This window comes from Poecilia mexicana, unplaced genomic scaffold (genome assembly GCF_051168715.1).
Source record: "Poecilia mexicana isolate PSO_F unplaced genomic scaffold, ASM5116871v1 scaffold_12, whole genome shotgun sequence".
Classification (NCBI taxonomy): Eukaryota; Metazoa; Chordata; class Actinopteri; order Cyprinodontiformes; family Poeciliidae; genus Poecilia; species Poecilia mexicana.
The window spans coordinates 23,315,720-23,387,808 of record NW_028263381.1 but is presented as its reverse complement, the minus strand read 5'-3'; the positions used below and the strand labels follow the sequence as shown (position 1 = coordinate 23,387,808).

Below are 72,089 nucleotides of genomic sequence, written 5' to 3'. Positions count from 1 at the left end.
TCTCTTACCTTTGCAAATTTTAGCTCATTTCATAAAGAACAGCAGCTTAAAGGTTATTCAAATTGCAGAGAGAGAAATATGTTTGAGTCAACTGGCAGATGATACGACTCTGTTTTTAAAAGATTGTTATCAAATTAATGTTGCTATTAATCTGCTCAGTGGCTTTTCTTCAGCATCTGGCTTCAAACTTAATCTCTCTAAATGTGAACTGCTTCCTATAAAAACCTGCCATGAAGCAGAAATCTCAGGAATCCCTGTTAAACATCAAATTAAATATCTTGGTATCTACATTATAAAAGAAGAAAATCAAAGGTCAAATGAAAATTTTAACTCCTTGTTTCTTTAATCCTAAAGAAAGTTAATATGTGGCTACAGATATTTATCCATCTCTGGTCGGGTCTCGCTGTATGAAGCTGAAGGTCCAGTTTGGTTTCTGCTAGTTCAGCACTTCAGGTTTCCAATGAGATCAGTTCAAAAGTAGATAAAATATGATTTGATTTTATTTGGAAGAAAAAGGTTCATCTTATGAGGAGAAATGTAATGATAAACAAGTTCTGCTCTGGTGGATTTAATGTTTTAGATTTTCAAACTCTGAATTCTTCCTTTAAAATTAAGTGGATCAGAAAGTATCTTCTAAATCCAAACTCTCTGTGGACTTTATATTCACATTTGTATTTGAGGCTTTAGGTGTTTTATCTTGTCTTTTAAGATGTAACTTCAGTATTGAAAAAATCCCAGATAAACTTTCCAGTTTCCATAAACAGCCACTGCTTTGCTGCAATTTAATACATAAACAACTTTTTCCACACAAATACTATATGTGGAATAACAAAAACATCTGATTTAAACATAAATAAATGTTTCTTAAAAGATGGTTTGACAAAGGCATTGTTTGTTTACATAAACTTGTCAACACAGAAGGTAAAATTTTCTCTTATGATGAATTTCTGACCACATATAATTTTCCTGTAATAATTTTCAATCGTATTTGATCCTCTGTTCAGCACCAAACTGATTACTAAACAGAACAATTATTCATTGGTAACTCTGACCCATTTTAAGTAGAAAAACTAACAACAAAAATATTATTATTTAAATAAGAGCTCATACAAGCAAATCAGCTCCTACTGTTTTGGGACAATTTATTTAATGATATTGGTTGGACAGATGTTTGGTTATTGCTGAAGAAAAACTTAACTAATAAGATTTGAAAAGTGTCTCTAAAGATTCTACATATATTTTATCCTGTTAATAGTAAAATATTTAAATATCACCTGATGTAGATCCTCTGTGTTCATTTTGTCACAATTCTCAGGAAACCATCACTCATCTTTTCTGCACTGCTCTTATATTCAAATATTATGGAAGGAGTAAATTTTATTTTTACTCCTAAAAAGAAAATTGGAAATAGACGAACAGTTCAACTTAATGCTTTTTGTGCTTATGTTTCTTCATATTTGTATTCACTGAACTACTGCACAAATAGTAAAGCTTTAAACCCAAATTCAATGTATAAAGAATTTCTCATGTTGCCCTGGTTGCTGTATTTAACCTTTTCCTATTTGTAACCTTTCCTGTTTATGGTTTTTTATTTTTTACCTTCATTAAGCCTCATCGTTCTTTTAGTTACTGTTTGTGTAGCTTATTGTAAATAAAAGATATTCAGGCTAATGTTCCCATGGCAACAGAACCCAACAGAACTTGGTATCGTCACATGGCCACAATGACAGATAAACAGATCAGCAGGTAGAAATAGTCCATGGGCCAGAGGCCAAAATTTGACATTTTTGTCCATTTCAGGGTGGCAAAGTCTATCAATACTTTTTGAAAAGATACATGTCTCTAGTTAATATTTTGGTATGATAGCCCTTCCAAAATGGTAGCTGAGTCATCGTTATCATCTCATGAAGTAAACAACCCCTTTGGAAAAATTCTGTTTTTTGAGACTGCTGTATCTCTGGTTTAGGGTCATGGTATGGGCATTTGTCAAAGGTCTATAATGCAATATTTGGTATCATCTTAAAGGGGACACTCTTGGCTTTCATTTAAGCCATGTTTTGAGTTTCTCTGACCAACACAGAGGTCATTAGAGGTCGTTAAACCAAAATTATTACACATTTTTCCACATCTTTTGACCAAACTAGATACACTTCTTTCATCCCAGCGGTATCCAGGGACATCAGGGACACAAGAGTTAATGACTGAAATACTCAACAGACTCTAAGGAATCAGAAAATGTATGATATGCCTACACTGTCTGTCTATGGGAGGCGAATATGAGCTGTAATTTGAAGTTACAGATTTGGGCTATAACCTTAACTGGTGTATATGTTGGGGGTTTAGTGGGGGTTGTTTAGCGTGTCACTCATGTCTAGTTTGTTAGTTATAGAAAAGTTAATAATAGTAGAAATGTGCACTTACATAGACTTTAGGATGCTGTATTGGCCTATTTATCAGATTTTGTGAGTTTTTCCATCCGCCCAGGATGGCCACATAGAGACATAGCAGAATGAGAGAGGAGACCACCCTCATTAAATGACTAATTCTGAGGTAAAATAAAAAAAATGATTATTTTTAGATGCTTAGCCAACTATTGACAGCATAATTCAGATTATTATATTACATTTCTGCCAACAGATGATAACCTTAGGCATATCGGTACCATCTACATTATGCTTGCTGAGGATGTTGATTTCAATCAGGCCCACAAATGAGTTTGTTAAAAAATAAAATCAGTAAGATGTAACCATTTAGATTCAGCATGTAACTTTTATTTAAAAATCTATGTATTTATTAAAACTATTACTATGTTGTCCTGAGACCCTCCTCCTGGCTCTGCTTGGTTGTTTCAATTTAGCACTGCGAGAAGGCAGACAGGCTTGATTTTTCTTCACAGATTATTTGTCTCAGCATACTGTGACAATATGGTGACAGTTTCAACAAATATATAACATACGTATTTTTTTCCCTAAAATGTACATACTGCAGCATTGAACTGCCTTTAGATGCTGTTCCTACCCTCTGATAGCTACACAATTTAGCTGAATAGTCTTACTCTGTACTTTCAATTTCTACTTATCTGGAGCAAAGTTTAGTGCTGGTTTACAGTTACAGACCTGGAAATATTGACTTTTTGTATTTATTTTTTCAGATGACACATAGCTATTAACAGTAAATTAGAATGTTCACCATCTGAGTATCATTAATCCATTTGGAAATAATCCAGTGTGTGTGTGTGAATAAGGATACTAAGACACCTGCAGGAACCAAAGGTTTCATTTTAAAAGCCAGAGCCGCTACCAGATACTATCTCACCTCAGAAAACAGACTTCAGTATCTAAGGTAACTTAAAGTGCTTTTCTACTGGCAAGCCACGCACTAACCAGTTAGTGCGTAGTTCGGTTTTACCCCTGGTAGTGAGTTTTTCCATTACCCTCTCTATTCCTCACTATTGTGGGAGGGCCTTTAGCGCAGCAATTGGTCAATTCTCCGCAGAGGTTTGAAGTGACACTCAGCCATGGAGAACCTCAAGATTATGGTTCAGATGGACTCAAAGATATTTCATTTTGTTTTATAGAAATTCATTGCTGGCCCAAAGATAATGATAAAGGCTTCGATCAGCTGATTATTTTGTGATATATGAAATCGCTTTGGTCCCTACCCTGATTGGTCAGGCTAGTACTACACTTGAAGTAGATATGGAAATCTGAGAACAGCCAGCCAGAGCCGCGCTGGATCTGCTAAAGGAAAATGAATCTGGCCGAGGTGGACTGAGGCCAAACCAGTTAGAGGCAGGCTGGTAGAACAGCACCTTTAGGAACATGACAGACAACGAGCCTACAGAAAGTGAGAGACATTATGGCCTACAGAAGCCTGGGATAGAGATGGACAGATATTCCTTTGTAGAACTTATAGAGAAAAGCTGGGTAAACGCTCTAAGTCAGCCTCAGTCAGACACAGTCAGTCTTTTCACCAGATTCATTGTATCACTAAACATAGTCAGTGATTTGCTGTAAGCTCATCATGCTGGAGAGGAAGCTTATATAAAGTTCAGAACAGGTCATTTAGAAAAATACTTACCAACAACCACATTCGTTGACACAATAAAAATATTCCTAAGCTTCAAAAATACTGGGCTCACTCTTTTACACCACTGTTTTTGCTATCTAACAAAAGGAAAGAAAACAGATTGAAATATTTTTGAGTGTATCATAATAGTTTAACAAAGAAGAGACCTTCATATTTAAAAAGTCTTTGGTCATCCACTAGATCAATGGCCTTTTCTCATGTTCATAATAACTCTAGCAAGTTTCCTCTTGCAAGAGAGTTGGAAGAATCAGTTGATGTTGAATAATAGTCTTGATGGATCATTGGTGGAATGAAAGTTGTTCAAAAACTAAAAGGTGATGGCAAGACTTATTATAATAAGCATACTGATATTACTTTATACCTACGTAAGGATGCTGGATGTGGATTACAGCTCAGCTTTTAACTCCAACTCCTGACAAGTTGGTGGAGAGGCTAGAGTCCCTGATACTAGGAGAAGGACTGTTCTGGTGGATCAGGGATTTTTAAACCAACAGACCCCAGCATGTCCAGATCAACTCCCTTACCTTCTCCGCGGTCACACTCAGCACAGGTATGCCCCAAGGCTGTGTCCTCAGCCCCATCCTTTACTTCCAATTTACCCACGACTGCAATGCCACCCAGAATAATATCGTCTTGTTCAAAAATGCGGATGACATACAGAAGATGTTCAAAGGCTAATAACATGGTAAACCAATGGTGAAGCGAGAATTCCCTTACCTTGAATACCAAGAAGACAAAGGAAATAATCCTCAACTTCAGGACAAAGAGGACAATCCATCCAGGGCTGAGCATAGATGGTGAGCAAGTAGAAAGGGTCAGTAGTTTCAAATTTCTGGGAGTCTACATCTCAAAGGATTTCAACTGGACCTTTAAAACCAAATACCTCTTTAAAAAAAGCCCAGCAGAGCCTCATTTTTTCTGAAAACCCTCGGGCAGTGTCGTCTGTCCAAGAAGCTGATGACCAGATTCTGTCACTGACTTACTGCTGTACAGTGAAGGTACTCCAACTGTACAGCAGCAGACAAAGGCACCGCTCTACTCCAGTTTTCCTGGGACATTAAGTTGCTTCTCCACCATTTGCATATTTAGAAGCATGAGCATTAGGTTGATTGACAGAGCTATAAGAACAACCAGTCAAAAACACCCAGTCAGGAGGAGGGTCTTAGCACTGTCAATCAACCTCATGTTTATGCTTCTAAATATGCTAATGGTGGAGAAGCAATTTAATGTTCCATGAAAACCAGGGTAGAGCAGCACCTATATGAGGATGACTGACAGCGCTAAGACCCTCTTCCCGCTCTGATTGGTTGTGTCTGACAGAGCAGAATATTTGTTCAGATGACAGCAGGTCCAGAGGGAGAAGGCAGAGGAGCTAATTCTTTACACAGATTATCCATCTTATATTCTCAGGACATAGTGATAATTTCAGTTAAGTAAAAAATATATATTTTTTTAATAAACGTTACATACTGCAGCTTTATGTAGAGAGCAGGAGACAGTCTTGCTGAAGATCCTAAGGGAGTTTTTATATATTAAAAACTGAACTGACTGGACATACAAATTAATTGACTTAAAGTTATACATTTACATATTTTTCCTTTTAAATATTTATTTTTATTTGACTATAAACTTTTATACTTTGAGCAATTTTTCACTTTTTTATTGGCAATTCTATTACTCAAGGCAATACATTTTAATGTCAGCATATGATGACAATAAAGTTCTTTGTCTTTCTGTCTGACTATGGTCTGCCTATCTATTTAGCCATCTAGCTGGTACAGGTTTATGTCCTCACATCTAATAGTCTAATAGCCTACTATCTTGCTATGTATGTGAGGACCCCCAGCATCAGGAACAGTTGGGTAGCATGCAAGCTACCTGATGTGCAAACAGGCTGAAGAGCTCAGAAATGTGCAAGCTCTAATGTTGCACCAAGACTGCTTTGAAATATAAGACTGCATGCTGGTAAGGTAGTTCAGCCAATGAATTTAGGTGTGTATAACAAGGGACACATCTAAAAGTTGCAGGACTCTGGCCCTTGAGGAATGCAGTTTGAGACCACTGCCTTAGTCTGTTGAGTATTGCAGTTGTTAACTTCCTCTCAGGTACAGCTGGGTTAAAAGAAATGTGGTAGTAAATGAATAGCAGACAAACAAAGGCTGTTCAATGCTGCTGGTCACCTGAAGCTTTCTTAGCTTTCGGTGTACTTCCAAATCTGCTCCTTAGTACATCTTTTTGGGGTTGGTACTGCCTCTAGTGGTGTGGGGGTGGTAACACAACTAATATAATTACATTACTAAATCAGAATACCGCAAAGTCTTTATTTATTATTAATTTTTCATTCTCTTAAGAATGTAGAGCTAATTAAATGATCTAAACGAGACCTTAAAGTGGTTCCAGTTTCTCTCGATGGCCAACCTGTTGAAACTGTGGCACATTTTAAATTCTTTGGGTCGTTCCTGGACAGTCGGCTCAACTTTGGTGAAAACACTGACTATATTTTGAAGAACTGTTGTCAGAGACTCTACCTTTCAAGAAGACTTGGTGATCTTGGAGTGAATTTGGAAAAAATCATTTTATTTGTCACAAAAGAAGGGTTCGGTGAATGCGCATATGAATCTGATGGGTTTGGTACCTCAAAAAATGTTAAGAACCACTGGCCTAAGGTTATCATCTGTTGGCAGAAATGTAATACAATAATCTGAATAATGCTGTCAATAGTAGCCTAAGCATCTAAAAATAATCATTTTTTTTATTTTACCTCAGAATTTGTCATTTAATGAGGGTGGTATCCTCTCTCATTCTACTATGTCTCTATGTGGCCATCCTGGGCTACTATTGTGTAGCCCAGGATGGAAAAACTCACAAAATCTGATAAATAGGCCAATACAGCATCCTAAAGTCTATGTAAGTGTACATTTCTATTATTATTGATTAACTTTTTTATAACTAACAAACTAGACATGAGTGACACGCTAAACAAACCCCCACTAAACCCCCAACATATACACCAGTTAAGGTTATAGCCCAAATCTGTAACTTCAAATTACAGCTCATATTCGCCTCCCATAGACAGACAGTGTAGGCATATCATACATTTTCTGATTCCTTAGAGTCTGTTGAGTATTTCAGTCATTAACTCTTGTGTCCCTGATGTCCCTGGATACCGCTGGGATGAAAGAAGTGTATCTAGTTTGGTCAAAAGATGTGGAAAAATGTGTAATAATTTTGGTTTAACGACCTCTAATGACCTCTGTGTTGGTCAGAGAAACTCAAAACATGGCTTAAATGAAAGCCAAGAGTGTCCCCTTTAAGATGATACCAAATATTGCATTATAGACCTTTGACAAATGCCCATACCATGACCCTAAACCAGAGATACAGCAGTCTCAAAAAACAGAATTTTTCCAAAGGGGTTGTTTACTTCATGAGATGATAACGATGACTCAGCTACCATTTTGGAAGGGCTATCATACCAAAATATTAACTAGAGACATGTATCTTTTCAAAAAGTATTGATAGACTTTGCCACCCTGAAATGGACAAAAAAATGGTCTGGCCCATGGACTAAAACAGCTCACCTCTCTGATGGTGGAGATCCAGGAGATTTAAAGCCAATGATCTCATCCTTTGACCTGTTGCTCTTAACCATTGCTCGTGCGAGGACTGAGGCAACTGATACAAGTGATATGGGTGTGGGGTCGGTTGACACACAGCTGGGTTCTGGTTCTGGTTCTGGTCTGAGTCTCTGATGGATCCTGACAGAAACATGATGATCTGGATGAAGCAGCAAAGAGGAGCAGCAGCAGCTTCATCACCACGTCTGTTTTGGCCTGATATAGTGAACGCTGTGTGAAAAGGGCTGTGGACAGTTAGAGATGGTGACCTCACCTCTGACCTTTGCTCTGGCTCTCATCTTCCCCACACAGAGTGGTTTTAGAGGGAGGGACTCCCTCCTCTCTGTCCTCACACTGATCCATGCTGCTGAATTCACATCAGCTCACACACACTTTCTAGCTTCACCTGCAGAGGAAACACACATCATTCATCTGCACATCAACTCTGATCATCCTTTACATCATTAGTGCTGGAAAAAGATCAGCTGCTCCTCCTCTGATTGGCTCTTCTTCTCTGCTTCATATCAGTGTCAGGTGAATGCAGTCAGACAGCAGAGAGGCAGAAGAAGCTGCATCAGCTGCTGCACTTCTACTATCAGTCCACTAGATGGAGACATGGAGCAACATTTACATTCACTGATTCAACCTGCACTTCTACTATCAGTCCACTAGATGGAGACATGGAGCAACATTTACATTCACTGATTCAACCTGAACAACAGGAAGGATTTTAGTTCATTATTAATCTCTACAAGATTAATAATCTTGTAATCAATCATTATTGACTATTTAATAATCTGACAGAATCAAAGACATTTTAAGAATAAAGTCATTTCATTTTGAAATGAAGCAGCAGGAAACTGTTGTGTTTGAAGTTAATAGTCAAGAGCAAAATTTGATTCCTGGAAATAAAATCATGAATCAGTTTGTTTAGAGAAGAAACTAAAGAAACATCATCTGTTCATGTTTTTTCTCCCAATTGATCAATAATTTAATAATCCTGTATATTAGCTTCCTAACAGCAGGGAGATGAAACTTTGAGCTGAATTTAGAAGTGAACATTTTCTCCAAACAGAATCAAGTCGAATAGTTTCTGTTCACAAAGTTCAAGTAGGAAACAAATCAAACTTACAGTTTGTTCAAATGATCCAAAGGGTTGAAGAACATCTGATCAACAGACTGAGACCCAACAGAACCACAGCAGAACCAGACTGGTGCCTCACCTGAACAAGTGATTTTAAACTGAAAGTGTGATGAGGAGAAATGAGCCCAAACTGGTCTGACTGGTCAGATTGACTGGGAGTCAGAGGAAAGTTTACCTGTTGACGTCATTTGGATTTGAAACAAACTCCTGGTTTCATATCTTCAGATTTTAGTTCAACACAAACATTTTCACTAAACTGATCTCAGATCAGCTTCTGGCTCTGAAATGTTGATTTTTGCTTTTTTGCAGCATCAGGAAGATTCCAGCTCCTCAGTTCATGTTACATCAAAACTGCATCAGCAGACCAGGAAATAAAGAGGGTGTACTTACTTTTGATCATGACAGCAGAGAATTGATGGTTAAAGAAAATTAACAAGAATATTTTATGTTATTTAACACATCATAGAGGAAAAAGTGCATGTTCATTTTTCAGAGAGATTTTCAGAATATTATTCATAAATGTCAGATTTTTCAGCCAAACACTTGACCCTCAACATCAACGCTGGAGAAACGATTGTTTTAAAAATACTGAAGGAAAGATGTTTACCTGCTTTTACACTGGAAACAACTGATGCAACTATTATCATTAATACCATTATTATAATAACAGTGATAGTAATAACAGTGTTATTGTAATAACAGTGATAGTAATAACAGTGTTATTGTAATAACAGTGATAGTAATAACAGTGTTATTGTAATAACAGTGTTATTGTAATAACAGTGATAGTAATAACAGTGTTATTGTCATTCCAAGCTGCTGGTTCATATAATCAACGTTTCTCTGTCAGACTCCCTCAGGTCTCCACAGCAGAGAGATGAATCACGGCTCTTCCTCCTCCTCCTCATCCTCCACCACCTCCACTGAGTTCTGATGGGTCGGTTCAGATCGTCTCTGAAGATCAGACACCAGAACAGAGGCGGATCAGAACCAAAGCCAACAGAAGCTGAAGCTCAGGAGAACTCTGAGTCCAGATGTGGACCCTGGTCTCCTCTAGAACCTCCTCTGTTCTGCTGTGGAGGAGGAACTGTGTGGCTTCAGTTCTGCAGCAGGACCTTCTCAGCTGCAGCAGCAGAAGAAAGGCCTTCCTGTGTTCAGGTTGATAGAAACCTGGATCTTTTTCTAGCTTGTGGCTCTGCTTCCAGCGTAGATGTTCTCCAGGTTCTGGTCTGGATCTAGTGGACTGTAGAGCTCATCAGGTTTCCTCTCATCACTCTGAGATCTTCAGCTTCTTTAGATTCAACCTGAAGCTTCTTCTGACAGCTGCAGCTAATATTTAGCATGATGTTTATTATTCTAGCCTCAGTGTTTCTGTTCTTCATGTGACTCCACTGAATCCAACTCTGATGTCGTCACTTCACAAGTGATGAAGATCCATTTTTCTTTCACTTCCTGCTCATTTCTTTCCAAATGTTTTCCAGGAGGAGCTTCAATGTTCTCCAGCTCTTTAGATGATGAAGGAACTCAGACTGACTCCACCCGGCTGGAGCTCCAGGTGAGCAGAAACAAACAAACCCTAAAGTCGTCCCTGCAGACCAGCTTTAGATTTGGATCAACTGAACATCAGGCTTCAGTAACATCTCAGTTAAAGTTTGTTTTCCAGATCTGAGGTCATTGTTCAGTTTTCCCTGAAGCTGAAAGTTTTTACATTGTCCAACCAGCTCCAAGAGTTGCTCCAACATGGTGAATTGTTTTGTTCCCTTTAAAATGATCTGCAGCTTTTGCTCCTTGGTCCTAATGATGCCACCTGTTCACCAACGTTCACTAACTAATACACTTCTAGTTGCTGATCAGCTCCATTACCAAAGCTTATAAATGATCAATGCAAATCTTCTGCATGTGTTAAAAAGGATCATATAGTCAGATTAAGTAAAATATCAATAAACTCAAAGGAATCAAAAATATTTATATTTTCTCTAACAAGTAATTTCTCCTTTTCAGCCTAAACCGTCTGAACAGAATGATTGAAATAAACTATGAAAATATTTAATTTACAGAATCCTGATGATAAACTTCAGTTGTGAACTGAATGATTAGATTGACCCCTCAGGTTCTGGTTCTGGTTCTGCTCTGCATCCCCAGAACCAGAACCAAACGAGGAGAAGCAGCATTCAGCTTCTATGCACCACAAATCTGGAACAAACTTCCAGAAAACTGTAAACCAGCTGAAACACTGAGAGCCTTTAAATCTGGACTAAAAACCACCTGTTTAAAGTTGAAACATAATTAATTAGTTTTGACTTAATGTGATGTTTCTGATTGTTGATTCTCAGCTGCATGACTTTGTGTTTTGTGTTCAAAGATGTAAAGCTCTTTGAAATGCCTTGCTGCTGAAATGTACAAATAACATTTGGTTTGATTCTGCACTGAGAGTCCAGAGTTTATTCTGAGGGAACAGACAAAGTGTCATCTTTTAATTTTACAACAATGTTTCTTCTGATTGGAAGTGATGTTAGTGAATCTGATGGATTCAGCTAAAGATCAGGCTGAGCTCAAAGATTTGAAGCTTAAAGATTCAAAATATCAACAACATGGAAAATCTGGACAGCTACTATAAGAAGGTTTTGATGGTTTTCATATAAAAGAAAGAAGTGATTACTGAGAAGGGTATAAAATGTTCAACATGGCCGTTTAATAAAACCTAAATAAAAGCCACTAATCTGGTTTTTATTTAGTTGATAATCTGTAAAACTCTCCAGTGTTTCCAGATTTCAGGAACCGTTGGGAGTTTTTTCTATCTTTGGTTTAAGTTCCTCTTCAAAACCTGATAAACTTTGAATTTTAACTGTAAACTGTGAATTTTATCAGCCTGTCATCAGATGTGAACCAGTGAACTGATGTATTAAAAATGTGATTTTATTGAATGTGAGCAAAATTAATCCCATCAATGTGTTCAGTTTACAAACAAAACATTAAATTTAAAGTAAATATTTATTATCCAGACTAAATATCTACCTTTGAATTAAACATTTAGTTTGTAACTTTGACATTTATAAATAAATGAATAACATGGTGAAATTATGACTCTGAAAAATGAACATATATAAAAATATTGCTGTTATTTTTGTATTTTTACAAATGAGGCTCCATAAATCTACAGCTTGTTAATGATTAACTCCACACTTAATATTTAGTTTTATTTGGGATGATTTTATTATTTTTTGTTGCGTATATTAATTATTTAGTCACATTTAGTTAAATGTCTCCTGCTCTTCAGGCCAAACAGAGTTTGACTCTAAATGTGAGAAAGAAAAACTGAATGTTTGTTCTGATGAAAGTGGAGGAAAATGTTCTGTTCACACTAAATGTTTCTGAGCTCAATTCATTGTCATGTTTAATAAAATTCATCATCACATCAGACATTTTATTCATTCAATTTCAAACAAGAATTACATGAATCTAAAGTAAAATAAACTTATTTTAACTTGATATTTTGACTGAAACAATAGAGAAATGTTTGCTCTTCCACCAGGTGACGACAGTTTTTTCTTACGTATTGTGAAAAAATTATTTGGTTTAAATTGCAGCATTAAGTTAAAACTGAAAATTCAAGATTAATGAACTTAAAAAACAATGTTTAGACAACTTGTCTCTAGTTGTTGAATCAACTTCATGAACTTGAGTTAAAACCAAAACTAATTTCTTGTTGACTTTAATTTCATTTTCAAGGCAGCAGGTGGATTTTTATTTCCAAGTTAAACCACCTTCAAATGTTTTACAGTGCAGCTGGTTGGTTGGTTTGATGTTGATGAAACTTAATGAGACATTTTCCATGTAATCCAGTTTGTTACTGGTTTGACCTGCTGATAGAAACTGGGATCTGTTATATTCATTCATCTCTATGCTCTCTAAACCTGGACAAGTTGACTTTACTTAAAAACTGTGGAAACCGATTGAACTGAAAAATGTGAGTAAGTTTAACTACTATTCTTATGTTTTGTTTCCTTAACAGATTCTTGTTCAGTTTACTTAACACCTTGTTGTGTGAACTTAATTGTGTCGAGTTAATTTAACTTAGTTTAGTGAATTTGTTTCCACTTAGAAATAGAAAGTAAATTATCCTCTTCTTAACTCGACTACATCAAGTTGGTCCATCTGACATGAACAGTTCAGTTTACTGAGCAGAATCTAGGAAACCAGTTGCCTTAATAAGTTAAGTAACCTCAATAGCAGCTCATGGAGGAGTTTGATCTGTTCACATTTCATCTGATGCCATACAGTCATGACATGGTAACATTTTTCACAAATATGTAAAAAACATTTTAAATAAAAATTACACACTAAATGTTCTGGTTCTGGAGGAATTTTTTTGGATTCTAAGTTTGTTCTGATTCCTTTTCTGGGTTGCAATAATAGGAGTCTTGCTGCATAATAATCTTAAAAGTAATAAATAAAATTGGTCTAAATTGTGAGAACTCTACAATTTGTAAAAAACAGAAAGACTAATAAATGAGAGTCTCTGGATTCCAGGTTTGTTCTGATTCCTTTTCTGGGTTAACAGTGAGAACTGCACAGTTTCTACAAAGTAATAATGTAAAAACTCTCTGATGAAGGTGGAAATATCAGGAGAGAGTCCTCTAGAGTTCAGCCATCAGATTCCAGGGTGACTTGGGAAGGGAGAGGAGACGGGAACGAGCCGTTTGTTTACATCTGGTCTCCAGGAGAGTCCAGATATCCAGAAGGCCACACAGATTCAGAAGAACAAATTCTCTTTAGATCTGGCAGACTTAACATTTCTGTCTGTCCTCGAGTCTTTAACCGTTATATCTCTTCTAGTTCATCCAGATTAATGTGGCCGTTCCACTGAACCAAAGCCAGCAGCTTCTCCAAGATCTATTCCATCCTGCTAGTGAGTTTTGGATCCTCAGCTGGGCTGCCAGTCTCAGCAAGACTCACATCCAACTTGAGTCCCACAAAATACAGTAGTCTGTGTGTTTTAACTAGGCCAAATCTGTCACAAATGTGTTGCTAAGCCAGAAATGCACAAGCTGCAAACAGCAGAAATCCTGTTATCATGAATAAATCCAGGTGAAACCATCCCATCATGTGTGTTCCTGCAGGACAAGAGGGTTCCCATTTGCTCCGTCTCCTGGAGAAAATTTGATCACTTGGATTGAGAGACCAGTTAACCAGATGTATAATTGATAGATTTGGAGGATGTGCAAAAAAAGGCTCCAAAAAAGCAAGAAAGATCAAGCAGGGTGGAATGGGTAGGGAGAGGAGCAGAGGAAAAAGCGTCGGCCTTCACCGAGTGCTAGAGAGAAAAGTAGTGAGCAGAACTTCTGCTGCCTCTCCAGAAATGTTGGAGAAGAAGAACTGGTCGCTCATGTCCTGTTGGTAGGAAAAGATCAGCATCAGATGCTCCTCCCTGTAATCTGGCTCTGAAGAATCTGTGTGAGTCTTTGTTACAGCAGAGAAACCAAAATGCTTCAGAGGGTCTCTGCTCTCTGCACTCTGAGAAACTCAAACTCTTCTGTCTGGACCATCAGCAGCCAGTGTGTCTCGTCTGCAGAGATTCAGAAAAACACACCAAGCACAGATTCAGACCCATCGATGAAGCTGCTCAGCAACACAGGAAGAAACTTCAGGAAACTCTGGAGCCTTTAAAGGAGAAGCTGGAGCTCAGGAAGAAAGTTCAGGAGGAGTTTGATCAGACAGCAGAACACCTGGAGGTCCAGGCCCGACACACAGAGAGGCAGATTAGGGAGCAGTTTAAGCAGCTTCATCAGTTTCTAGCAGAGGAAGAGGAGGCCAGGCTGGCTGCACTGAGGGAGGAAGAGGAGCAGAAGAGAGGGATGATGAAGGAGAAGATGGAGGCTCTGAGCAGAGAGATAGCAGCTCTTTCAGACACAGTCAGAGCCACAGAGGAGGAGCTGAGAGCTGCAGACGTCTCATTCCTGCACAACTACAAGGCTGCAGTGGAAAGAGTCCAGCGCTGCCCCCTGCTGGAGGATCCACAGCTGCCCTCAGGAGCTCTGATAGACCAGGCCAAACATCTGGGCAACCTGGCCTTCAACATCTGGAGCAACATGGAGACCATGGTGACCTACACTCCTCTGGTTCTGGACCCAAACACGGCTGGTAAAGAACTCCATCTGTCTGAAGATCTGACCAGTTTGACTGGAGGAGAGAAACAGCAGCTTCCTGATAATCCAGAGAGTTTTGCTGATAAATTCTGTCTCTGTTTTGACTTCTGAGGGTTTGAACTCAGGGAACCACAGCTGGGATGTTGATGCTGGAGGCAGGAAATCCTGGATATTTGGTGTGATAGAAGAATCTGTTGATAGGAAGAAAAACATAAAGTCTGGACTGTTGGTTATAGAGTTCAATGGAGATGAAGACTCAGCATGGTCTCCATCAGCTCCTCCCACTCGTCTCCCAGTCCAGAATAAAGTCCAGAGGATCAGAGTGAATCTGGACTGGGACAGAGGAAAGCTGTCCTTCTCTGACCTGGATACTAACACACACACACACACACACACACACACACACCTTCACACACACCTTCACTGCCAAGATGGCTCCATTCTTCAGCTCTGATTATGAACTAAAAATCCTACCGATGAAGATCTCAGTGATCAACCAGCAGCTCAGCATGAAGAACAAAAAGTTCAAATGAAACATTATTGATCAGATGAAGGATTGGTTTGATGATTGTCAAGTTAAAACAGCAAATGGTTCATTTGTGAGTGCATTTACTATCTCCACCCAACTGGCACACACATCACAGAGAACCAAGCGCACCCATCCCTTTCACTCAGGCCCATCTGAAGTCTATCAGGTAACTTGGCACACCTGTGCTCACAATGATCTCTGCAGACAAAGAGCCTCAGCTTCAAGCTTCCACAAAGACACTCTGGTAGGAACTGGACATGATATCATTTAATCTGCATTCAGAGACCAAATCAGCCTTTGATTCAATGGGTTTGATGTGTTTGGAATGTAGTTTATTTGTTCCTTCATTCACTGTTAACTTCAAAGTAGATTGTTAACATTACCTGGAAAACTAGTGAATGAGTTGATTGTGATTTGTAACTGATTTAGTTTCATTAGTTTGTAGGTTTCCAACCTGCTCTGTGACTCTCTGTGACTCTCTGACTACTTATGCCAAGTCATGGTGGTCTTACACTGTCAGCTGAAATCATCTAAAGACAAAAAGAAAAGATGAATAAAAGATGAGATGAGTGGTTCCTGCATTTCTTTGAGGGAAACAAGCTTTTTCTAGTTTGGGCAGAAGCTGAGGTGGTTTAAAGAGACCAGAAAACTTGACAATGATTGATTGTTTACTGGTTTGGTGAATTTCTTCATATCATTTTTAAACAGTTTTTAATCAGGAAACTGGAGCTGATCTGATCATCTGGGGACTTTTTCATTTCTTTCTGTGTTTTCCACTGTAATGTTTATTATTTACAACAACTTGATGTCAATGAAATGACTAGCAGATGATTGAAAGCATAATGGGAAGCTTAATAAATGTATTAGTAGCTGGTAAGAATGTATTTAGTTTTTCATCACTGTGATGCTGCAGTTCCAGTCGCACAAATGTGGCGCCATCCAATCACACCACACACAATAGTTCAGTCTCACCACATTTATATCTGGGTTTCTTTAAGTCAGCATTTAATTGACAGAATAACTATTTTTGTTTAGAAGGCAGCACATCATAACGCTGTATTCTAGAAGAAGTGCAGACATTTTAGATCTCACTGTTATGTCCCGCCTGATTGAACCTGTTTTCTGAGTTTCCTCAGTCCCGGCTGCTCCAGTCCTTCACAGGAACAAAGAGCTGGAGCTGCTGAGGCTGCAGCTTGGCTCATACCACTACTCATCCAGAGGGGAGGGGGTTTTTCTATGCTGGCTTCAGTTGCTGTTTGTGTTTCTCCCCTCTGTGTTTCTATGTGGCCTGATCAGCCAGGATTTAAGTTTCCCCTTTGTCTCATTTAGGGAGGGATGTTTGTTGGAGTCAGTCTGAGTTCAACTTTGTTACTTTAACCTTTTTATGGGCCCAAGTTTGTCATTTTTATTGTTGACCAAAGTTTATGTTTTGGGTTAAATAAAAGCCAATAATGTTTTAATTTAAACCTGTGCCTGGCTTTCCTTTGACTGCTCGGTCCATCACAATCACCACCAACATCTTCAGTGACTTTATCAACTTTTGCTGTTTTATTTATAAAGGATTAGAAAATGAAAACAACTTTACCATCACAACATGCGTCCAACCATCTTCTCTGCTTGACTGGTGAACAAATGAAAGGAGAACAAAAATCCTAGAAAAGCAGAATTAGCAGCAACATAAATGTATTATTTCATCTTCACCCTCTGGTCAGAAATCTAAAAAATCATCTATTTTGTTTTGTTTGCTACATTATTTGTTCCAATGAGCTGCTTCCAGTCCAAACCTGAAGTTATTTGATGTTTTTCTTCATTTAGGAAGAATTTCATGCAAACAAATGTTTCAGCTGCTTCATGGGAACAAATGATTATATTTCCTGAATGTCTCTTGCTCATCTGAAACAGCAAAAATAAAACCAAATAAAACAGATAAAGTTATCAGGTTTGTTGGGATTAATGGCTTCATGAATCTGCAGCTAAAAATCCTTCTAACACCAAAATGTGAAAAGTTCAGGCCTTTCTGCTTGACTTCACATCAACACAGTGTTTACTGATCTGCTGGTTATTTGTTATATTAACCTGTTACAGATAAACTACAATAAAAAGTCTGGCCATATGTGAACCTGTATAAGTTTATTACAGTTTACTGCAATTATTTGACACTAATATTGGTAAAAATTAAAAGGTTTCTAATGTGAGTAATGGGGCGACATGCAGTACACCCTCCAGTCCAGCAGGGGGAAGCAGAGCACATGTCTTCAACATGAGCCTACAGAGGATCCCTGTGACGTGGAAAACATCCTGCATTGTTCCGGTACCAAAGACGCAGCGACCCTGTGACTCCAAGGACTCCTGTGACCTCTGACCTCCCACATCATGAAGACCCTGGAGAGACTGGTCCTGGAGCCGCTCCGGACTCTGGTCCAACCACACTGGACCCCTTGCAGTTCTCCTAGCAGCCCAGACTGGGAGTTGAGGACGCCATCATCTTCCTGCTGAACTGTGTAATCGCTCACCTGGACCAGCTCTGAGAGAATCATGTTCTTTGGTTCTCCAGCACATTCAGCTCCATCCGTCCGGCTCTACTGGGTCAGAAACTGATGGTGATGCAGGTGGAGCCCCCTGGTGTCCTGATTGTTGACTATCTACCACAGTTGGTGTGTCAGACAGTGTTGTCAGCAACATGGGGCTCCACAGGGAACTGTCCTCTCTCCTTCAGGCTCTATCCATCCGACTCCAGCTGTTGCTCTGAGACCCGTCGTCTCCAGAAGTTTCCAGCTGTGGTTGGTTGGATCAGTGAGGTGATGAGACTGAGTCCAGGGCTGCTGTGGACAACTTTGTCACATGGTGTGGGCTGAACCAGCTGCAGCTCAATGTGACAAAGGAACTGGAGGTGGATCTGAGGAGGAGGACCAGGACGCCGGTGACCCCTGTTACCATCCAGGGGTCAGTGTGGACATTATGGAGGACAACTATAAATATCTGGGAGTCCACATTGACACAAACTGGACTGGGTCAAGAACAGCGATGCTGTGAACAGGAAGGGCCAAAGTCTCCTCTACTTTCTGAGGCGGCTGAGGTCCTTCAACATCTGCCGGACTTTGTCAGGATGTTCTGTGAGTCTGTGGTTGCCAGAGCCATCCTGGATGCTGTGGTGCTGGACAGCAGGCTGGAGGTGGAGGACACCACAGACTGGACCGACTGACCCGGAAGGCCAGCGGCGTGGCTGGAGTGGAGCTGGACTCTCTGACAGTGGAGTCAGAGAGAAGGACCCTGTCCAAGATGGAGGACATGTTGGACAACGAGTCTCATCCACTTCATGACGTGCTGGACGGATCCAGGAGCTTCAGCCAGAGACTCATTTTACCAAAGAACCACAGAGAGACTCAGGAAATCATTTCTGCCTGCAGCCAGTGGACTTTACAACACCAAGTCTGACTTACTGAGATCTAATTTTCTCTGCAGTCATTCATAGATTATCCATCCATCCATTTTCTGTCCACCCTTGTCCCTAGTGGGTCGGGAGGAGCTGCTGCCTCTCCAGCTAACGTTCCTGGCGAGAGGCGGGGTCACCCTGGACGGGTCGCCAGTCTGTCGCAGATTCATAGAATATTTATTGATTAATATATCTGCATGTGCATGGTTGTTATTTATTGATTTTAGTCATATAGAATCCTCTCATTACTCTCAGGTATAAATGTATTTTATAAACGTCTCATTTGGTTACATTTGGATTATTGATTTTTAAAACCTCAGATGGAGAAGCTTGTCAATGAATAAGTAATTTATCATTGAGGATCAATAAAGTATATTCTCATCCATCCATCCATCTTTTCCAGGTTTTATGTTTAAAATCTGCCATAAATTCGCGACATAATGAACAAATGTCAAATGTTTGGTTTCTTTTCTCTCTATTTAACAGTAAAATCAAACCTCACAGTAACTGAGATGGATAATAGCTGCTGTTAGCTGGTAGGTTATAAACAGCAGGGCTGGATTTAAACTGAAACATGTTTTTTATAAGATCATCCAGTTTGAACCAGAAACCACATTCCCTCTAAACACAAAACAGAAAAAAAGACATTAAAGCAGAAAATGTGAGATAACACCTTATTGTATCTTATTCTCATTAGAAAATAAATGATAAAAAGTGAAACCAATTAGAGGCTCCAGAATAATAAGGTTTCTCAGCAGCTTCAGTCACAAACAGGCTTTTACTCCAAAGCCAAAAACTCATTTTAATTAAAGTTTTAGATTAAGACATTAAATTAAACGCATTATTGCTGAAAATTTATCAGGGATTTGCTGAGTTTTAGAGACAGAAACATTAATGCTCTCATTAAAATCAGATTTCCTTCTATGATTCAAAACAATCTTCTCTGTCATCAGGAAATATAATTTTTTTCAAGGATATAAATGTTCCTTTATTTTTCTTTTATCATGAGAGTTGAAATGTTTTAATTTGGTGCTTTGAGGAAGACAGTATTGGAGACCCATCCAACAGCAGGAAGTAGACCACAGTGCAATTGGACATGCATTGAACAGCCACACACTCACACACACATTCTGTCCAACATGGAAACTTCAGGACTCTGATCGAGGTACATTCACTCTCAGGGTCCAGCCACACACTCACACACACTTTGTCTGTTATTGACACTTCAGGAGGAACTAATGAAGTTATACCATCAGGAAACAGCCACACACTCACACCAGGTTCTGGAGGTTTTATTCAAAGACCAACCCGGTATTAAGCTTTGGCTGATGCTAGAGCTCTACACAGTGTTTATCAGTAGCTAGCTGTAAACGCTACAACAATCTGTTATTTAGCACTAGCTAACGCTAGCGCACAATACAGACATAGTACTTATTAGCAACTAATGCCAAAGCGCTACACCAACGAAGTATTTATCAGTAGCTAGCTCTAATGCATTACATCAACCTGATAATTAACACTAGCTAACGATATAGCACAATACCAACATACTAATTATTAGGAATTAATGCTAGAGCACTAAACAAACCCGGTATTTAGCACTAGATAAAGCCAGCACACAATACCAGCATAGCACATATTAGCAACTAATGCCAAAGTGCTACACCAACTCAGTATCACTAGCTAATGCTAATGCCCTACACCAAACTGGTATTTACCAATAGCTAAAGCTAGCACACAATATGAACATTATATATTACTACTAATGCCAAAGAGCTACACTAATTCAGCATTTATCACTAGCTGACGGTAATGAGCTTCACCAAACTGGTATTTACCAGAAGCTAATGCTAGCACACAATACCAACATAGCACATATTAGCAACTAATGCCAAAGCGCTACACCAACTCAGCAAATATCACTAGTTAACTCTAATGCCCTACACCACACTGGTATTTACCACTAACTAAAATTAGCGCCCAATACCAAAATAGCACATATTAGCAACTAATGCCAAAGCGCTACACCAACTTAGTATTTATCACTAGCTAACGGGAATGCCCTGCACCAAATTGTTATTTACCACTAGCTAATGCTAGCACACTAAATCAACATAGTACATATTAGCAACTAAAGCCAAACCACTACACCAACTCGGTATTTATCAGTAGCTAGCTGTAAAATGCTACAACAACATGACATTTACGACTAGCTAATGCTAGTGCACAAAACCAACATAGTACCTGTGAGCAACTAATGACAAAGCGCTACACCAAGTCAGTATTTATCAGTAGCTAGCTCTAATGCGTTACATCAACCTGATAATTAACACTAGCTAACGCTATAGCACAATACCAACATACTAATTATTAGGAACTAAGGCTAGAGCGCTACACAAACCTGGTATTTACAACTAGCTAATGCTAGCACACAATACCAACATAGTACATATTAGGAACTAATCCCAAAGCGCTACACCAACTAAGTATTTATCACTAGCTAACTCTAATGCCGAACACCAAACTGCTGTTTACCACTAGCTAACTTTAGCACAAAATATCAACATATTACATATTAGCAACTAATGCAAACCGCTATACCATCTCAGTATTTATCAGTAACTAACTCTAAAGCGCTACAAAAACATGGCTTTTTGCACAAGCAAACGCTAGCACACAATACCAACATAGTACATATTAAAAACTAATGCGAAAGCGCTACTCCAACTCAGTATTTATCACTAGCTAACAGTAATGCCCTACAACAACATGCCATTTACGACTAGCTAATGCTAGCGCACAAAACCAACATAGTATCTATGAGCAACAAATGCCAAAGCGCTACACCAAATCAGTATTTATCAGCAGCTAGCTTAAAAGCGCTACAAAAACATGGATTTAGTACATGAAAACGCTAGCAAAAAATGCCAATATAGTGCATATTAAAAACTAATGCCAAAGCGCTACACCAATTCAGTATTTATCAGTAACTAGCTGTAAAGCGCTACAACAACATGGCATTTACGTCTAGCTAATTCTACTGCACAATCACAACATAGTACTTATTAGCAACTAATGCCAAAGTGCTAAACCAACTCAATGTTTATCACTAACTAACTCTAATGCCCTACACAAAACTAGTATTTACCACTAGCTAATGCTAGCACACAATACCAACATAGTATATATTAGCCAGTAATTCCAAAGCGCTACACCAACTCAGTATTTATCACTAGCTAACTCCAATGCCCTCCAGAAACTGGTATTTACCACTAGCTAATGCTTGCACACAATACCAACATAGCACATATTAGCAACTCATGCCAAAGCGCTACACCCACTCAGTATTTATCACTAGCTAACTCCAATGTCCTACACTAAACTGGTATTTAACACTAGCTAACACTAGCACACAATACCAACATAGCACATATTGGCAACTAATCCCAAAGCACTACAACAATTCAGTATTTGTCAGTAGCTAGCTGTAAAGCGCTACAACAATATGGCATTTACAACTGCCTAATGCTGCAGCACAATAACAACATAGTAATTATTAGGAACTAATGCCAAAGTGCTATGCGAACTCAGTATTTATCACTAGCTAACACTAATGCCCTACACCAAACTGGTATTTACCAATAGCTAATGCTAGCACACAATATAAACATTATATATTACTACTAATGCCAAAGAGCTACATTAATTCAGTATTTATCACTAGCTAACGGTAATGAGCTGCACCAAACTGGTATTTACCACAAGCTAATGTTAGCGCACAAAACCAACATAGCACATATTAGCAACTCATGCCAAAGCGCTACACCCACTCAGTATTTATCACTAGCTAACTCCAATGCCCTGCAGAAACTGGAATTTACCAATTCCTAACGCTCGCACACAATATCAACATTGTACATATTAGCAACTAATCCAAAAGCGCTACACCAACTCAGTATTTATCACTAGCTAATGGTAATGCCCTACAACAACATGGCATTTACGACTAGCTAATGCTAGCGCACAAAACCAACATAGTACATATTAGCAACTAATGCCAAAGTCCTACACAAACTCAGTATTTATCGCTGGCTAGCTGCAAATTGCTACACCAACATGGTATTTAGCACTAGCTAATGCTAGCACACAATACCAACATGTTTCTGCTAAATATTATTATACTTAGCAGAAACAAATGCTAACATGCTGCACAAACATAGTATTTAGCAGTAGCTAACACAAAAACGCTACATGAAGGCATTTATCTTAAACTAATGCTAAAGCACTACAATAACATAGTACTTAACAGAAGCTAATGCTAACGCGCTACACTAACCTGGCGTATTTCTTCAAACCTCAATAGCAGCTCATGGAGGAGTTTGATCTGTTCACATTTCATCTGTCTGATGCCATACAGTCATGATACGGTAACATTTTTCACAAATATGTAAAAAATATATTTTAATAAAAGTTACACACTGCAGCTATAAATGCCTGAATTTGTTCAAACTACTAATTCTGCACATTTATTATGTTTATAATGCAAATATTTAAATTTGAACAGGAAAAGAACAGAATGAGCAGCAAATGAACCAAATGCAGAACAAGAAAAATTATTTATTTCTCTAAAACACATGAAGAAAAACTGCAGCAAATAAACAAAAGGAAGATTTAATATTCAAATCTGACCAGTTTAGAAAAATAGGAGCCGACAGAAACAGAAAATGTTCAGAGAGAAAAACTGATCAACATTTCAATGAAATCTGATGAATGAGAGGAAAAAATAAGAGAAACAACATCTTGATATTCAGTGTGAAGCTTTGACTGGAAACAAACAGGAAAACATGAGGATCCTGGAATAATCCTGGAATAATCCCAGCTTCCATCTTTAAAGGACTGGAAGAAGAAAAAGTTTCCAAGGACTCAATCAGAAAAGTTTCACCAAGAAATAGATTGTAGAGATGAACTATCTGTTCAACAGTGAGAGAGTTTCTCTGACAGGAGGAAAATCTTTAGACTCAAATCAGCAAAGAGACACTGAAGAACCAGAACTGGACCAGAACCCAAATCCAGGAATCAGAGGTTCAGTGAATGTGGTGTTGAAGGTGTGGAGGAGGATCAGTGAGTCAGAGGAGACTCTGTAGAAGGACAGAATGCCAGCAGGACAGTCCACATACACTGATACTCTGTTAGAGACGGAGGAGGAAAGAGGAGTTTCTATGTTATTGTGCCAAACAGAGAAACCAAGAACATCAGAGCAGAACAGACTCCAGGAATGATCATTATATCCAAACACACAGTCTTCACTGTATCCTTTCCTCCTGATTCTTCTGTAACTCACTGATATATAAACTCCTCCTCTCCACTCGACCTCCCAGTAACAGCGACCAGTCAGACCAGTTCTACACAGCAGCTGATTCCAGAAATCAAATCTGTCTGGATGATCAGGATATGACTGAAGCTCCTCCACATGTATCACCTTCCTGTTGTCTTCAGACAGTTTGAGGTTTCTGCTCACTGTGTTTGTGTCGATGGTGAGTTGACAGGAATCTGATGGAGAGAACAAACACAATCCAGCTGCAGTTATTGATCATTTATTGATCTTTGATGATGATCCTGAATGAGTGATGTGACAGTTTGAAGATGGTTGAATGTGAGCTGCTTTGTTGTCATGAATCAGATGAAAAACACACTTACATCTCCATGGACCTGGTGTCAAGAATGGGCCTCCAGCAGGCTCCACCCTGAAAGGAGAAGGGGGGTCAGACCATCAGTCTCTTTCAGCAGCAAACATGGACATTACATGTCTCTCAGACACACATTGTCCTCCACTGAGACAGGAACAGTCCAACATCTGGATTGCAAACTGCAGTGGATGTAGGAAGGACAGTTGGTGCTGCTGCAGCACAACTCATTTCTCCAAACACAGGAAAAGCTCCAACAGAGAGGAGAAAGGAAATCCCTCAGTAACAACCTGAAGAAACTCACTGAAGCCTAAAAGGACATCAGGAAACTAAGGAAACATTTCTGGAAGCTCAACCTGATTTAATAATCAGCATTAAAATCCAATCAATCTAAACTCTGATCAACACCTGGATACCTGCTCCATCCACACTCCCACACACAGATGAAGGAATGAAACACTAAACAACCTGCTGCTGAAAACCTGCTGTGGCCTCACTGGAATATCCAGAAATACAAACATTAAAAAGGAGAAGCTGCATCACATTCAACAAAGAGTTCAACAAGAACCAAACATTTGATCTCTGAGCTCAGACTCACAAACCAGGGAGAGGCTTCCATCATCACACACCTCTGACAAACACCTCCAACCTTTCAGCACTTCCTCTACCAACCAGCACCACCAGGTGGCGCTATACACACTTGTGAGTTTAGTTCAAAATCTTGATTTCTCTCTCTGAACTTTTAAACATCCATCTGACCAACATGGAGTTACTTTTCTTCTCATCTTTGCTCCTTGGGGCTGATTGGTCTGGAGCTCCATCAAATATTGCTTTAAAGTCCTTTCTGTCATCAGTAGATCATCATGGAAATCTAACTGAACTTCACTTTTATTCATTTAGTCAGAGTCCCTATTAAACTCTATTAAATCCATCCCACTCTTTCATTTTCCTTGTGAGCCGTTCTTAGTCAGGAGAATATTCCAGAAAACTGGGTAATGATCTCTGCTTCCAGATGAGGCGTCTAAATATTTAATGATCAAACTAAATATTTCTCTTCAAACTAAATGTTTCCCATCAGACTAAAGACGTTTCTCCTCTTCCTCCTCTATCAGACCTTCTCTGCTCCTGCAGCAGGTTCCTCCATACCTGAGAGCTTCCAGTCTCCAGTCTGGATCCTTCAGTCCAGCCGACAGCAGCTTCACTCCTGAGTCTCCTGGATGATTGTAGCTCAGGTCCAACTCTTTCAGATGGGAGGGGTTAAAGGTCAGAGCTGAGGCCAGAGAAGCACAGCCTTCCTCTGAGACCAAACAGCCTGATAAGCTGCAGACACACAATTCATCACATGATGAGAACATTGAGGTAGAGCCCAAGGTCTGAACTGGTCGCTGATGGATGGATTTATAACATTTGGGATAAATAATAAAGCCAAGGAACTGCTGGATCTGTAATAATTCTTCTTTTTGCTCCAAAGATGCAGCAATTTGTCAAGAGCCCAGAGTTACCTGAGAGTCTCCAGGTTGCAGTTTGGACTCATCAGTCCAGCAGAGAGAAGCTTCACTCCTGAATCCTGCAGGTTGTTGTTACTCAGGTCCAGTTCTCTGAGACTGGAGGACTGTGAGCTGAGAACTGAGGACAGAGCTTCACAGCTTCTCTCTGAGAGGTTACAGCCACTCAGTCTGAGGAGACAGGGAGGGAAATCTGGTATTAAACAATTCATCAGAATTTATGTTCTTTCAATTCAACAATGTTTTTATTGGACAGAGAAGGAACCATCTGATTTTACACAACCTTTGTATTTGTTGTGAACTGGTTCATTCTATAGTTGGGCCTCCAGCCTTAAATGACAGAACTACAGGTAACAAGGAGGTTGGAAAGAGAATTATAAAATTACACAATAAACTATATTAATCCATTTCAATGTTAACATAAAGTGGAGGAGTTTTGCTGCTTGAATATGTAACATTATGTTCAGCTGCTGAAGGAAGTCTGTTTCTTTTTTGCTCACCCCCCCCAGTGGGACATTTTGAAGAGACAAAGCACCAAAATATAAACTGAAACATGAATATTTACCTCATAATTAGCAGATTTCTACCCATCAACAATACCTGCAGTAACAATGTGTGTCCTTACAGAGCTTTGTTGGAGGCTTTAACCACTGGCAGCAGCCTCAGAAGAGCCTCCTCTGAAGCAGAGTATTTCTTCAGGTCAAACACATCCAGATCTTTTCCTGATGACACTAAGATGAAACCCAGAGCTGACCACTGAGCAGGAGACAGTTTATCTGTGGAGAGACTTCCTGAACTCAGAGACTGTTGGATCTCCTCCACTAGAGAACGATCATTCAGTTCATTCAGACAGTGGAACAGATTGATGCTTTTCTCTGCAGACACATTCTCACTGATCTTCTTCTTGATGTACTGAACTGTTTCCTGATTGATCTGTGAGCTACTTCCTGTCTGTGTCAGCAGACCTTGTAGGAGTCTCTGATTGGTCTGCAGTGAAAGTCCCAGGAGGAAACGGAGGAACAAGTCCAGGTGTCCATTTGGACTCTGTAAGGCCTGGTCAACAGCTCTCTGATGGAGAGACTTTAGTTTAGGTTTATTAAATAATGAAGATTTTTTAGATGTTTGTGTTTCTTCCATCAGGTTGACTCCAGAGTTGATGAAGGTCAGATGAACATGAAGAGCAGCCAGAAACTCCTGAACACTCAGATGGACGAAGCAGAACACCTTGTCCTGGTACAGCCCTCTCTCCTCTCTAAAGATCTGTGTGAACACTCCTGAGTACACTGAGGCTGCTCTGATATCGATGCCACACTCTGTCAGGTCTGATCCATAGAAGATCAGGTTTCCTTTCTGCAGCTGATCAAAAGCCAGTTTTCCCAGAGACTCGATCATCTTCCTGCTCTCTGGACTCCAGTGTGGATCTGTTTCAGCTCCTCCATCATACTTGACCTTCTTCACTTTGGTCTGAACCACCAGGAAGTGGATGTACATCTCAGTCAGGGTTCTGGGCAGCTCTCCTCCCTCTCTGGTCTCCAACACATCCTCCAGAACTGTAGCAGTGATCCAGCAGAAGACTGGGATGTGGCACATGATGTGGAGGCTTCGTGACGTCTTCATGTGGGAGATGATCCTGCTGGCCTGCTGCTCATCTCTGAATCTCTTCCTGAAGTACTCCTCCTTCTGGGGGTCATTGAACCCTCTGACCTCTGTCACCATGCCAACACACTGAGGAGGGATCTGATTGGCTGCTGCAGGTCGTGTGGTTATCCAGAGGAGAGCAGAGGGAAGCAGTTTCCCCCTGATGAGGTTTGTCAGCAGAACATCCACTGAGCTGGACTCTGTAGCATCAGTCAGGATCTCCTTGTTGTGGAAGTCCAGAGGAAGTCGACTCTCATCCAGGCCATCAAAGATGAACAGAACCTGGAAGTGTTCAAAGCTGCAGATTCCTTTGGTTTCAGTAAAGAAGTGATGAACAAGTTCCACCAAGCTGAACTTTTTCTCTCTCAGCACATTCAGCTCTCTGAAGGTGAATGGAAATATGAAGTGGATGTTCTGGTGGGCTTTGTCTTCAGCCCAGTCCAGAGTGAACTTCTGTGTTAAGACTGTTTTCCCAATGCCAGCCACTCCCTTTGTCATCACTGTTCTGATTGGCTGATCTCTTCCAGGTGGGACTTTAAAGATGTCTTCTTGTCTGATTGTTGTTTCTGGTCTGTGTGGTTTCCTGGATGCTGTTTCAATCTGTCTGACCTCATGTTCATCATTGACCTCTCCAGTCCCTCCCTCTGTGATGTAGAGCTCTGTGTAGATCTGGTTCAGAAGGGTTGGACTTCCTGCTTTAGCGATTCCCTCAAACACAGACTGGAACTTCTTCTTCAGACCAGATTTAAGTTGATGTTGATGAACGGCAGCAAGTTGATCTAAAGTAACACAAAAAGTAAAATCAGAGATGAAACAAAAATACCTTCTGAAGATGATTTAAATAAATGTGATTCCATTTCTTCAGACATCAGTAAATGTGTCATTTATCCATCAGGTCAAATCTTTGTAGAAATCCTCTTACTGCTCTGCAGACGGTCAGCCAGCTCCTCCTGCTTCATCCTCCTCAGGAAGTTCAGTGTGATCTTCATCACTGCCTCTCTGATGCTACTCTTGTGCTCTTCATCATCACCTCCCAACACCTCATCATCCTCTCTCTGACTCTCTGAGCATTCTGGGTAATCTGGACTCAGAACCTTGTGGATCTTCTTCAGCTCGTTCTTCACAAAAGTGACAATGTTTTCCTCCAGCAGCTGGAACAGAATAATAGATGAAGGAAACATCAGACTGAAATCATGGAGCCAAACACCAGATGGATGTTGGACAGACTGACAGTCCTCTGGTCTACAAAGTGCAGCATGGAGACGACTTTGAACAGAACCATGGAAAAGTAGTTGTTGTTCATGTACGGACCATAAATATGGAGTCCAGCTGTGTTTGATGCTGCTGGGCAGACGGACCACTGGGAACCTCTGAGCTCTGCTGGTCCACTCTGTGGAGGAACCAGGAACAATCAGGAAGGCAGGAAATATTCATCCAGCCATATTTACTAATAAAATAACTAAGAGTGTCACATTAAAGCAGAAAACAGAGCATCACATGAACACAATACAAAGAAGTTAGAAAGAGGAAGATGAACTACAAGGATGAAGACCAGTAAGACCAGAATCACCAGTAGACATTTTAAAAAGTTGGTGCTGAACTTGGACTTCAAACTGTCCACACTGTCAGCAGATCTGATGCTGGTGGAGACAGAGTCCCAGAGCTTGGGGACAGTGGAAGTGAAGGCTCTGTCCACACAGGTCTTCAGGACAGTGTGGGACATCCATCAGGTTCTGATGACTGGATCTGAGGTGATGTGGACATGGAGGAGCTCTGAGATATGTGGGTGTGTCCATGTGGGATCCTCTCCTGGATGTTCTAGAGGATTTAAAATGGATATACACTGTTTGCACAGTTATTATGCAAGCTTTAGTTTTAAGGATTAATTTTAGTGTTGAACAACTACCCTCGGTCAATACAAAATGTTAACAACCTCTCAAATTTGAATATCTGAGAAAGTAAAAACAACATTTTTGGTTTTCTTAGGACAATATCTATGTGGGCCGATTATTGGGAAACTATTAGTGTGCAGAACTTTGTTGAAACTGAATTTAAACTGAAAATGTTCTCATTTGACTTATTGTCAACTAAACAAACTAGTTAATTGTTAATGATCAACTTTATGTGCAGCAGCAACATGATTTACATGATTACATGATTCTGTAAAAAATTATTTGTGTACAAAAGAAGACTGGAAGCCACTCTCTTTAACATAAATGAAAAGGTTTTGTAGAACAGCTTTGTCATGTTGAGCTTAAATGAGTTCAGCTTTGATATCAAAGTAAAATGTGTGAGGAAAAATGAAAACCAAACTTGTGTCTTTGCCATCATAGAGCGATGAGCAGCTAGTGGCTGGTTGGATGGTCAGCGCTGAAAGCCAAGTCATCTTTGAGGCGTCCAGCCAACATGTGAGACCAGACCTGCAGCTGTTTGCTGCTTTCTACACATTCAAGCTAAAACATCAAGATGAAGCAGCAAAGACTTTGGAGTTTATTCAACGGTAAAACTACTCCATGCTTTTATTTTGAAAACACTTTAAAATGAGTAAAATACAATAGGAAGGTTTTTAGGATATACAAAGCAAGTTATAGTTAACAGTTGACCAATATGGTGACATGTTATCTTAATATATTTAAAAACAGAATAATCCACATTAGGTAAAGAACTTTTTATATTACACTGACCTTCTTCCCTCAAATTACCAGTTTTCTAAAAGTGTTTCTAGTTTTGTATTGTGTTGTTTAGTCTCTTCATTCAGGTGAACCCAGAAAGACACACAGACCATCCATGGAAAGGTGGCGTCCAGAAAAGTAGGCAAGATGATCCAGAAGAAACTGCAGACAGTGATGCTCATGTTTCTACCTGATAAAAACCTGATGCACCTTTAGTGTCATTTCAGGTTAATAGTTATTTGTTTCTTTGAAATCATTCTGTTTCCAAATCATTTAAGGTCTAATTGACATTTTCTTCTGCTTTTCCAGGCTCCCTGGTTCCTCTGCTGCATCTTAAAAATAAGAACAACTTTGACTGTTAAATAATAAATGCAGAATCTCATGCCATGTTGTCCTAAACTGGGTTTTATAATGGAACTATTACTGGTTTTATTTTGTGTCTTTAACAAACCAAGAAGCCTGGATATGTGTGTCAGGACTGGTGGTTGGTAGTGGTGAGGATAGACGCAGACTCCCAGGTTATGGTGAAGATGATGATGAATTTAATGATGATATGCTCATAAACAGTCCAGGACAGGCAGCATGGCAGGAAACAAGCATGCAGCTAAATGCCGGTAGCAACTGACAATAAGGACAAAAATGAGAGCAAGCGCAAACCAGGACTTGGCAGTTCCACTGGAGAGTACAGACAGAGTGACGACATGTGTAAAACAGTGATAGACAAGGACCCGATGAAGAACACAGACAACAGGTGGGACTAAAACACACGGGGTAATCAAGGGAATGAGACACACCTGGGAAACAATCAACGGGGAAGACGCAGAGACGAGACACAGGAAGGAAGCTGAACACAAAAAACTAAAAATAAATACACAGAAACACGATCATGACAATGTGGTTATTTTCCATAACATTATTTTTGAATCCTTAAGACCAGGCACGTGCAGACGGGGGGGGGGGGGGGGGGCTGGGGGGGCGGCTGGGGGTGCTTGAGCACCTGCCCCTTTTGCTCCTTGCCCCAAAGTGCCCTTTTGGTCAATAGTTTTTTTTTTGTATTATTTCCTAAGCCCTCTTCTGACACATGATAACATGTACTAAAATTATTTGTTTTGTTGGGTTTTTTTGTACAACATAATAAGCCCTACGGTCACCTTGTTACCTTTGACCTCTTGACCGTGACGCATGACGCAGTTGCCTCTTGCGCAGTGAGATAAGGCGGCTCACTGGAGCTCAACGTAGCGAACGTTCCAGATTACAGATCAGTTTTTGGTGAATAAAAAAAAGTTTTTGGTGAATAAAGTAGACTTGCTTCTTGTCAGATGACAGAAAACGTTGAAGTATCGTTTCTGCTTCAGCGGTTTAAGCAGAGAGGTAATGAAATACAACAGACACTGACAGGCCTCTGCGTCTGCCTTTCTCTGAAGAACTACTGAGCGGGAGGAGACAGCCAGGTGAGGAAAAACTGTTCTTATCTATCATACGAAGCTGACGTTGGTTTCCAATTCTAGCTTCCAATAGCTAAAGGGCAATTCCATTTAATTTTTCACTACTTTCCGCTACTTTCCGCATCTTTAATCAACTCTAGTTTAAAAACTACAACATTTAGACATTTCAAACCTGGAATAGATTATTCTTCTCTTCAAGCAGAATATTTAAAACCATGTTTGGGATTTGTGAAACCTTTTTCTGATTTGTGAAACTTCAAAAAAGGGCAATTTGCCCTATTTTTCGGTCTCGATCACACAGGAGCTGCTTTAATTCCAAAACTGCAAGACCTAGACTCTTCAAACTTGAACTAAATTGTTCTGCTCTAATAGAATATTTAGAATCATGTTTGTGATTTGTGAAACTTTTATCTGATTTGTGAAACTTCCAAAAAGTGCGATATCACCACTTTTTTTTATCTTGGTCACATGAGAACTGCTCTAATTGGGGCCTGCCCATAGCAATGCATGGAGGCAGTGACTGACTTGCTTTGCACTGCCTCCATGCATTGTATGGCAGGCGCCTATTGTTCTACACCCAATATAATGTCTCTTTATTATTTATCTTTATTATTGCGCAGCAAGGCAGTTCATTAACATCAGCACAAACATTAGCATTTCACTGCCCCCTACTAGTGCACTGCCTTGCGCGCATTAGCATTAGCCTTTTACCTAAAATAACCTATTTGTTAAATTTCTTAATTATTTGCTATGTTTAGTATACTGAATGGAGTAAGTCAATGACAGAGAACATGCCCATGATGCCCCACATACTTGTCTTCATGCTAACATTAGCATTTTGTCAAATTTTAGTTTATGCATTAATTTTAACATACTGAATGGTACAAGTACAGCTTAGTCCACATGCTTCTGACTCTCCACAGGTTATTGACTACATTGAAGCTTTCTTTAGCATTAATGCTAACTTTTAGCATCAGAACGCTGGGTCCAAACTGACGGGCACACTTTGGCAGGCCCCATTTAAATTTCTTCAGGAATTTTCTAGTTCCAAATCTACAACACCTAGACTCTTCACATTTTTTAATTAGTAGAATATTTAGAATCATGCTTGTGATTTGTGAATCCTTTTTCTGATTTGTGAAACTTCACTCAACAGACCCCTGCAAAAGATCTGTCCTGCCAACAGCCATCACCATCTACAATAACTCTTTGAAAAATTAATGAGTTACACCAACAGTTTATTTCCCATTGGGATTAATAAAATGGTTTTGAATTTGAATTGAATTTGAATAAAAACTGCATGGAATATATAAGAATAGTAATCTGATCTTTAGTGAAGTTTCACAAATCACATAAAGGTTTCACAAATTCCAAACATGGATTAAAATATTCTGCTATTAGAGCACAACAATATAGTCCAGGTTTGAAGAGTCTAGGTGTTGCAGTTTTGGAGCTGGAGTGATCAATATCCAAAAAATGTCCGAAATCAGCCTTTCTTGAAGTTTCACAAATCAGAAAAAGGTTTCACAAATCATAAACATGGTTCTAAATATTCTGCTATCACAGCATAATAATCTATTCCAGGTTTGAAGTGTCTAGCTGAAGTAGTTTTTTTAATTAGAGCTGATCTATGGTGATCCAAATGAAAATAAAAATGGTGAAATTCGAATTTTACTGAGTTTTCACAAATCAGAAAACTGTTTCACAAATCCCAAACATGGTTTTAAATATCCAGCTTGAAGAGGAGAATAATCTATTCCAGGTTTGAAGAGTCTAGGAGTTCTAGTTTTTAATTAGAGTAAATCTATGGTGATCCAGATGCCAAAAAATGGTGAAAATTGAACTTCATTGAGTTTTCACAAATCAGAAAAAGGTTTCACAAATCCCAAAAATGATTCTAAATTTTCTACTATTAGAGCAGAATAATTTAGTTCAAGTTTGAAGAGTCTAGGTCTTGTAGTTTTGGAATTAAAGCAGCTCCTGTGTGATTGAGACCGAAAAATAGGCCAAATTGCCCTTTGAAGTGTCACAAATCAGAAAAGTTTCACAAATCCCAAACATGGTTTTAAATATCCAGCTTGAAGAGGAGAATAATCTATTCCAGGTTTGAAGTGTCTAGGAGTTGTTGTTTTTTAATTAGAGTAGATCTATGGCGATCCAGATGCCAAAAAATGGTGAAAATTGAACTTCATTGAGTTTTCACAAATCAGAAAAAGGTTTCACAAATCCCAAACATGGTTTTAAATATTCTGCTATTAGAGCAGAATAATCTAGTCCAGGTTTGAAGTGTCTCGGTGTTGTAGTTTTTAAACTAGAGTTGATTAAAGATGCGGAAAGTAGCAGAAAGTAGTGAAAAATTAAGTGGAATCGCCCTTTAGCTATTGGAAGCTAGAATTGAAAACCACCTTCAGCTTCGTATCTAACATTCAGTATTTTTATCATACAGAGATTAGGCTGTTGTTGTTGTGCTATTAGCTAGCTTCTAGCTAACGACTTTGCTAGCAAAGCAAGATAACTAAAAAGCTAATATCAGTCATTCTTCAGTATTGATGATGCAATAGGGGCACATCGCCCGTCCCAAACTTATCTCCATAATGGACATATGTCTTCAAATAATGTACATTGCATTTATTCTGGCGTTAGGTAAATGTATCTTGAAGGAGAATAGCACTTAAATAAAATCCAACAAGGACATTCATTTAGAATTAAAAATAACTCACCCTGAATTACCATGATAGATATAATGTATGTAATAAAAGTGTCATTAATGAAGGGGATAAACTCCAACCCAGAGGTTCCCAAACTGTGGGGCGCGCCGTGCCATTGCAGGGGGGGGGGGGGAGGCGGTATGGATGAATGAAAAAAACCAACAACGATGAACACTGTATGCGCTGGGGTTTTACCTCAGAATGACCAACTTTCTGTTATTCCTTTGTCAATTTGATACAGTAGAGGCTTCTGCACTTATCTGTGTCCTCTGTCACTGTTTTTAGCAGTTAAAACTGTATAAGCCGTCAACACGTTCCAACCTGTTGACAGCAAGTTATAAGGTGTTAACCTGTTATTTGGTTTTTTGACCTTTTGCCCGTGACGCATGACGCAGTTGCCTCTCGCGCAGTGCGTCTCACTGCGTCTCATTTTGAACAAATTACTTCATTTGTTCAAAATGAAGACAAAATGAGACAAAAATGTGTGATTTTAATTTAAAAAAAAAGTTTTTTAAGCAAAACTCAGTAGGCTTTTCTCATGGTGACATGCATTAACAATTCAATTTTTGCTTTTTTTTTCTGCAGTTCCACATTAAAGTTTGTTCCAGCTCTGCTTTCCTGAATGGACCATCTTCATCTCCACTGCAGTAAACAGGCAGCTCTTTTTAATAGATTACAGTCACTAAAAGGTTGTTTATATTTGTAATAGTGTAATTCTGTAAAGACAAAATATGTCTGGTGGTCTAGCTCTGATTTACATATTTTGCTAAATTGTGGGTTTGAATATTGCAATACTTTCCTATAACAAAATAGACCTGCAGAAAGAAATTACTAATAAAATATCTTAAATATGCATAGCTGCTCTATGTAGAAATTTTCCTTAGTTTTAATTGTATATCTCACAATTTTGTATTTTATCATTGTTTATTAAACTCTGAAAGCTGAGAGGCTTTGTTAATATTCTGTCCTAAAATGCGGTTAGATGTGCCCCCTTTTTTTTTGGAGCACCTGCCCCTTTAGTGGTCTCTGCACGGCCCTGTTTAAGACTGTGAAAAAAAAAAGATTAATTAAACTCAGAAAAATTACAGTTATTTTTTTCAGTCTTAAACTATTTTTGTAACAGTGCTTTTGCAATCATGACCAGTTCTTGACATTGAAGGTTTTAGTTTTTGTAACCAATTCCCTGAGGCCTGGAAAGGAGCTCGTATTATTATTTGTATAAATGTATATGGTTTGTACATAACAGGCCTTTAAATATCAAATCTTTCCTACAGAATGTTATCTCATCCCTTTATTGTGATGTGACTTGATGATTATGCATTTTAAAACTGCACCAATTTTAGCACTTTTATTACTATTCTACTGTAAAAGAGTAAAATAGTAACTAACTGAATCTGATCTCCTATAATAACTTCATGGTTCTGCTGCCAGTGAAATATTTTGTGCACATGAACGTTTCTGTCCTGGTCATGTTGACGGTACAAGGCTTGGTCTGAACCTGCAGCAGTAAAACCTCAGAAATAACAGAAATAATTATGAAGCAGGACTGAGAACCAAAACTGTAGAAAGTAACTCAGATCATTAGTTCTGCCAGCAGCTGCTGCAGAAATACTCCAGAAGAGGTTTTAGTGCAGCTTAAGGTCTGGTTTTATTCTATATAACTGCAGGGATTAAGAATGGAAACCAGATCGACTGAATCTTTGTGTGAATTTTTCTGTCAGCTTTCCAAAGAAATCTTTACATTTTATTAAAGTTTGGTTGATTTTAACTTGCTGATCTCTCACATCACAAACCTGGAGGAAGATGTGTGACGTCTTTAAGAAGACATGTTACCATATGCATTGATGGAATGAAAATAAATAACCTGGTATTCAGTTTAATGTTCCCACGGCAACAAAACCCAACAGAACTTGGTATCGTCACACGGCCACAATGACAGATAAACAGATCAGCAGTTAGAAACAGCTCACCTCTCTGATGGTGGAGATCCAGGAGATTTAAAGTTAATGAAGTCAGGCTTTGACCTGTCGCTCTTAAAGGACACACTGCTGGGTTCTGGTTCTGGTTCTGGTCCTGGTCCTGGTTCTGGTTCTGGTCTGAGTCTCTGATGAATCCTGACAGAAACATGATGATTAAAACTGAATCTGTTCAGTCTGGATGACAGAACAAAACCCTTGACCTTTTTGGCTGCGGTCAGCAGTTTAAAAGTCAACATTAGGTAACAGTTAAATTATCACCTGTAGATTTAATAATGAGCTGGAATTCGTCAAGGTTTCCGATTTCACCGTTTTTGTTTCTCTTACCTTTGCAAATTTTAGCTCATTTCATAAAGAACAGCAGCTTAAAGGTTATTCAAATTGCAGGGAGAGAAATATGTTTGAGTCAACTGGCAGATGATACAACTCTGTTTTTAAAAGATTGTTATCAAATTAATGTTGCTATTAATCTGCTCAGTGGCTTTTCTTCAGCGTCTGGCCTCAAACTTAATCTCTCTAAATTTGAACTGCTTCCTATAAAAACCTGCCATGAAACAGAAATCTCAGGAATCCCTGTTAAACATCAAATTAAATATCTTGGTATCTACATTATAAAAGAAGAAAACCAAAGGTCAAATGAAAATTTTAACTCCTTGTTTCTTTAATCCTAAAGAAAGTTAATATGTGGCTACAGATATTTATCCATCTCTGGTCGGGTCTCGCTGTCTGAAGCTGAAGGTCCAGTTTGGTTTCTGCTAGTTCAGGACTTCAGGTTTCCAATGAGATCAGTTCAAAAGTAGATAAAATATGATTTGATTTTATTTGGAAGAAAAAGGTTCATCTTATGAGGAGAAATGTAATGATAAACAAGTTCTGCTCTGGTGGATTTAATGTTTTAGATTCTCAAACTCTGAATTCTTCCTTTAAAATTAAGTGGATCAAAAAGTATCTTCTAAATCCAAACTCTCTGTGGACTTTATATTCACGTTTGTATTTGAGGCTTTAGGTGGTTTATCTTTTCTTTTAAGATGTAACTTCAGTATTGAAAAAATCCCAGATAAACTTTCCAGTTTCCATAAACAGCCACTGCTTTGCTGCAATTTAATACATAAACATAACTTTTCCCACACAAATACTATATGTGGAATAACAAATACATCTGATTTAAACATAAATAAATGTTTCTTAAAAGATGGTTTGACAAAGGCATTGTTTGTTTACATAAACTTGTCAACACAGAAAGTAAAACTTTCTCTTATGATGAATTTCTGACCACATATAATTTTCCTGTAATAATTTTCAATCGTATTTGATCCTCTGTTCAGCACCAAACTGATTACTAAACAGAACAATTATTCATTGGTAACTCTGACCCATTTTAAGTAGAAAAACTAACAAAAATATTATTATTTAAATAAGAGCTCATACAAGCAAATCAGCTCCTACTGTTTTGGGACAATTTATTTAATGATATTTGTTGGACAGATGTTTGGTTATTGCTGAAGAAAAACTTAATAACTAATAAGATTTGAAAAGTGTCTCTAAAGATTCTACATATATTTTATCCTGTTAATAGTAAAATATTTAAATATCACCTGATGTAGATCCTCTGTGTTCATTTTGTCACAATTCTGAGGAAACCATTACTCATCTTTTCTGCACTTCTCTTATATTCAAATATTATGGAAGGAGTAAATTTTCTTTTTATTCCTAAAAAGAAAATTGGAAATAGACGAAAAGTTCAACTTAATGCTTTTTGTGCTTATGTTTCTTCATATTTGTATTCACTGAACTACTGAACAAATAGTAAAGCTTTAAAGACAAATTCAATGTATAAAGAATTTCTCATGTTGCCCTGGTTGCTGTATTTAACCTTTTCCTATTTGTAACCTTTCCTGTTTATGGTTTTTTATTTTTTACCTTCATTAAGCCTCATCGTTCTTTTAGTTACTGTTTGTGTAGCTTATTATAAATAAAAAAAGATATTCAGTCTAATGTTCCCATGGCAACAGAACCCAACAGAACTTGGTATCGTCACTTGGCCACAATGACAGATAAACAGATCAGCAGTTAGAAACAGCTCACCTCTCTGAAGGTGGAGATCCAGGAGATTTAAAGGTAATGATCTCATCCTTTGACCTGTTGCTCCTGACCATTGCTCGTGTGAGGACTGAGGCAACTGATACATGTGATATGGGTGTGGGGTCGGTTGACACACAGCTGGGTTCTGGTTCTGGTTCTGGTCTGAGTCTCTGATGGATCCTGACAGAAACATGATGATTAAAACTGAATCTGTTCAGTCTGGATGAAGCAGCAAAGAGGAGCAGCAGCAGCTTCATCACCACGTCTGTTTTGGCCTGATATAGTGAACGCTGTGTGAAAAGGGCTGTGGACAGTTAGAGATGGTGACCTCACCTCTGACCTTTGCTCTGGCTCTCATCTTCCCCACACAGAGTGGTTTTAGAGGGAGGGACTCCCTCCTCTCTGTCCTCACACTGATCCATGCTGCTGAATTCACATCAGCTCACACACACTTTCTAGCTTCACCTGCAGAGGAAACACACATCATTCATCTGCACATCAACTCTGATCATCCTTTACATCATTAGTGCTGGAAAAAGATCAGCTGCTCCTCCTCTGATTGGCTCTTCTTCTCTGCTTCATATCAGTGTCAGGTGAATGCAGTCAGACAGCAGAGAGGCAGAGGAAGCTGCATCAGCTGCTGCACTTCTACTATCAGTCCACTAGATGGAGACATGGAGCAACATTTACATTCACTGGTTCAACCTGAACAACAGGAAGGATTTTAGTTCATTATTAATGTCTACAAGATTAATAATATTGTAATCAATCATTATTGACTATTTAATAATCTGACTGAATCAAAGACATTTTAAGAATAAAGTCATTTCATTTTGAAATGAAACAGCAGGAAATTGTTGTGATTGAAGTTAATGGTTAAGAGCAAATTTGATTCCTGGAAATAAAATCATGAATCAGTTTGTTTAGAGAAGAAAATAAAGAAACATCATCTGTTCATGTTTTTTTTCTTCCAATTGATCAATAATTTAATAATCCTGAATATTAGCTTCCAAACAGCAGGGAGATGAAACTTTGAGCTGAATTTAGAAGTGAACATTTTCTCCAAACAGAATCAAGTCAAATAGTTTCTGTTCACAAAGTTCAATAGGAAACAAAGCAAACTTACAGTTTGTTCAATCGATCCAAAGAGTTGAAGAAGAACATCTGAACAACAGACTGAGACCCAATAGAACCACAGCAGTGGTGCCACACCTGAACAGAACAAACTGAAAGTGTTTTGAGGAGAAATGAGCTCAAACTGGTCTGACTGGTCAGAGGAATCTGTTGACGTCTGAAGACATAAATCCGTCTCATGACTCCCAGTCCAATCACAAACATTCTGCTGCTGTTATTCTGCTGATCCCGGTTCTGTTCAGATTGAATGGAACCAGAACCTGTTTTAACTTTGAACCAACTAAACTAACTGGTGGGGATTTGTCTCCCTCTGCTGGTGAAACTACAACTTGCCTGATGTCTAATTATTAAACCCAGACGAAATGTTATCCAAATATGTCAGTGATGGTCAAAGTTATCAGAACCAGAACCAGTTCTACTGTTTCATTCATCAGGACATGAATAAAGATCATTTGTTCCTCAGCAGCTTTTAAAATGAGTTCAATAAAACAGCATCACAGATTTACATTGAATCATTATTTATTGACCAGAATCAGAACCAAAATGCTGAAGCAGTGAGTAAAAAACTAAGTCCATCTTTTCTGCTTCCACAGCAGGTCAAAGGTCAGCAGAGAAGCTGCTGGCCAGATGGAAATCTGAACTTTAACTATTTTTGAACAACAAATAAAGATCCATCAACCTGATCAGAGCCGCACCTTAACATTGTAATTCAAACTAAAAGTAAATGTGACGGATGTTACATAACTGATGACGTCACAGCTCACCTGGGTTGTAGTTTTTTCTTTCAGAGCAGCAGAACCAGGAAGTAGAAGGTCTGCAGTGAAATCAGAGGCTGGGTGATACAATCTTTATGAGGATTTACTTTGTTTAGACCATGATGAATGTAGTGAATATTATGAAAAAATTCACATCAATATTTTAGTTGAAAAATGTGGAAATGCCTATAAACTAAGTATTGGTATAAATCATCTACTAATTCATATTTAACTTTAAAATATACATTTATTTTGCAAACAAGAAATATTTTCTAAATTAACATTTGATTTTCAAATTAAATATTTATTGTCCAAACTACATATTTAATTATCTATTTTCATGTCTAGTTGTTCAGTCAGACGCTCCATCATGTTGTCATGTTTCAGTTTCTCCCCCATTCAGCAACAGCTGGAGGCTAACAGGTTTAATCCAGTTCAGTGTAATGTCAACAGTTTAATCCAGTTTAGTGTAATGTGAACAGGTTTAATCCAGTTTAGTGTAATGTGAACAGGTTTAATCCAGTTTAGTGTAATGTGAACAGGTTTAATCCAGTTCAGTGTAATGTGAACAGGTTTAATCCAGTTTAGTGTAATGTGAACAGGTTTAATCCAGTTTAGTGTAATTGCAAACAGGTTTAAACCAGTTTAGTGTAATGTGAACAGGTTTAATCCAGTTTAGTGTAATTGCAAACAGGTTTAATCCAGTTTAGTGTGATGTGAACAGGTTTAATCCAGTTTAGTGTAATGTGAACAGGTTTAATCCAGTTTAGTGTGATGTGAACAGGTTTAATCCAGTTTAGTGTAATGTGAACAGGTTTAATCCAGTTTAGTGTAATGTGAACAGGTTTAATCCAGTTTAGTGTAATTGCGAACAGGTTTAATCCAGTTTAGTGTAATGTGAACAGGTTTAATCCAGTTTAGTGTAATGTGAACAGGTTTAATCCAGTTTAGTGTGATGTGAACAGGTTTAATCCAGTTTAGTGTAATTGCGAACAGGTTTAATCCAGTTTAGTGTGATGTGAACAGGTTTAAGCCAGTTTAGTGTAATTGTGAACAGGTTTAATCCAGTTTAGTGTAAATGTGAACAGGTTTAATCCAGTTTAGTGTGATGTGAACAGGTTTAATTCAGTTTAGTGTAATGTGAACAGGTTTAATCCAGTTTAGTGTAATGTGAACAGGTTTAATCCAGTTTAGTGTAATGTGAACAGGTTTAATCCAGTTTAGTGTGATGTGAACAGGTTTAATCCAGTTTAGTGTAATTGTCTTTCTTGCTAATAGCAGCAGAATGTGCATCAATATGTAACATTGATCTTTAGTGAGTAAATCTTTGGTGTTTCTGTCCAGCAGAGACAGAAGAGGCTCCATGGGGACATCTGTCCTTAGAATGTCCTCAATCTGCTGCTTCATTTCCTCCAGAAGGTCTTTATTTGTGCTCAGTCCCAGAAGACGTGTGTGATGACCGACCATTCCTCAGATTCCTCCAACATCTATCTGTGGTTGATCCTGGAAATGAAAGTTTTTAAAGGAGTTCTGCTTAAAGGTTTGTCTAACCACATTTATTTCCTCCAGTTCATTTTGTTGACTCTTTATTCTGCAAGCATAAACGTTTCATTTCAGCTGTTTGGTTCCTGTTGCCTCCAAGCTGAACGTTGATCCATATAAATGTTTTCCTCCAGTCCCATGAACCTGAGCAGAGACATTTATGACCTTCATGTTGAGTCCGAGCCTGAAGAGGAGAGGCTGCCGCTGTCGCCGTTCTGATGTCTCCAACCAAACACTTGACCCTCAACATCAACGCTGGAGAAACGATAGTTTTAAAAATACTGAAGGAAAAATGTTTACCTGCTTTCACACTGGAAACAACTGATGAAACTATTATCATTAATATCATTATTATTGTAATAACAGTGATATTAATAATAGTGTTATTGTAATAACAGTGATAGTAATAACAGTGTTATTGTAATAACAGTGATAGTAATAACAGTGTTATTGTAATAACAGTGATAGTAATAACAGTGTTATTGTAATAACAGTGATAGTAATAACAGTGTTATTGTCATTCCAAGCTGCTGGTTCATATAATCAACGTTTCTCTGTCAGATTCCCTCAGGTCTCCACAGCAGAGAGATGAACCACGGCTCTTCCTCCTCCTCCTCCTCCTCATCCTCCACTGAGTTCTGATGGGTCGGTTCAGATCGTCTCTGAAGATCAGACACCAGAACAGAGGCGGATCAGAACCAAAGCCAGCAGCTCTGCTGAAGCTCAGGAGAACTCTGAGTCCAGATGTGGACGCTGGTCTCCTCCAGAACCTCCTCTGTTCTGCTGTGGAGGAGGAACTGTGTGGCTTCAGTTCTGCAGCAGGACCTTCTCAGCTGCAGCAGAAGAAGAAAGGACTTCCTGTGTTCAGGTTGATAGAAACCTGGATCTTTTTCTAGCTTGTGGCTCTGCTTCCAGCGTAGATGTTCTCCAGGTTCTGGTCTGGATCTAGTGGACTGTAGAGCTCATCAGGTTTCCTCTCATCACTCTGAGATCTTCAGCTTCTTTAGATTCAACCTGAAGCTTCTTCTGACAGCTGCAGCTAATATTTAGCATGATGTTTATTATTCTAGCCTCAGTGTTTCTGTTCTTCATGTGACTCCACTGAATCCAACTCTGATGTCGTCACTTCACAAGTGATGAAGATCCATTTTTCTTTCACTTCCTGCTCATTTCTTTCCAAAGCTCCATGTTTTCCAGGAGGAGCTTCAATGTTCTCCAGCTCTTTAGATGATGAAGGAACTCAGACTGACTCCACCCGGCTGGAGCTCCAGGTGAGCAGAAACAAACAAACCCTAAAGTCGTCCCTGCAGACCAGCTTTAGATTTGGATCAACTGAACATCAGGCTTCAGTAACATCTCAGTTAAAGTTTGTTTTCCAGATCTGAGGTCATTGTTCAGTTTTCCCTGAAGCTGAAAGTTTTTACATTGTCCAACCAGCTCCAAGAGTTGCTCCAACATGGTGAATTGTTTTGTTACCTTTAAAATGATCTGCAGCTTTTGCTCCTTGGTCCTAATGATGCCACCTGTTCACCAACGTTCACTAACTAATACACTTCTAGTTGCTGATCAGCTCCATTACCAAAGCTTATAAATGATCAATGCAAATCTTCTGTATGTGTTAAAAAGGATCATATAGTCAGATTAAGTAAAATATCAATAAACTCAAATCAAAAATATTTATATTTACTAACTAAATTACTAACAAGTAATTTCTCCTTTTCAGCCTAAACCGTCTGAACAGAATGATTGAAATAAACTATGAAAATATTTAATTTACAGAATCCTGATGATAAACTTCAGTTGTGAACTGAATGATTAGATTGACCCCTCAGGTTCTGGTTCTGGTTCTGCTCTGCATCCCCAGAACCAGAACCAAACGAGGAGAAGCAGCATTCAGCTTCTATGCACCACAAATCTGGAACAAACTTCCAGAAAACTGCAAACCAGCTGAAACACTGAGAGCCTTTAAATCTGGACTAAAAACCACCTGTTTAGAGTTGAAACATAATTAATTAGCTTTGACTTAATGTGATGTTTCTGATTGTTGATTCTCAGCTGCATGACTTTGTGTTTTGTGTTCAAAGATGTAAAGCTCTTTGAAATGCCTTGCTGCTGAAATGTACAAATAACATTTGGTTTGATTCTGCACTGAGAGTCCAGAGTTTATTCTGAGGGAACAGACAAAGTGTCATCTTTTAATTTTACCACAATGTTTCTTCTGATTGGAGGTGATGTTAGTGAATCTGATGGATTCAGCTAAAGATGAGGCTGAGCTCAAAGATTTGAAGCTTAAAGATTCAAAATATCAACAACATGGAAAATCTGGACAGCTACTATAAGAAGGTTTTGATGGTTTTCATATAAAGAAAGAAGTGATTACTGAGAAGGTATAAAATGTTCAACATGGCCGTTTAATAAAACCTAAATAAAAGCCACTAATCTGGTTTTTATTTAGTTGATAATCTGTAAAACTCTCCAGTGTTTCCAGATTTCAGGAACCGTTGGGAGTTTTTTCTATTTTTGGTTTAAGTTCCTCTTTAAAACCTGATAAACTTTGAATTTTAACTGTAAACTGTGAATTTTATCAGCCTGTCATCAGATGTGAACCAGTGAACTGATGTATTAAAAATGTGATTTTATTGAATGTGAGCAAAATTAATCCCATCAATGTGTTCAGTTTACAAACAAAACATTAAATTTTAAAGTAAATATTTATTATCCAGACTAAATATCTACCTTTGAATTAAACATTTAGTTTGTAACTTTGACATTTATAAATAAATGAATAACATGGTGAAATTATGACTCTGAAAAATGAACATATATAAAAATATTGCTGTTATTTTTGTATTTTTACAAATGAGGCTCCATAAATCTACAGCTTGTTAATGATTAACTCCACACTTAATATTTAGTTTTATTTGGGATGATTTTATTATTTTTTGTTGCGTATATTAATTATTTAGTCACATTTAGTTAAATGTCTCCTGCTCTTCAGGCCAAACAGAGTTTTAGACTCTAAATGTGAGAAAGAAAAACTGAATGTTTGTTCTGATGAAAGTGGAGGAAAATGTTCTGTTCACACTAAATGTTTCTGAGCTCAATTCATTGTCATGTTTAATAAAATTCATCATCACATCAGACATTTTATTCATTCAATTTCAAACAAGAATTAAATGAATCTAAAGTAAAACAAACTTATTTTAACTTGATATTTTGACTGAAACAATAGAGAAATGTTTGCTCTTCCACCAGGTGACGACAGTTTTTTCTTACATATTGTGAAAAAATTATTTGGTTTAAATTGCAGCATTAAGTTAAAACTGAAAATTCAAGATTAACTTAAAAAACAATGTTTAGACAACTTGTCTCTAGTTGTTGAATCAACTTCATGAACTTGAGTTAAAACCAAAACTAATTTCTTGTTGACTTAAATTTCATTTTCAAGGCAGCAGGTGGATTTTTATTTTCAAGTTAAACCACCTTCAAATGTTTTACAGTGCAGCTGGTTGGTTGGTTTGATGTTGATGAAACTTAATGAGACATTTTCCATGTAATCCAGTTTGTTACTGGTTTGACCTGCTTATAGAAACTGGGATCTGTTATATTCATTCATCTCTATGCTCTCTAAACCTTGACAAGTTGACTTTACTTAAAAACTGTGGAAACCGATTGAACTGAAAAATGTGAGTAAGTTTAACTACTATTCTTATGTTTTGTTTCCTTAACAGATTCTTGTTCAGTTTACTTAACACCTTGTTGTGTGAACTTAATTGTGTTGAGTTTGACTTATGAAATACTCTTATTAAAATCTTCATTTGGGTTTCAGACGGTGTTCTGAAAAGAAACCAAGAATAATCCATCACTCTAATGATTTGATGCCAAAGTTACAGTTACTTGTTTTACTTGTAGGTTTTCCCACAAAGTCAGTTTTCTTCTCAGTAAACCTGCTCTGATTCTTGTCCATGCTGTGTTCAGCTCTCATCCAGCTCACCTGCCACCCTGATTGCTCACCTGTTCCACCTTAAACTCGTCTCAGTCTCTGCCTCGTTGCCAGATTATCTACAAAGTCCCTGATGTTGCGTTTTGGATCTCCTGGTGCAGATCTTCATTGCTCCCACTGAAGCCTGTTCCTCTGGTTTCCTGCATCTCCCTGTTGTCAGACCCTCAGCTCCTCTGCTCCACCCGTCTGCTGCTCTACAGGCCCGTTGAGATGAACATTTCAAAGATACCCTCCGTTATCTGAGCATCACCAGCTTCTCCCCTCTCTCCTCAGTGCTGTGTTTGACAAACTCTTCCTGAACCAGAGTCTGAATATTAACTAAACTTGTTTTTTCACTGCTTACTCCTGTGTGGGGTTGAATTTCCGGGTCCCTTACAAAACCAATATTAATTTAAGTATTTCACTTTAGGTCTTATTCAATTACTCAAAATGTTTAGACTTCATTCTTTAAAACTTTTATGCTTTGAAATAAGGAATAGTTTCAACTATTTCTATGAATCTATGAGCTGGAAACTTCCTCTTCTCTCAGGAAACCTGCTGTTCCTGTTTCATGACTCTCTTTCTGCCTGACTTTGTTTTTATGATTAGATAGAAAAAAGAAAGTAGAATTAAAGCAAAGTTTGCAGGAGATAAAACAACAGACAACCTGATTGATTTGATTAAAGTTTGACTGTTGGGTCTAAATGTTACTTGTGTGATTAACTTCAAAGGAAACTTTATTTATTTATTACTATTAAACTAAATCTCCAGCTTGGGGAAGTGGGATGATCTCGGCTTTTGCTGTTGCTAGAATAAATTAAACTACAGGGAGCGTGATCTGACAGTAGCACGTTACCATGGCAACAATCAGTTACATTTGAGAGAAATTCGATTGGAATCAATAAATAGTCAAATATGTTCTTGATTGTCATGAGTAGATTATTTCAGCTGGTTCTAAATGTCTCCAGATATCTACCAGATTTAATTGTCTCATAAAATCTCGGACCGTTTCCCTACTTCAGCTCAGTGTTTGGTCAGATCCTGATCCCAGTCCAGACTGGGTCCAGAACTCGGTTCCAGTCGCCACAGAACGGATTTTCCTGTCAGCCATGAAAAGCCAAGTGTAACGCCTCGGGTTATATGGCTCTTTTCTCCTACACACCTTATTCTTAAATACAATGCATTGTAGGCCTTTTTACTTTAAACAGTAATAATCGCCTGTTATTTAACCTGGTTAATGTTTTACACTCACATATTGGAGGTTTTACCCGCTGTAAAAGTCCTCAACATTATAGTCCGCACAAGTATTTTCAATTGGCTTAAAACACGCAGTAAATGTAGCATTTCGTCAGTAACTGTTATTTACTACCGCCAGTAAATGCATCGTTTTTACTTGTCTACCACCTTACTGGTCAGTCAAGGGCAAAATCAAGTTTAAGCGATTTGATTGGTTGTGATGGGCTGAGAACGGGACTGGAGCTGCACGTGCCGCTGCTACGTACTGGCAGTTGGTCGGCAGCCATTCATGGACGAGGTTGGATCTGTGCTGCTGTGGACTTTTATTTGTTAGCTAACCAGTTGGAGCTACGAACTTTTCCCTGGACGGTTTTTGGAGCCACAGAACCGGACCACACTCGTGAACCGGAAAGGACTGTTGGACTGGAGTTGGAGCCGTTTTATTGCCGTTCATTTAAAACTGGTAGTCCATGGTGGGGTGAGTAACCCATTCCTTGTAGTTGTTCTGGGAGCCGCCATCTTTGGAACTGCTATTCCGAGGACGAATGCTAACTGAGTCCCTTCAGGCCTCCAACGTTTGTAAAGCTAACGGACTGCTTTACTAATTCAAGAAACTGAATAGTGTGGTTGATACATTCAGCCTTGTTTGCTTATTTCTTATGTATTCACTTTAAAGGGTTGTTTTATACAGTTCTGAGACAGCGTGGTTGCACTAAGTGTGCTAAATGCTGAAAGTTAACTGTGCTTTGTCAATGTGCATTGCCCTTGGTTTACTACTGACCAGTACGGTTTATTAAACTGGTCAGTTCAGTGAAACATAAATTTAATTGTGTGAACATAACTTGACAATCTGAGTTTTAAAATGGTAACCGGATCTTCTAAAAACTGATCACCACTGGCAATATTAATGCGAGATCCAAATAGTGCCGGAAATTCGCTCTTTATGTGATAAGGGACTAAATATGATGTAAGATTTAGTGAGACTTTATAAAGTTCTCCATCCCAGTTAGAAGTGCATATTAAATAAAGCAGAGGAACACCAGCTGACCAGATTAAGGACGTCGACAGCAAAGTCGCGGATGAATACCATTTTTTCCAAGACCTGGATCCCAAAGGCGGCATTTTTTCTAAATGCGAAGCGAGCTGGAGCCATAGAAGTAAGGTAAGCTGCATTTGTCGTTTTTTATAATGGCATCCATTTTTAAAATATGTTAAGAGCTAAAAGTTGGTGTCTCTGTTACATGTTTAAACACAGGACATAAAACAACAGCTTGCTAACTGTCGAGGGCAGGAGTTAGCAGCTAGCTAAACTCAGTATGCTACTCGGTTACGCTTATAGAACTTTTCTTAAGAGAAAATACAAGCAGCTACCACGATTTTTGTATTGTAAACTTCCTCAGAAGCACAAATGTGGCACTTGGTCAAAGTTTTGCATCAACGTGCTGACTGCAGGCTAAAATCTATAATTTGTTGGAACTAAGGTGGAAAAATGAATATGGACATTATAGATGGTCAGTTAACTTGATAAAACATTAGGTAAAGTTATTAATTGCCTTTAAAGTGCATTTATTTATTGAGATGTGTATAAAAAAATGTTTCTGTTATTTGTCAAAAAATGTATTTCTGTTTTTATTTCGGTCCTCCAATAAATCTCAACACTTCTGCTTCTTGGACAAATGTTTTCTTTTACCCCACATTGGCTGCTCTGGCGCAGGAAATACGGCGGCCATCTTGGATGGGTCGTCCCTCCTACTTTGCTCAATCAAAACAGCAGAAGATGCCTCAGCACTGAGGAACATTGTTGTTCAGATCTACAGACTATTGATGTGAGGGCTCGACAGACAACATTTCACAAGCAAGATGGACATATTGTTGTGTATATATTGTGATTAGAATATTACTTTACAAAATTTACGTCCACCGGCGGGATACCAGCTAATATTAGCTACAGTGCTGCGCTACACCAACATGGTATTTAGCACTAGCTAATGCTACAGCACAATACCAACATAGTACTTATTATATTTAGTGGAAACAAATGCTAACATGCTGCACAAACATGGTATTTAGCAGTAGCTAACACTAAAATGCTACACTAAGTCATTTATCTTAATCTAATGCTAAAGCACTACAATAACATAGTACTTAACAGGAGCTAATGCTAACGCGCTACACCAACCTGGTGTATTTCTTCAAACCTCAATAGCGGCTCATGGAGGAGTTTGATCTGTTCACATTTCATCTGTCTGATGCCATACAGTCATGACACGGTAACATTTTTCACAAATATGTAAAAAACATATTTTTAATAAAAAGTTACACATTGCAGCTTTAAATGCCTGAATTTGTTCAAACTACTAAATCTGCACTGAGAGTCCAGAGTTTATTCTGAGGGAATAGACAAAGTGTCATCTCTTAATTTTACAAACAATGTTTCTTATGATTGGAAGTGATGTTAGTGAATCTGATGGTTCAGCTAAAGATGAGGCTGACCTCAAAGATTTGAAGCTTATCGGTAAAGATTCAAAATATCAACAACATGCAAAAATCTGGACAGCTACTATAAGAAGGTTTTGACGGCTTTAAATGATTCTCTGTAAAACACTCAAGTGTCTTCCATATTTCAGGAACGGTTGGGAGTTTTTTGTTCAGGTATTTTTAGTTTAAGTTCCTCTAAAACTTGATAAACTATTGAATTTTGACTCTGACCTCAGGACTTTATCAGCCTGTCGTCAGATTGCACTGAATTTTAATCCTGCATGTTTTCTGTCTTCCTCAGACGTTTCACCAACATCTTTAACCACAATATTGTGAAACTTTGAGCCAAAACATGAAAACTGAAGGCAAGAAAAGTGTCACTTGTTCTTGTTTTTAAAAACCAACAGCATATCCCATTATCAGACCCTTTCCTAACAGATTTTACCTAATATTTTGAAGATGTTGCTTCTTTCAAAACAGAAAAAATTTCAATGAACTTCTAAACCATCATGTTCCTCCTGCACTGTAAAAAGAAATGAGTTGAACCAAATGAATTGAATTGTTCAACTGGTAACAAGTAATTCAGTTGTTTATCCAGCCTCATTTATTAAGTTTATTCAACTCTGTATATTGTGATCATCTGACTCAATGTTTTTATTTTTAAAACCTGAATTCATTAAGTTGGTTTAACTACAAAATGTTTATATTTATTAAACTTTCTAACTTGTTTCCTGCAGTTCCAGGGTGAGTCTTTCTTCATGACTCTTTAAGGAACGAGAAGCTCAATGTTTTTATCCAACCTTGTTATTAATCAGTGAAATAAGTTGGAGGAGAGACGTTTGGTTCCTGCTGCAGCTCAGTGTTAATCTGGTTAATCTGAGAGATTAGCTCCAGTCTAACACTACAGTGAGGATTAAAAGCGGCCAGACAAGGTGAGGGACGGAGGAGAGGTCACCATCAGGAAGTTTGAACCTCTGCAACAAACTGCATTTAATCACAACCAGCTGCTGATTTTACTGAGTTTTGGGATTTGCAGTTAAATCCTTTATTTTCCGGTTTGGGTTGAATCAGGTGTGGCCCACGTTGGGCTGTGGCGGGTCATATCCATGTTGGTTTATTCTCAGCTAGAATAGGTTTACTGTTGTTATCAAATGTAAAATATGTCAGAGATGCAGCGATCAGAGCTTTTCTGTCCATCACTGATCTCCAGTTTTCATTCTGCTCTGATCTTCCAGTTCCTGGATTTTTTCTCCAGAGAGAAAAATGTTCTGCAGGTTCTGAGTTTCAGTTAGAAGTTCTGAATGAAACAGGAAATATTAAGATTTTATCACTTTATGCTTCACAACATTGACCTCTGACCTCCATGGGATGGGAATGTTTTACTTTAAGTAGGACTTTCTGAAAGGCAGAGTTGATGAAAAATATTTTTAATGCAAATATTTAAATTTGAACAGGAAAAGAACAGAATGAGCAGCAAATAAACCAAATGCAAAAGAAGAAAAATGTTTTTATTTCTCTAAAACACATGAAGAAAAACTGCAGCAAATAAACAAAAGGAAGATTTAATATTCAAATCTGACGAGTTTAGAAAAATAGGAGCCGACAGAAACAGAAAATGTTCAGAGAGAAAAACTGATCAACATTTCAATGAAATCTGATGAATGAGAGGAAAATATAAGAGAAACAACATCTTGATATTCAGTGTGAAGCTTTGACTGGAAACAAACAGGAAAACATGAGGATCCTGGAATAATCCCAGCTTTCATCTTAAAGGACTGGAAGAAGAAAAAGTTTCCAAGGACTCGATCAGAAAAGTTTCACCAAGAAATAGATTGTAGAGATGAACTATCTGTTCAACAGTGAGAGAGTTTCTCTGACAGGAGGAAAATCTTTAGACTCAAATCAGCAAAGAAACACTGAAGAACCAGAACTGGTCCACCAGACCCTAAATCCAGGAATCAGAGTTTCAGTGAATGTGGTGTTGAAGGTGTGGAGGAGGATCAGTGAGTCAGAGGAGACTCTGTAGAAGGACAGAATGCCAGCAGGACAGTCCACATACACTGATACTCTGTGAGAGACGGAGGAGGAGGAGAGACGAGTTTCTATGTTATTGTGCCAGACAGAGTAACCATCAATATCAGAGCATCTCAGACTCCAGGAACGATCATTCCTTCCAAACACGCAGTCTTCACTGTATCCTTTCCTCCTGATTCTTCTGTAACTCACTGATATCTCAACTTCTCCTCTCCACTCGACCTCCCAGTAACAGCGACCAGTCAGACCAGTTCTACACAGCAGCTGATAACAGACATCAAACCTGTCTGGATGATCAGGATATGACTGAACCTCCATCACAGACGTCACCTTCCTTTTGTCTTCAGACAGTTTGATGTTTCTGTTCACTGTGTTTGTGTCGATGGTGAGTTGACAGGAATCTGATGGAGAGAACGAACACAATCCAGCTGCAGTTATTGATCATTTATTGATCTTTGATGATGATCCTGAATGAGTGATGTGACAGTTTGAAGATGGTTGAATGTGAAGCTGCTTTGTTGTCATGAATCAGATGAAAAACACACTTACACTTCCTCAGACCTGGTGTCAAGAATGGGCCTCCAGCAGGCTCCACCCTGAAAGGAGGAGGGGGGGTCAGACCATCAGTCTCTTTCAGCAGCATACATGGTCATTGCATGTCTCTCAGACACACATTGTCCTCCACTGAGACAGGAACAGTCCAACATCTGGATTGCAAACTGCAGTGGATGTAGGAAGGACAGTTGGTGCTGCTGCAGCACAACTCATTTCTCCAAACACAGGAAAAGCTCCAACAGAGAGGAGAAAGGAAATCCCTCAGTAACAACCTGAAGAAACTCACTGAAGCCTAAAAGGACATCAGGAAACTAAGGAAACATTTCTGGAAGCTCAACCTGATTTAATAATCAGCATTAAAATCCAATCAATCTAAAGTCTGATCAACACCTGGATACCTGCTCCATCCACACTCCCACACACAGATGAAGGAATGAAACACTAAACAACCTGCTGCTGAAAACCTGCTGTGGCCTCACTGGAATATCCAGAAATACAAACATTAAAAAGGAGAAGCTGCATCACATTCAACAAAGAGTTCAACAAGAACCAAACATTTGATCTCTGAGCTCAGACTCACAAACCAGGGAGAGGCTTCCATCATCACACACCAGTGTTGTGTTCAAGACCACCTAACCCGAGACCAATTAGTTTCAGTTTTGTTCAGTTTTTGGTCTCGATACCAGAGTGTATCGAGACCGAGACAAGAACAAGACTTTTAGGGTCCGAGACCGAGTCAAGACCAAGACCAGCTACAGCTACATGACACAATGAAATGTAAAATATGATCAAAATTGCTTCTCTTAATAATCTGAAAGTTCAATATTCCCATAAAAACACCTAGATATTAAATACTTAATACATTTTACCAATATTAAATATTCCATTTCTGTGCTAAAATGTGTGATGGTCTCGTGCCATCCCTAAAAACATAACGCCCTGGGCATTTGCCCATATTGCTCATATAAGAAACCACCACTGTTGCACCATTAAACATAGCAATTGAGGAAATGCCCTGACGGTAAATAACGCTCAACTATGAATACTGACCAAGGAGCATCAAGCAAGAAGTAACCAAACAGAAAGCGCTCATCGTGGCTGTTCTCACTCTCTATCCCAGTACATGAAGCCAGGCAGTCTGACACCATGGCAGACATTACAGCTGACACTTTGAACAAAAACAATCAAAGAGCAATCTGCGTGCTCTTTCGTTCTTGTGTTTTAGTTATTTGTTAATTTAAATATCAACATATATAATTAAATAAAATAATGATGCAGTGTACACAGAGCATTACTAGAACAAAGAACGGGTGTTCTGTCAGGTCGGATCGTCATACGCTTTGCACGAACTCACGGTGTTCTGTCAGATCAGCATACGTTGTCAGATAGTCGTACGCTTAGCTCAGACATGCATACACTGTCATTACCATATGATTTTATTTAATCAGCAACATAGAATCATGACGTAGATCGTCATACACTTGGTTAACAGTTGTATGGCTTGGCGGTTAAGTGAGTTTTACACGGGTGTGTGTTGTAGCTGAGCAGCCAGACCCTGCTTTAAATACACTTTGAAACCATGACAACACATGTATATCTATATAGTTATCATTGAAAACGATTTAATTACTTATTTTCATCATAACTTGCTGTGTATGTTGAACTGACAACTCCTCTGACGGTCGGACTTCTTAGTGCGCATGCGCAGGCATGGCACTCACTGCATGTATGCTATCCTGACAGCGTATGGCTATCTGATAGAACAACGGCTCTCAGTGACACTCCAATCCTATCTAATAAGTAAAGAGCCGTGGAGAAGAATAGACTGTTTCTGAATGTCACCTCACTATATTGCAGACTATTGGACATAGCGTTGTCCCATATATGCGACAAGTCAGTCAACACCTCCGCACAATAACTCAGACAGTGAGTGGCAACATTTTTTCATCACAAATTCTTATGCGTCTCTGTACAGCTAGCGTTGCTAACATCATGTCAATGGAGCTTACCTTCTTTGAGCTACTTTTCTAAGTGACGAAAAAAGTTAGACGTTGTCTCCACCGTCTGTGAAAGCGAAGCGCTGCTGAGTTAGCTGTGGCCATTGGTTTTCTTATGATTTATGCAGCGATATAATATTACTGACGATTAGACAAACATTTTCTGCCGCTGAGAGAAAACCACTGCGCATGTCCTGGAGTGCCGCGTGTGAGTGAAAGGTGGGGAGGGGAGAGAGGATAGGGGAGTAACAGAAACACGTAGTTGCTCGGATTTTAATTGGTGCGTTTTGCATCCACTGAAAACAAAGATGTTAACAAATAAAGTGGACAGTATGCTCATGCTGTACGTTTAGTGATATTTTCACAGGTGCGGTCTCGACTGGTCTTGAAATAAAATGCAGAGTCCTCGGAGCCCGAGACCGAGACAAGACTGAGACCATCAAAAAATGGTCCCGAGACCAAGACCAACTTCGAGTACCACAACACTGTCACACACCTCTGACAAACACCTCCAATAGAGATGTGTCGATCAGGTTTTTTCCTGCCGATTCTGATCACCCATGAGGGCCGATCACTGATACCGATCACGAACACCGATCACATATATTTTTTTTATCATAAACACTACCGGTTACATTATGTGGAAAAATGAACCATGAATTCACCTTAATTCAGACCAGTGGTTCTTAACCTTTTTAGAGGTACCGAACACCCCAGTTCCATATGCGCATTCACCGAACCCTTCTGTAATGGGTTATGATCTCTCCCCCCCACCCCACCTCCTGACAAACAAAATAATTTCCGGTATTCTGATTTAGTAATGTAATCATATTAGTTGTATTACCACTCCCACGCCACTAGAGGCAGTACCAAACCCGAAAAGATGCGACTAAGGAGCAGATTTAGACTATAGAATTTGGTAAAAACGGAGAGTTTTGCTGAAGTAATTAAAGACACAAGTTCAAATCCATGCTGAGAGTGGAGCTCCTTCAATCAGTGCTTCTCCGCAGCACTGATTGGCTCAGCAATGTAACGTGATCCTCTGCAGCAAGTGATGGCAAAGCAGGGCGCGTCATCACGACTTTACACAAGTGTGTCTTTACCTCCGCGGCAGAGGCTCCGCCGAACCCAGGTTAAGAACCACTGATTTAGACAAAAACTTGTTTTTAATAACTTTTTCCAAGAAAAAAACAAAATGGGCATTTTGCAAATTGTACTACTATCGGTAATACTATCTTTAACAGACTGAGAACATGAAGGCTCTGAAGAGGCTAAATAATGCAAAAAGTCCAAATAAAACCTCTCAACATTGCCAAGAAGTTCAAGTATAAAACTTAACATTCAAAGGCAAAAACAGGTTCCATTACAATAAACAATCCAGAGTTACTGAATGAAAACTTCCTGATAGCATGGCGGCTAGCTGATTACTGCTAGCTCTGAGTGGCTGTTTCTGACTGAGCAGAGTAATTATGCAGAACAGGGAGGAGATCGATTATCTGTCTCATGTTAGGTCAGCGAAAGTTTTAATACGTATGTAGAATTTATTTTTTTAAGATGGATGCTGCAGCTGTAAGCAGAGGTTCGGTGTGAGAGTCACTACCAAGTGGAGCAGAAGCGCCGCTCTGTCTGTCAAATATTACTACCTGTAGCAGCGGTTCAACAGCGAGAGCAGAACCAGCGTGTTACATCGCAGCTCGAAGACTTAAATAATTTTCCAGGTTATTTGTTTAGCTTTCTGACCGTCATGCTAATCCGGGTGAGTGTTTGTAGCTGTGCGCTGCTTTACCTGCTATCTGATCCTCCATATGTCTTTTTTACTGGAGTGAGCCTCGATGTAGCCAAACTCCATCAAGTATGGCACTGTTTTTATGCCATATTAGATTCGTTGTGTTGATGCATTTTGACCTGCTTCACCCCAGGTGCTTCAATTTTCTGCTGCAACACGCAAACTTCCCCATTCACTCAATGCGTTGTAGTTCCACGCGACATTGCTTAGGATTTGTTTTGAAATACAAACATTAAAAAGGAGAAGCAGCATCGCATTTCACAAAGAGTTCAACAAGAACCAAAAATTTCATCTCTGACCAACATGGAGTTACTTTTCTTCTCATCTTTGCTCCTTGGGGCTGATTGGTCTGGAGCTCCATCAAATATTGTTTTAAAGTCCTTTCTGTCATCAGTAGGTCATCATGGAAATCTAACTGAACTTCACTTTTATTCATTTAGTCAGAGTCCCTATTAAACTCTATTAAATCCATCCCACTCTTTCATTTTCCTTGTGAGCCGTTCTTAGTCAGGAGAATATTCCAGAAAACTGGGTAATGATCTCTGCCTCCAGATGAGGCGTCTAAATATTTAATGATCAAACTAAATATTTCTCTTCAAACTAAATGTTTCCCATCAGACTAAAGACGTTTCTCCTCTTCCTCCTCTATCAGACCTTCTCTGCTCCTGCAGCAGGTTCCTCCATACCTGAGAGCTTCCAGTCTCCAGTCTGGATCCTTCAGTCCAGCCGACAGCAGCTTCACTCCTGAGTCTCCTGGATGATTGTAGCTCAGGTCCAACTCTTTCAGATGGGAGGGGTTAAAGGTCAGAGCTGAGGCCAGAGAAGCACAGCCTTCCTCCGAGACCAAACAGCCTGATAAGCTGCAGACACACAATTCATCACATTATGAGAAGATGAGAACATTGAGGTAGAGACCAAGGTCTGAACTGATGGATGGATTTGTAATAGGTGGAATAAATAAGAAAGCCAAGCAACTGCTGGATCTGTAATAATTCATCTTTTTGCACCCAAGATGCAGCAATTTTTCAAGAGCCCAGAGTTACCTGAGAGTCTCCAGGTTGCAGTTTGGACTCTTCAGTCCAGCAGAGAGAAGCTTCACTCCTGAATCCTGCAGGTTGTTGTTACTCAGGTCCAGTTCTCTGAGACTGGAGGACTGGGAGCTGAGAACTGAGGACAGAGCTTCACAGCTTCTCTCTGAGAGGTTACAGACACTCAGTCTGAGGAGACAGGGAGGAAAATCTGGTATTAAACAATTTATCAGAATTTATGTTCTTTCAAATTAACAATGTTTTTATTGGACAGAGAAGGAACCATCTTATTTTACACAACCTTTGTATTTGTTGTGAACTGGTTCATTCTATAGTTGGGCCTCCAGCCTTAAATGACAGAACTACAGGCAACAAGGAGGTTGGAAAGAGAATTATAAAATTACACAATTAACTATATTAATCCATTTCAATGTTAACATAAAGTGGAGGAGTTTTGCTGCTTGAATATGTAACATTATGTTCAGCTGCTGAAGGAAGTCTGTTTCGTTTTTGCTCATCCCCCCCAGTGGGACACTTTGAAGAGACAAAGCACCAAAATATAAACTGAAACATGAATATTTACCTCATAATTAGCAGATTTCTACTTATCAACAATACCTGCAGTAACAATGTGTGTCCTTACAGAGCTTTGTTGGAGGCTTTAACCACTGGCAGCAGCCTCAGAAGAGCCTCCTCTGAAGCAGAGTATTTCTTCAGGTCAAACACATCCAGATCTTTTCCTGATGACACTAAGATGAAACCCAGAGCTGACCACTGAGCAGGAGACAGTTTATCTGTGGAGAGACGTCCTGAACTCAGAGACTGTTGGATCTCCTCCACTAGAGAACGATCATTCAGTTCATTCAGACAGTGGAACAGATTGATGCTTTTCTCTGCAGACACATTCTTACTGATCTTCTTCTTGATGTACTGAACTGTTTCCTGATTGGTCTGTGAGCTACTTCCTGTCTGTGTCAGCAGACCTTGTAGGAGTCTCTGATTGGTCTGCAGTGAAAGTCCCAGGAGGAAACGGAGGAACAAGTCCAGGTGTCCATTTGGACTCTGTAAGGCCTGGTCAACAGCTCTCTGATGGAGAGACTTTAGTTTAGGTTTATTAAATAATGAAGATTTTTTATATGTTTGTGTTTCTTTCATCAGGTTGACTCCAGAGTTGATGAAGGTCCGATGAACATGAAGAGCAGCCAGAAACTCCTGAACACTCAGATGGACGAAGCAGAACACCTTGTCCTGGTACAGCCTTCTCTCCTCTCAAAAGATCTGTGTGAACACTCCTGAGTACACTGAGGCTGCTCTGATATCGATGCCACACTCTGTCAGGTCTGATCCATAGAAGATCAGGTTTCCTTTCTGCAGCTGATCAAAAGCCAGTTTTCCCAGAGACTCGATCATCTTCCTGCTCTCTGGACTCCAGTGTGGATCTGTTTCAGCTCCTCCATCATACTTGACCTTCTTCACTTTGGTCTGAACCACCAGGAAGTGGATGTACATCTCAGTCAGGGTTCTGGGCAGCTCTCGTCCCTCTCTGGTCTCCAACATATCCTCCAGAACTGTAGCAGTGATCCAGCAGAAGACTGGGATGTGGCACATGATGTGGAGGCTTCGTGATGTCTTCATGTGGGAGATGATCCTGCTGGCCTGCTGCTCATCTCTGAATCTCTTCCTGAAGTACTGCTCCTTCTGGGGGTCATTGAACCCTCTGACCTCTGTCACCATGCCAACACACTGAGGAGGGATCTGATTGGCTGCTACAGGTCGTGTGGTTATCCAGAGGAGAGCAGAGGCAAGCAGTTTCCCCCTGATGAGGTTTGTCAGCAGAACATCCACTGAGCTGGACTCTGTAGCATCAGTCAGGATCTCCTTGTTGTGGAAGTCCAGAGGAAGTCGACTCTCATCCAAGCCATCAAAGATGAACAGAACCTGGAAGTGTTCAAAGCTGCAGATTCCTTTGGTTTCAGTAAAGAAGTGATGAACAAGTTCCACCAAGCTGAACTTTTTCTCTCTCAGCACATTCAGCTCTCTGAAGGTGAATGGAAATATGAAGTGGATGTTCTGGTGGGCTTTGTCTTCAGCCCAGTCCAGAGTGAACTTCTGTGTTAAGACTGTTTTCCCAATGCCAGCCACTCCCTTTGTCATCACTGTTCTGATTGGTTGATCTCTTCCAGGTGGGACTTTAAAGATGTCTTCTTGTCTGATTGTTGTTTCTGGTCTGTGTGGTTTCCTGGATGCTGTTTCAATCTGTCTGACCTCATGTTCATCATTGACCTCTCCAGTCCCTCCCTCTGTGATGTAGAGCTCTGTGTAGATCTGGTTCAGAAGGGTTGGACTTCCTGCTTTAGCAATCCCCTCAAACACAGACTGGAACTTCTTCTTCAGACCAGATTTAAGTTGATGTTCACAAACTGCAGCAAGATGTTCTAAAATAACACAAAAAGTAAAATCAGAGATGAAACAAAAATACCTTCTGAAGATGATTTAAATAAATGTGATTCCATTTCTTCAGACATCAGTAAATGTGTCATTTATCCATCAGGTCAAATCTTTGTAGAAATCCTCTTACTGCTCTGCAGACGGTCAGCCAGCTCCTCCTGCTTCATCCTCCTCAGGAAGTTCAGTGTGATCTTCATCACTGCCTCTCTGCTGCTCCTCCTCTGCTCTTCATCATCACCTCTCAACACCTCATCATCCTCTCTCTGACTCTCTGAGCATTCTGGGTTATCTGGACTCAGACACTTCTGGATCTTCTTCAGCTCGTTCTTCACAAAAGTGACAATGTTTTCCTCCAGCAGCTGGAACAGAATAATAGATGAAGGAAACATCAGACTGAAATCATGGAGCCAAACACCAGATGGATGTTGGACAGACTGACAGTCCTCTGGTCTACAAAGTGCAGCATGGAGACGACTGTGAACAGAACCATGGAAAAGTAGTTGTTGTTCATGTACAGACCATAAATATGGAGTCCAGCTGTGTTTGATGCTGCTGGGCAGACGGACCACTGGGAACCTCTGAGCTCTGCTGGTCCACTCTGTGGAGGAACCAGGAACAATCAGGAAGGCAGGAAATATTCATCCAGCAATATTTACTAATAAAATAACTAAGAGTGTCACATTAAAGCAGAAAACAGAGCATCACATGAACACAATACAAAGAAGTTAGAAAGAGGAAGATGAACTACAAGGATGAAGACCAGTAACACCAGAATCACCAGTAGACATTTTAAAAAGTTGGTGCTGAACTTGGACTTCAAACTGTCCACACTGTCAGCAGATCTGATGCTGGTGGAGACAAAGTCCCAGAGCTTGGGGACAGTGGAAGTGAAGGCTCTGTCCACACAGGTCTTCAGGACAGTGTGGGACATCCATCAGGTTCTGATGACTGGATCTGAGGTGATGTGGACATGGAGGAGCTCTGAGATATGTGGGTGTGTCCATGTGGGATCCTCTCCTGGATGTTCTAGAGGATTTAAAATGGATCCTGTAGACCCTGGAAGCCAGTGAGCTCACATTATATCTGTCCACACAGAGACAATCAGAAGGTAAAGGTCCATGAAGTGATATCTGGATGTGAGCAGTGAACCAGATGATCCAAGTAAAGATTTAATGTTCCTGCTGATCCACTAAGAACCAGCAGAACCTCTGATGGTCCACATCAGCTCAGTCTGGTTGAGTTCCAGCAGATCTCACCAACCACATCATGAAGCTTTCCTTCCTGCTGAACTGATCTCACAATGCACACAGGAACCAAGTCCTGATGGACCAGACTGGTTTACCAGGTATTTCCCAGTGGCTGGTGGAAATGTGTCCCACTGTTAGTCTGACATGGAGCCAGGAAGCAGCAGAACATCATCATCATCACCCAGAGATGAAGATATGAAGGTGTTTTCATTAGAACAGAGCAGCTGGTTTAGATAATGGATCAAAACTCTGTAAATATAACTGGGAACATCTGAAACTTACTGGTTCAGTTTACAGCAGGTAGAAACAGCTCACCTCTCTGATGGTGGAGATCCAGGAGATTTAAAGTTAATGGGACGACCATCCATTGAATCATCACTGTCAGAAGACACACAGCTGGATTCTGGTTCTGGTTTGAGTTTCCGATAGATACTGACAGAAAAAAAAATCTTATTGAAATCAAATCTTTCACTGTTGTTTTGCTTTAAAGATTTTTTTGTGACTGATTGTAAATAAAGAGCTGTGAGACATAAAATAACCAGACAGGTCATCAACTTGATGCTCTAAATCAGGGGTCCCCAAACTACGGCCCGCGGGCCGGATCCGGCCCGCCTGCACATTTGGTCTGGCCCCCTGAACAATACCAGAGAGCATTTAGATTTTTTTTCATATACATATAATCCGCTACTTTTTTTCCTAAGCTTTGAACCATGTGGCTTATAGTCCAGTATGACTTATATGTGGATTTTTCTTCAAACACCAGGGATCTCTTTAGCAGGAAGTGAATCATTGGAAGTCAAAATTAGAAATAATAGAAGAAATTGCCCATTAAAACGGAATTAGGCTTTAATAGGGAATTGAAATTTGAAAATGTTGATCATGTAAATAGTATTGAGGGGAAAAAGAAGATTTTTCATTCTTTTAAATAATAGTGGGATCATTGTGAGAATTTGAGGCATAAATATTATGATCCAATAGATTGCAGTCATGCAACAATAATGGATGCAAGCTGCTGTTGAAATCTAAAGAAGAAGAAGAAGAAGGCACCCATTTTGATTTAGCACATGCTAGTAGCAGACACGAACGATCAGCACTTTTACTGTTACAGTTACCGTTCAGAAACTACCATAATCAGTTCAGTTAAATCTCAATTTGGCAACTTTTTCTTTTTCCACCGTAATAAATGTGATATTCAGTCGACCTGTTATGACTCAAATGTTGGGTGTCTGCACCCCTCTGCTGCATCGTTGTGGAAGACCTGGAGCAGAAGAGAATATCTGAATGTAGTCTGAAAAATACGGTATTTATTTCATAAATAGTGATATTTCCTGGATTTTTTCTGTGAAGAACCCAGAGAGGGTTATTTGATTGTGCTTTCTGGAAAACATATTTTTACATTTAGGCACTGCAGCAATCGTCACACTTTTTCTGTTACAAACTGACTCAGGCCCCCAGCAGAGAAAGGAAAAGTTATGTGGCCCTCATAGGAAAAAGTTTGGGGACCCCTGCTCTAAATGATTCCCATCAGAACCGGTCCAATCCTCCAACATGTTCCTGATCATTGATCCTCTTGAATAAATTCCAGCCTTGTTTAAGGAGCAGAAAGATCTGATTCTCAGACAAACATGTTGATTTAAATGACTGAGAGAAGTTTGATGATCTTAGTGTTGAGCTCTGACATGGAGAAGAACCAGGAGTCGTTTCCACTCTGACCATCCAAGGAGGATCTGATGGAGCTTCATTCAGAACCAGATGGTCCGATAGAGACCTTCTGGTTCTGAATCAGATCCACATGAGATATTATTTAATTTAACTGTAGAAATGGTTGATGATCTGCCATGTTGGATGTTTGAGCCTCAGAATTGTAACTACAACCCCTGGCAAAAAGTATGGAATCACCAGTCTTGGATGTGCAGTCATTCAGACATTTCATGCTGTAAAACAAACTCGGATCAAAAACATGATACAATATTAAGGTCATTCCAAAGTGCAACTTGTTGGCTTTCAGGAACACTCAAAGAAATGAAGAGAAAACATTGTGGAAGTCAGTGAATGATACTTTTATTGATCAAGCACAGGGAAATAAAGATGGAGTCACTCAGTTCTGAGGAAAAAAGTATGGAATCACTCAAATTGGAGGTAGAAAAAAGGACACATCCATTCTTTTTCCTTTCCCTAAATGGACACCTGCCCCAGATTAGATGTGCCCGTTAGTCTGCAGTTCAAAACACCTGCAGTCATGACACCTTGGAGGGCTGCTGGACGAAGTGGAGTGGCGAGAACCATGGCTCCAACAAGAGAAATGTCCCTTGAAACAGAAGAGAGGATTGTGAAACTTCTTGAAGAAGGTATCCCTTCACACATGGTTGCTAAAGATGTGGGCTGTTCACAGTCAGTTGTATCCAAGATATGGTCCAAACACAAACAGCATGGAATGGTTGTTAAAGCCCAGCGTACTGGTAGACCAAGAAAGACATCAAAGTGTCAAGACAAACAACTTAAGGTCATTTGTCTTGAAAACCGAAAAAGTACAACTAAACAGATGAAGCATAAATGGGAGGAAGCTGGAGTCGATGTATGTGACCGAACCGTAAGAAATCACCTAAAGGATATGGGATTTCAATACAGGAAAGCTAAACGAAAACCAGCATTGACACCTAAACATAATAGAACAAGACTGCAATGGGCTAAGGAGAGGCAATCATGGACTGTGGATGACTGGATGAAAGTTATCTTCAGTGATGAGTCAAGAATCTGCATTGGACAAGGTGATGATGCTGGAACTTTTGTTTGGTGCCGATCCAGTGAGATTTATGAAGAGGCCTGCCTGAAGAAAACAACCAAATTTCCACAGTCCTTGATGATATGGGGCTGCATGTCAGGCAAAGGCACTGAGGAGATGACTGTGGTTAATTCTTCTATCAATGCACAAGTTTACATTGACATTTTGGACAGTTTTCTCATCCCTTCAATTGAACAGATGTTTGGAGATGATGAAATAATTTTCCAAGATGACAATACATCGTGCCATAGGGCAAAAACAGTGAAGACATTCCTTGAAGAAAGACACATTCAGTCGATGTCATGGCCTGCAAATAGTCCAGATCTCAACCCAATTGAAAACCTGTGGTGGAGATTGAAAAAAATGTTCCACAAGAAGGCTCCAACCTGCAAAGCTGATGTGGCAACTGCTATCAAAGAGAGTTGGAACCAAATACTGTTTGTCACTCATGAAGTCCATGCCTCAGAGACTAAAAGCTGTTATAAAAGCCAAAGATGGTGCAACTAAATACTAGTGATGTATTTTGAATGGTCTTTTGTTTATGTGTTTTTCATGATTCCATACTTTTTTCCTCAGAATTGAGTGACTCCATCTTTATTTCCCTGTGCTTGGTCAATAAAAGTATCATTCACTGACTTCCACAATGTTTTCTCTTCATTTCTTTGAGTGTTCCTGAAAGCCAACAAGTTGCACTTTGGAATGACCTTAATATTGTGTCATGTTTTTGATCCGAGTTTGTTTTACAGCATGAAATGTCTGAATGACTGCACATCCAAGACTGGTGATTCCATACTTTTTGCCAGGGGTTGTAGTGTCATAAAATGAGTTCATAGAAACTTTTTTCTTTCAGCATTAATCTGTCAGATTTAGAAAATGATACAAATATCAACATAGAAATGAAATTAATTTCTACCTTTGTGTTTGTTAATTTAAATTAAGTTAATGCAAAAGTAAGATAAAATGCAGTTCAATGCTTCAGGTTCAAAGGTCATGTCAAAATAGTTTGTGGGGTGATTGAGGATTTTCTTTGTTCTCTAAATTTTATATTTCAGAGGTTATAGCAGAAAAGTGAGTTGATTCTGGTTAAATAATTTGTTTCCTGTTATTCACCAGCAGCATTTTTTTACTTAGGGGTGCAGTTGGCAGAGCTGTGTCCTTGCAGCAACAGCAACCGTCTGGGGCCGGTTCGATTCCTGGGCCCAGTCTTTCTGCATGGAGTTTGCATGTTCTCCATGTGCATGGTGGGTTCTCTCCTGGTACTCCGGTTTCCTCCCACAGTCCAAAAACATGACTGTCAGGTTAATTGGTCCCTCTAAATTCTCCCTATGTCTGCATGGTTGTTTGTCCTGTCTGTCTCTGTGTTGCCCTGCGACAGACTGGCGACCCGTCCAGGGTGACCCCGTTAGCTGGAGAGGCACCAGCACATCCTGACCCCATTAAGGGACAAGGGTGTAAGAAAATGGATGGATTGAATTATCAGATCAGATTTCAAGACTTCTGTCAACTAGATGGAGCTGGAGAAGCTCTGACTAAAGACATTGGATCTCAATGGATCCATTTGTTACAGTACAAAGGATCCAGTTGAACTTTATTGTGTTAACAGTAACATGGTCCTTACTGGAACATGTTACCATGGAGACATCATGGTGCAGAAAGAAAATGACCTGAAATTTAGTCTAATGTTCCCATGGCAACAGAACCCAACAGAATTTGGTATCGTCTGATGGCCACAATGACGGATATAAACAGATCACTTACTGCAGTTAGAAACAGCTCACCTCTCTGATGGTGCAGATCCAGGAGATTTAAAGTCAATGGCCAGATCCTTTGACCTGTCGCTCTTAAAGGACACACAGCTGGGTTCTGGTTCTGGTTCTGGTTCTTTTTCTGGTCTGAGTCTCTGATGGATCCTGACAGAAACATGATGATTAAAACTGAATCTGTTCAGTCTGGATGAAGCAGCAAAGAGGAGCAGCAGCAGCTTCATCACCACGTCTGTTTTGGCCTGATATAGTGAACGCTGAGTGAAAAGGGCTGTGGACAGTTAGAGATGGTGACCTCACCTCTGACCTTTGCTCTGGCTCTCATCTTCCCCACACAGAGTGGTTTTAGAGGGAGGGACTCCCTCCTCTCTGTCCTCACACTGATCCATGCTGCTGAATTCACATCAGCTCACACACACTTTCTAGCTTCACCTGCAGAGGAAACACACATCATTCATCTGCACATCAACTCTGATCATCCTTTACATCATTAGTGCTGGAAAAAGATCAGCTGCTCCTCCTCTGATTGGCTCTTCTTCTCTGCTTCATATCAGTGTCAGGTGAATGCAGTCAGACAACAGAGATGCAGAGGAAGCTGCATCAGCTGCTGCACTTCTACTATCAGTCCACTAGATGGAGACATGGAGCAACATTTACATTCACTGATTCAACCTGCACTTCTACGATCAGTCCACTAGATGGAGACATGGAGCAGCATTTACATTCACTGATTCAACCTGAACAACAGGAAAGATTTTAGTTCATTATTAATCTCTACTAGTGGATTATCTGCTTTAACTATTAACTATTTAATAATCTGACTTAATTGAACACATTTCAACATCATTACCTTAATAATAATTTATAATGGTATTTTATTTTGAAATGAATCAGCATGAAATTGTTGTTTCTGACTTTAATGGTGGAGAACAAAGTTTAATTCCTGGAAATAAAATCATGTTTGTTCAGAAAAGAAAACAAAGAGACATCAGATGTTCCTCATGTTTAATCCCAGTTCATCAGTAATCTAAAAATCCTGTAGATTAACCTTGGAACAGCAGAGAAGAAACTTTGAGCTGAAATCAGAAGTGAACATTTTCTCCAAACATCAGAGACACAGAAACAGGAAAGGTCCTGAAGACAAAGTCCAGATATGAAACATAAACTTACAGTTTGTTCAAACGATCCAAAGTATTGAAAAAAAAAACATCTGAACAATAAATAGAGACAACAACCGAACTGGAGTCACACCTATAAACATGAATTCAAACTGAAAGTAAATGTGACGGATGTTGCATAACCGATGACGTCACAGCTCACCTGGTTTGTAGTTTTTTCTTTTAGAGCAGCAGAACCAGGAAGTAGAAGGTCTGCAGTGAAATCAGAGGCAGGTTGATAAAATCTTCATGAGGAAATAGAGAAGTTCTGATGGAAAAGAGGATGTACTTACTTTTGATCATGACAGTTAAAAACATTTATTACAATATTTTGTTTATTAACAACACAGAGAAATATGAAAATTTATAAAAACTAAATATTTGGATCCTAATTTTGCAAACTAAAAATTTACTTTCCAAATTAATATTTGATTTTAAAATTCAGTATTTATTGTCCAAACTAAATAAATACTGAATTAAACTTTATTTAATTATCTATTTTCATGTCTAGTTGTTCAGTCAGACGCTCCATCATGTTGTCATGTTTCAGTTTCTCCTCCATTCAGCAGCAGGTGGTGAACAGGTTTAATGCAGTTTAGTGTAATGTGAACAGGTTTAGTCGAGTTTAGTGTAATGTGAACAGGTTTAATCCAGTTTAGTGTAATGTGAACAGGTTTAATCCAGTTTCGTGTAATGTGAACAGATTTAATCCAGTTTAGTGTAATGTGAACCAGTTTAATCCAGTTTAGTGTAATGTGAACAGGTTTAATCCAGTTTAGTGTAATGTCTCCCATGTTGGGTTTGTCTCCCTTGTTATGAGGGGGAACCAAATATTTCAGCTGAAATATTTGGTTCCCCCTCATAACTTTGGAAAATAAAAGCATCTATTTCCAAATTCTCAATGGTTATGTGTGATTGTATGACTAACCCTTGCTATTAAAAATAGAGGATTTTTCCCAGTCTGAAAATTTTTACCTGTGATAAAGTAGTTGAGGATTCAGAAATGAGAAGCAGACGGCTCTGTGGGTGGCGGGGCGTTCTGGACTCTGATTGGACAGCGCCCGAGGAGTGGGCGGGGCTTATCTGTCTGGTTTAACGCCTGGATGATGTGATGAAGCTGCAGCAGGAGGAGGAGAGGAGCAGCAGCAGCAGCAGAAGAAGTTCTTGTTCTGCAGTTCGGTCGGGATGAGATGATGACCTCAGTGTAGCTGGAGGACCGGTTCCGGGTTGGTGGAAATGTCTCTCTGGGCGGTGAAATGGACACTTTGTCTCGTCGGCTTGGTGACCAGGAGCGCCGCTGCACCTGACCTGGACTTTGGAGGCGGGTCCGGATCCGGGATGCTGCCGACAGGTAAGAGGACTCACCTGGGGAGGTAATTCACAGGAAATGACGCTTTTTCTGTGTTTGTTTTTATTTTTGTCATAATTTCCACCTCTGAATGATCAGCTTTTTAAACGCAAGGCTAAAATAAAACCTTAAAAAAAGCAAAAAGTAAAAGAATATACCATAAATATTAATATATGAGAGTTACACTTATAATAACTTAAATATTTAATGTTATTTTAGAGTTTTGTGTTAAACATGAATTTATTAAACCGTTTTTTAACGGCCATCAGTGGGCGGGGCTAACTTTATTAACCAATTAGATGTAAAGTTTTATTTCTGCATATTTAATGCATTAAAACAAGCGTTGAATATCTGCATATTATAAATATAGTTTAGCTCCTTCTACTTATTAGATTGTGACTTTTTGGTTTTAAATAATTTCTCCAGGATCTCTGTGGTTAATCAGTGTTCATCAGCTGCACCTTGTTGCATATTTTTGTTTTTTTCTCCCAGTTTGGTTCAGATCCGGATGAAAAGATGGTTCTTCAGCATCAGACTGAACCCAAAGCGCGTAATAAACTCCTTGTTTTGCTGTGAAGAGAAGAAAAGTCAGACCGCAGGGAAGCGATAAAGTTTCACTGCACAGCAATCAGGTTTTAATGGTGTTTAACAAATTACTCTCTGCAGCTTTTCAGGGCACATTTGATTTGATTTAAAACTTCATTTTACTCAACGTTGTTCTGTTAATGTAAGAAACTTAAATTATTAATGCACGACTCAACTAGACAGATTTACATTGTGGTCAGATATTTAATCTGCTTTTTTTCCATTCAATGCATAAAATGTCATTTTTCTGCCTTTGTAGGTCAACAAGCATCAGGTGCTTTTTGTTTTAAAGCTGATCAATATCAGGAACATTTGCTTTGATGCATACAGGCTCATAAATCCTTTAATTTATTTCTTCTTTACCACTGTTTAGTTTATGAGTTTTAGTTAGTAAGTAAAGAAAACCAGAAATCTGTACAGACGGAGCAAATCAAATTAAAACAAATACATTTAAATTAGCATATTTTCCGCACTATAAGGCGAACCTAAAAACCTTCAATTTCCTCAAAAGCCAACTGTTAGAGATTTTTTGGTATTATCATTTTTATTTTTACTTTAGTTCATATTCAGTCTAATATTAATCAATAGTTAATCAATATTCAGTCTAATGTTAATCAGTAATGTCGTGAGGTGCTAAAACGTTTTGATTGCTGTGTTGAATATCTGTGTTCCTGAGAACTGATTGTTCCTCCAGAGTTCGCTCTCTTGATGACCTGTGTGTCAGATAGAGCTGCCATCTGTTTTATTGTTGATCTTATACCTTATAATCCACTGCGCCTCATATATGGACCAATATTGAGCCACAACAGCTCTAGCAACTACGGTAAGCAGCCACTGACTTCATTTTCGCCCGCAGAAGAAGAAGCACGCGGTGCATGCTGGGATAGTTGTCAGAACGCTGGTTTGTTATTAAAGTTTGACTGACCCATCTACCTACTGACCATCTAGAATCAGGTCGTCTGCAGGTCATTTAGCACCACGTTCTCCACCAATATGCTGTGTGTGAATGGAGAAGGGTGACCATTTTTTATTCATTCTTCTACTTTTCTCAGGTAATTAATGTTTGTTTTGTGGTTTGGACTTCTTGGTGATTTGGGTCTGATGCTGATCTGCTTTTCTATGGATTTAATTGTCTGAATAAAAACTCTAGATATGTCTGAAGTTGAATGGTGAATTGTTGTTCTCTGTGTGTTTTTCCACTGTTGTGCATGTGAAACTCTGAATTCAGGAGACTGGAGCAAGGAAACGAGCAAAGAAGTTTACTGTTATCAAATGTAAAATATGTCAGAGATGCAGCGATCAGAGCTTTTCTGTCCATCACTGATCTCCAGTTTTCATTCTGCTCTGATCTTCCAGTTCCTGGATTTTTTCTCCAGAGAGAAAAATGTTCTGCAGGTTCTGAGTTTCAGGTAGAAGTTCTGAATGAAACAGGAAATATTAAGATTTTATCACTTTATGCTTCAAAGCGTTGACCTCTGACCTTCATGGGATGGGAATGTTTTACTTTAACTAGGACTTTCTGAAAGGCAGAGTTGATGAAAAATATTTTTAATGCAAATGTTTAAATTTGAACAGGAAAAGAACAGAATGAGCAGCAAATGAACCAAATGCAGAAGAAGAAAAATGTTTTTATTTCTCTAAAACACATGAAGAAAAACTGCAGCAAATAAACAAAAGGAAGATTTAATATTCAAATCTGACGAGTTTAGAAAAATAGGAGCCGACAGAAACAGAAAATGTTCAGAGAGAAAAACTGATCAACATTTCAATGAAATCTGATGAATGAGAGGAAAAAATAAGAGAAACAACATCTTGATATTCAGTGTGAAGCTTTGACTGGAAACACACAGGAAAACATGAGGATCCTGGAATAATCCCAGCTTCCATCTTTAAAGGACTGGAAGAAGAAAAAGTTTCCAAGGACTCAATCAGAAAAGTTTCACCAAGAAATAGATTGTAGAGATGAACTATCTGTTCAACAGTGAGAGAGTTTCTCTGACAGGAGGAAAATCTTTAGACTCAAATCAGCAAAGAAACACTGAAGAACCAGAACTGGTCCAACAGACTGCAAATCCAGGAATCAGAGGTTCAGTGAATGTGGTGTTGAAGGTGTGGAGGTGGGTCAGTGAGTCAGAGGAGACTCTGTAGAAGGACAGAATGCCAGCAGGACAGTCCACATACACTGATACTCTGTTAGAGACGGAGGAGGAGGAGAGACGGGTTTGAATGTTGTTGTGCCAGACAGAGTAACCTTCATCATCAGAGCAGATTAGACTCCAGGAATGATCATTATATCCAAACCTACTGTCTTCTCTGCCTCCTTTCCTCCTGATTCTTCTGTAACTCACTGATATATAAACTCTTCCTCTCCACTCGACCTCCCAGTAACAGCGACCAGTCAGACCAGTTCTACACAGCAGCTGACTCCACTGATCAAATCTGTCTGGATGATCAGGATATGACTGAAGCTCCTTCTCCCATGTCACCTTCCTGTTGTCTTCAGACAGTTTGAGTTTTCTGCTCACTGTGTTTGTGTCGATGGTGAGTTGACAGGAATCTGATGGAGAGAACAAACACAATCCAGCTGCAGTTATTGATCATTTATTGATCTTTGATGATGATCCTGAATGAGTGATGTGACAGTTTGAAGATGGTTGAATGTGAGCTGCTTTGTTGTCATGAATCAGATGAAAAACACACTTACATCTCCATGGACCTGGTGCCAAGAATGGGCCTCCAGCAGGCTCCACCCTGAAAGGAGGGGGGTCAGACCATCAGTCTCTTTCAGCAGCAAACATGGACATTACATGTCTCTCAGACACACATTGTCCTCCACTGAGACAGGAACAGTCCAACATCTGGATTGCAAACTGCAGTGGATGTAGGAAGGACAGTTGGTGCTGCTGCAGCACAACTCATTTCTCCAAACACAGGAAAAGCTCCAACAGAGAGGAGAAAGGAAATCCCTCAGTAACAACCTGAAGAAACTCACTGAAGCCTAAAAGGACATCAGGAAACTAAGGAAACATTTCTGGAAGCTCAACCTGATTTAATAATCAGCATTAAAATCCAATCAATCTAAACTCTGATCAACACCTGGATACCTGCTCCATCCACACTCCCACACACAGATGAAGGAATGAAACACTAAACAACCTGCTGCTGAAAACCTGCTTTGGCCTCACTGAAATATCCAGAAATACAAACATTAAAAAGGAGAAGCTGCATCACATTCAACAAAGAGTTCAACAAGAACCAAACATTTGATCTCTGAGCTCAGACTCACAAACCAGGGAGAGGCTTCCATCATCACACACCTCTGACAAACACCTCCAACCTTTCAGCACTTCCTCTACCAACCAGCACCACCAGGTGGCGCTATACACACTTATGAGTTTAGTTCCAAATCTTGATTTCTCTCTCTGAACTTTTAAACATCCATCTGACCAACATGGAGTTACTTTTCTTCTCATCTTTGCTCCTTGGGGCTGATTGGTCTGGAGCTCCATCAAATATTGTTTTAAAGTCCTTTCTGTCATCAGTAGATCATCATGGAAATCTAAC

The 72,089-nt window shown here is 39.2% G+C and overlaps 3 protein-coding genes and 3 long non-coding RNA genes across 7 annotated transcripts; 1 reads left to right on the top strand and 5 right to left on the bottom strand.

The window, feature by feature from the left end:
- Nucleotides 1-14,209: 14,209 nt before the first annotated feature.
- Nucleotides 14,210-15,208, top strand: LOC148156162 (E3 ubiquitin-protein ligase TRIM35-like). Its single transcript, XM_088011372.1, has 2 exons — nucleotides 14,210-14,247; nucleotides 14,537-15,208. Exons 1-2 carry the CDS (start codon nucleotides 14,210-14,212, stop codon nucleotides 15,105-15,107), a joined length of 609 nt encoding a protein of 202 aa, XP_087867498.1. The 3' UTR covers nucleotides 15,108-15,208.
- An 8,347-nt stretch (nucleotides 15,209-23,555) lies between these two features.
- LOC148156161 (uncharacterized) lies at nucleotides 23,556-24,709 on the bottom strand. Its single transcript, XR_015764910.1, has 2 exons — nucleotides 24,656-24,709; nucleotides 23,556-24,508 (listed from the first exon to the last, which is right to left on the bottom strand). It is a non-coding gene; the product is annotated as an uncharacterized LOC148156161 (long non-coding RNA).
- An 819-nt stretch (nucleotides 24,710-25,528) lies between these two features.
- On the bottom strand, nucleotides 25,529-30,171 carry LOC148156160 (NLR family CARD domain-containing protein 3-like). The gene is made up of 4 exons (XM_088011371.1): nucleotides 30,099-30,171; nucleotides 26,773-28,564; nucleotides 26,145-26,318; nucleotides 25,529-25,962 (listed from the first exon to the last, which is right to left on the bottom strand). Exons 1-4 carry the CDS (start codon nucleotides 30,169-30,171, stop codon nucleotides 25,722-25,724), a joined length of 2,280 nt encoding a protein of 759 aa, XP_087867497.1. The 3' UTR covers nucleotides 25,529-25,721.
- Nucleotides 30,172-36,524: 6,353 nt separating this feature from the next.
- LOC148156159 (uncharacterized) lies at nucleotides 36,525-40,478 on the bottom strand. 2 transcript variants are annotated; one of them, XR_015764909.1, is made up of 4 exons: nucleotides 39,795-40,478; nucleotides 39,002-39,133; nucleotides 38,672-38,848; nucleotides 36,528-36,724 (listed from the first exon to the last, which is right to left on the bottom strand). It is a non-coding gene; the product is annotated as an uncharacterized LOC148156159 (long non-coding RNA). The 2 variants fall into 2 exon arrangements; XR_015764908.1 differs by lacking the exon at nucleotides 39,795-40,478 and having other exon boundaries at nucleotides 36,525-36,724; nucleotides 39,002-39,372.
- A 17,633-nt stretch (nucleotides 40,479-58,111) lies between these two features.
- LOC148156158 (protein NLRC3-like) lies at nucleotides 58,112-60,492 on the bottom strand. The gene is made up of 2 exons (XM_088011111.1): nucleotides 60,163-60,492; nucleotides 58,112-60,002 (listed from the first exon to the last, which is right to left on the bottom strand). Exon 2 carries the CDS (start codon nucleotides 59,347-59,349, stop codon nucleotides 58,465-58,467), a length of 885 nt encoding a protein of 294 aa, XP_087867237.1. The 5' UTR covers nucleotides 59,350-60,002; nucleotides 60,163-60,492; the 3' UTR covers nucleotides 58,112-58,464.
- A 2,443-nt stretch (nucleotides 60,493-62,935) lies between these two features.
- Nucleotides 62,936-65,678, bottom strand: LOC148156157 (uncharacterized). The gene is made up of 2 exons (XR_015764796.1): nucleotides 65,451-65,678; nucleotides 62,936-63,198 (listed from the first exon to the last, which is right to left on the bottom strand). It is a non-coding gene; the product is annotated as an uncharacterized LOC148156157 (long non-coding RNA).
- Between the last annotated feature and the right edge of the window lie 6,411 nt (nucleotides 65,679-72,089).

Coding starts and splice junctions, on each gene's coding strand:
- LOC148156162 (XM_088011372.1), top strand. CDS start 14,210: ATGTTGGAGAAGAAGAACTGGTCGCTCATGTCCTGTTG. Junction 14,248..14,536: donor TGGTCGCTCATGTCCTGTTG/GTAGGAAAAGAT, acceptor GCTGGAGCTCAG/GAAGAAAGTTCAGGAGGAGT.
- LOC148156160 (XM_088011371.1), bottom strand. CDS start 30,171: ATGACTTGGCTTTCAGCGCTGACCATCCAACCAGCCACTAGCTGCTCA. Junction 28,565..30,098: donor CTATGATGGCAAAGACACAA/GTTTGGTTTTCA, acceptor GTGTTACTTTAG/ATCAACTTGCTGCCGTTCAT. Junction 25,963..26,144: donor TGCAACCTGGAGACTCTCAG/GTAACTCTGGGC, acceptor GTGTGTCTGCAG/CTTATCAGGCTGTTTGGTCT.
- LOC148156158 (XM_088011111.1), bottom strand. CDS start 59,349: ATGACAAAGGGAGTGGCTGGCATTGGGAAAACAGTCTTAACACAGAAG.